At 35.1% G+C, this 72,089-nt stretch overlaps 4 protein-coding genes and 1 pseudogene across 4 annotated transcripts; 2 read left to right on the forward strand and 3 right to left on the reverse strand.

Moving 5' to 3' along the window:
* Positions 1–6,457: 6,457 nt before the first annotated feature.
* LOC120088225 (ribosomal protein L30 family protein) lies at positions 6,458–9,207 on the forward strand. Its single transcript, XM_039045369.2, has 4 exons — positions 6,458–6,707; positions 7,240–7,449; positions 7,560–7,714; positions 8,116–9,207. The coding sequence occupies exons 2-3, from the start codon at positions 7,258–7,260 to the stop codon at positions 7,692–7,694; spliced, it is 327 nt and encodes a 108-aa protein (XP_038901297.1). The 5' UTR covers positions 6,458–6,707; positions 7,240–7,257; the 3' UTR covers positions 7,695–7,714; positions 8,116–9,207.
* LOC120088224 (Major facilitator superfamily protein) lies at positions 7,940–11,027 on the reverse strand. The gene is made up of 5 exons (XM_039045367.2): positions 10,868–11,027; positions 10,665–10,782; positions 10,361–10,578; positions 9,730–10,277; positions 7,940–9,117 (listed from the first exon to the last, which is right to left on the reverse strand). The coding sequence occupies exons 1-5, from the start codon at positions 10,868–10,870 to the stop codon at positions 8,235–8,237; spliced, it is 1,770 nt and encodes a 589-aa protein (XP_038901295.1). The 5' UTR covers positions 10,871–11,027; the 3' UTR covers positions 7,940–8,234.
* A 16,158-nt stretch (positions 11,028–27,185) lies between these two features.
* LOC120088837 (basic leucine zipper 34-like) lies at positions 27,186–30,328 on the reverse strand. The gene is made up of 4 exons (XM_039046281.2): positions 29,758–30,328; positions 29,550–29,640; positions 29,314–29,440; positions 27,186–27,682 (listed from the first exon to the last, which is right to left on the reverse strand). The coding sequence occupies exons 1-4, from the start codon at positions 30,216–30,218 to the stop codon at positions 27,525–27,527; spliced, it is 837 nt and encodes a 278-aa protein (XP_038902209.2). The 5' UTR covers positions 30,219–30,328; the 3' UTR covers positions 27,186–27,524.
* A 16,005-nt stretch (positions 30,329–46,333) lies between these two features.
* LOC150033284 (uncharacterized) lies at positions 46,334–47,670 on the reverse strand (annotated as a pseudogene).
* Positions 47,671–67,594: 19,924 nt separating this feature from the next.
* LOC150033285 (uncharacterized) lies at positions 67,595–68,725 on the forward strand. Its single transcript, XM_090306362.1, has one exon. It carries the CDS (start codon positions 67,595–67,597, stop codon positions 68,723–68,725), a length of 1,131 nt encoding a protein of 376 aa, XP_090162488.1.
* The last annotated feature ends 3,364 nt before the right edge of the window (positions 68,726–72,089 follow it).

A 72,089-nucleotide genomic window follows, 5' to 3' on the forward strand; every position in this document is an offset into this window, starting at 1 on the left:
CAAATTTAAATTCAGCAATGTCCTCATTGCTGATAGATTGAAATGATTCATGTGATGCTCTCAGGAAGTTTCATAAAAATCATTTTAAAAGAAAGCTGGTGGACCACTAACTTCTAGAAATATTTCATGAATTGACCGTACTTAAATTAAGTTGATTCTAGTGCATGCGATGAGAAATAGAGACATGTGTTTCATCATTGAAATCATAATTGGTACGGAAAAAAAAAATAGGGTGACTAACTAAAGTAATCAATCATTCAATGATTGTGTCAACTAAAGAGGATGCAGTGATAAAATTATCAATGTTAAGAATGAGATGCGAGAGTGCAAAATTTGGAATAAAAAAGTCAAAGAAAGATACAACCCCCAAATTTGCTCTGTTGCCCGCATCATCTGTGATCGCATCCTTCTTTGCGGCAAACTGATTTCTTCGATTGCGATGGGCTGAACAAACTGATCGCGTTTTTCGGTTATCACGTAGCTCTGCCACAATCGTTTACCACGATCGTTGCTAAAAAATCAAGAGGGACAAAAATATGGAAGGCAGGGTTGATTTTTTTTTTTTTTTTTTAAGAAAGTGGTGTTTGCGAAAAAGAGGTAAAGTAAATTCATAAAATACCGATATAAAAAGGATACTTCAAAAATTACGTCCCTGATGAGTTTGTATCACATACTATTGTAGGGACTGCTCATTTCTTCTTCAATCAGGAATTCCTCAGGTCCATGGAGGTTTTCTCACGATGCAAGTCTCCTCCATGATATATCTTGACTATTTACTTGTTGACTTTGAATGCGTTGGTCTCGTCCTCATTTGTTAACTCAACCCCTCATACGGGAATACCTCTTTGATTATAAACGGTTCGGACCATTGTGACTTTAATTTTTCGAGAAAAAGTCGTAGCCTAGAATTGTATAACAAGACCTTCTGTCCAACTTGGAGATTCTTTTCACATAGTCGTTTTTCATGCCAACATTTTGCACGCTCCTTGTAGATCTTGGCATTTTCATATGCTTAAATTCTCCATTCGTCTAGCTCGATCAACTGAAGTTTTCTGGCTTCCCCTGCGGTCTTCAAATCAAAATTGAGCTTCTTCACTGCCCATAGTGCTTTGTGCTCCAATTCAGCGGTAAGTGGCATGCCTTCCCAAACAACAGCGTATATGAGGACATGCCTATAGGTGTTTTATAGGCGGTCCTATATGCCCACAAGGCATCGTCCAGCTTCATGGCCCAATCTTTGCGTGAAGGATTCACCACCTTCTCTAGAATCAGCTTGATTTCCCTATTGGACACCTCGGCTTGGCCGTGTGTTTGTGGATGGTATGCGATGGTGACCTTATGGTGGATATTATATTTGAGCAGCAATTTTTTGATGGCATCATTGACAAAGTGGGAGCTTTCATCATTTATTATAGCACGTGGGGTGCCAAAACAAGTGAAGATATTTTTCACAAGAATTTGGAGACTATCACCGCATCGCTTGTGATGCATGATACCGCTTCAACCCATTTGGACACATAATCTATGGCCAATAGAATGTACTGCTGACCATTTGATGGTGGAAATAGTCTCATGAAGTCTATGCCCATACGTCGAATAGCTCCAATTCTAAGATAATATTCATTGGCATCGCATTCTTCCATGAAATATTTCCCATGCGTTGGCACCTGTCACATTTCATTGAATAGTATCTCGCGTCCTTGAATAAAGTTGGCCAAAAATATCCACTTTGTAACACCTTTGCTGCTGTGTGTTGACCTCCAAAATTTCCACCATACGGTGAGTCATGGCAATGGGATAGTATGTGTTGGTGAGCAGTCTCTGGTACACATAGACGCAAGATCTGGTCTGACCTCCTATTGTAAAGATTTGGCTCGTCCCAATAATAGGATTTACATTCGTGCATAAGTCGCCTCTTTTGGTGGGCTGTGTAATTTTTAGGAAATTGTTCATAAACCAGATAATTGACCATATCTGCATACCATGGTAACTCTTTAATTTTGAACATCTGCTCATCTGGGAAGGTGCATTCACCTCCGACTGGTTGCAGTCAACTTTCAGATTTTCTATTCTTGATAGGTGGTCCGTAACTTAGTCCTCCGTCCCCTTGCAATCAATGATTTCCATGTTGAATTCTTGAAGGAGGAGAACCCATCGAATTAACCTCGACTTTGCATCTTTCTTTGTCATTAAATATTTGATTGTCGAGTGGTCGGTATGAATGATCACTTTAGATCCCAGCAAGTAAGCTCTAAATTTCTCCAGCGTAAAGATCACCACTAGAAGTTCTTTTTCAGTGGTAGTGTAATTCGTTTGGGCAGGGTTTAAGGTTCTACTCGCATATGGGATGGGGTGTAACATTGTTTTCTTCTTTTGTGCTAGCACTACCCCCATCGCATAACTGCTAGCATCGCATATCAGCTCAAATGGCGTTGTCCAGTCAAGTGCGATCAACATAGGTGCGGTTATCAATGTGTTCTTCAGTATCTTGAATGCGTTGAGGCACTGTGTATCAAAGTCAAACGTTCTCTTGGCCTCTAGCAACGCACTCAATGGTCGAGCAATCTTTGAAAAGTCCTTCACAAAATGACGATAAAATCCTGCATGTCCCAAGAAACTCCTGACAGCCTTCACATTTGCTAGAGGTGGAAGCTTTTCAATGGTCTCATTCTTAGCCTTATCCACCTCCAGCCCATCCTTAGAAACTTTGTGCCCGAGCACAATACCTTCATTCACCATGAAGTGGCACTTTTTCCAGTTTAGCACAAGATTTGTCTCTTCACATCTCCTTAGTATCTTCTCCAAATTATTCAGACAGACTTTATATGTTTGCCTATAAACCGAGAAGTCTTCCATAAAAATTTCCACTGAATTTTCAAGATACTCAGAAAAGATGGACATCATGCACCTCTGGAACGTGCTCGGTGCATTGCATAATCTGAACGGCATGCAGCGAAAAGAAAACGTTCCGTAGGGGCAGGTAAATGTGGTTTTCTCTTGGTCTTCAGGGACAATCATTATCTGGTTGTAGCCCGCATACTCATCCAAAAACCATAAGTAATCATTTCCTACTAGGCGGTCTAGCATCTGGTCAATAAAAGGCAAGGGGAAATGATCCTTCTTCGTCGCCGTATTGAGTTTGCGGTAGTCCATGCAAATCCGCCAGCCAGTGACGGTTCTCATTGGTATCAATTCATTGTTTGCATTTGGGACCACCGTCATTCCTCCCTTCTTGGGCACACAATGCACGGGGCTGACCCATGTGCTATCGACGATTGGATATATAATGCTTGTGTCCAACCATTTGATTATCTCCTTTTTCAGAACCTCCTTCATCGTAGGATTTAGTCTGCGTTGAGGTTCGATAGACCCTTTTTGGTTTTCTTTGAGTCGTATCCTGTGCATGCAATATGCGGGGCTGATTCCTCTTCTATCTACTAATGTCCACTCTATTGCTTTTATGTACTTTCTCAGGATGTTAAGTAGTGCATTTTCTTGTTCTTCTTGAGGCACAGAGGAAATTATCACTGGCAGAGTTTCATTTTGCCCCAAGAAAACATACTTCAGATGGCTTGGCAAGGTTTTCAATTCTACGGTAGGTAGTTGTTCCAAGGATGGTTGTTGTGCTTTTCTCTCTTTATTCAACATTAATTTTTCCATGATCACATTACAGGTTACTAAGGATGTAGTTGCATCCTCTCTTTCATCTTCATCTTTAGACTCTTCTTCTTCACTACAACTGGGTTCATTGTTGGAATCGGATAGGTCTTCATCTTCCGGATACTTCATCGCTTTAATAATGTCAAACCTGAGCTTCTTTCCATTCACGCTCAACGTGATCTCTCCCTTGTACACATTAATTTGAGCGCGACCAGTGGATAAAAATGGTCATCCCAATATGATGGATACATCCTTGTCCGTTTCGTAATCGAGAATGATGAAGTCTGCCGGTAAGATAAATTTGTTAATTGAGACCAATACATCCTTCACCTTCCCCTCTAGATGAACCAGGGACCTGTCCGCCAGCTGGAGATTCATTGTTGTGAGAGTCAGCTGCCCCACATTCAACTGTTTAAAAATTGAAAGGGGCATTAAGTTGATACTGGCCTTGAGATCGCAAAGCGTTTGATCTATATATATCCCACCAATTGAGCAGGGTATTGTGAAACTTCCGGGGTCGCGCATCTTCGGTGGAATTATGGTTTTTGACCTTTGCATTAACGCCACCATTGCAAACTTCCCTGTGCTTCTTTTCTTTGTCATCATGTCCTTAAAAAAACTTAGCATATTTCGGCATTTGTTCAATCGCTTCAGTGACAGGGATGTTGATGTGTAACTGTTTTAATATGTCCATGAAGCGATGATACTGCACTTCATTATTTTTCTTCTTCTTAAGTCTCTGAGGAAATGGTGGCAGCTGTACCTTCACGGTTCCTTGTTCCATAGGCTTAGAAGTGGACGCAACTTCTGGTTCCATCGTCTCATTTTCTTCTGGGTCATCCTGTGTCAATGGGGTCTTGGGTTCCATCGCAACTGGATTAGTCCTACTTGGCTCCTTCTTCTCTTCCCCTGTTATCTTTCCGCTTTGCAAAGTCACAACTTGACATTGCTCTTTTCCTGTAGTCCCCGGGTTACGAGGGAGCTTAGTTGAACTTGGCAACGCCCCTTGCGATCTATTCTTCAACTCGCTCGCAATCTGTTCTATTTAGATTTCGAGATTGCGGATAGAAGTCGCTTGATTCTAGAGTACTGTTTCATTCTTCTCAATATACTGCTTTAATAGGCTCTCCAGAAATGAAGACAGCGGCAGCTGTGAGCTGCTAGTTTGATTTTGCGATTGACCTTTTGTTCGCGGGAAAAATCCTAGCGACCCTTCTTTTTGCGCCATCGGTTGATAACTTTGTTGTTGATTTTTTCACGCGAAATTGGGGTAGTTTCTCCACCCAGGGTTGTAAGTGTTGGAGAAAGGATAGTTCTTTACGAAGTATACAGATTACGAGTTCCTCGAACATTCTTCTATTGGATGCAAATCTCCACAAGTAGCACAACTTGTGCTTGTCTGCTCGATTGCATTGACCTGCCCCTTATGCGTTCCCAGACTATTGATTGTGATGCCCTATATCAGATTCATCATCGCATTCATTTGATTTTGTAGGGATGCGATGGCCCCATTGTTTGCGTCACCTTATTTTGAGTCGTTGATCGCTTTCCCTCCAGTCTTCGTGATTCTTCGAAATGCGATCAAGAATATTTTTAGCCTCATCATACGTTTTGTCAAGCAGACCTCTAGCTGCTGCCGCATTGGCAGTCGTGTGCGATGCAGGATTCAAACCGTGATAAAAGATTTCCATTTGGAGACAGTCAGGTAAGCCATTGTGCGGACAATATCGCACCAATCTCTTAAACCTCGCCTAGGCACCAAAACATACATGGTCAACCAGTAAACATAAATGATTATGTGGGAAGTCCAATAAAACTAACATCAGCTTCAAAACATCCTTATCACCAACAATTGGAATAAGATTTGAATTATTGGAACCATTCGATACACTGTCAATCGAGATATAGAAAGATTGTCAGAAGGAAACCTTGAATGTATTCAACAAATTATTGGAAGGACGAGTCTCATGGAATATAAACCTCAAGAACTCGAAGATTATGATAGTGTGAACCTTCATCCCATCTATCATCGAAAAAAATCTAACTTGTTGTAAAGTCATAGCAAAAACAACAAGATAGCAAAATTGACTAATTACTTATGTGTCAATAACATAGATTTTTTTGAGATACTCATAAAACAAAATGTATATAGAATATTATATTGAATCCAAAATTTAATAATAATAATAATACAATAATATGTCATGTGATAAAACATGATAACAATTTTAAATAAATAAAGTTAATAAGATAATATAAAATGTGAAGATTTTTACAATAAATTAAATTTTAAATTAATAGAGAAAAATCAAAGATGGATTAATTTTGAATCCGTTTAAAAAGTAGTTAAACAAATATAATATGATAAAACTGCCAATTTGAAATTCAAATGGGGTGAAAAAGGTGCCAATTTTTTCTACCGAATTGGCTAGGTTAGAATTTGATAACCGAAACTTGCCCATTTATCCGGTATTTCTAATTCAACTATGTTCACGCTGTAGCAATTATACTGTACTTAGTAGCTCTGATGGACGACCATATTAAGGGTAGAGGAGTGGACATTATTTGTGTAAAATACATTTGGTAAAAAATCTTATTATTTTCGGATTTTTGCCATAAAACCAACCAAAACATCAAATCTTGCTATTTTGTCCAATTCCCCCCTCCAAAAAAAAAAAAGAAAAAGAAAAAAACTTTGTGGGCTGAATTTCAAGCCCACAGCCCACTCAATGAAATTCAGCAGCCCAAATGGAAAATAAGTAATAACTAAATGAAAAAACAGAAAAATAAAACAACCAAACCCTAAAATCAGATTTCCCTCGCAAACCCACAGCCTACGATCTTCTCTTCCTCAGTTCGTCTTCAACGCAAGCCCCAAGTGGATACGATCTTCTCTTCCTCAGTTCATCTTCTTCCTATTTATTCGACTGAGCAACTCTATTTTCCAGAACTACGCCGTCGCCGCCGAGCGTCATCCTCGTTGCCGACCACGCCTCAACCTTGCCATCGACCATTTCGCCGCGCTTGCCTTGTCGCCGCCATCGCCGGTCAATTTCAAAGCTCTCTGTTTTCTCCCTCTTTTTTCACTCTCTTTTGAAACCTCCTTTAATTTAACCTAAATTATTAGTTTGGTAGTTAATTAATATGCATCTTTATCCTCAAGCCAAAGTCAATTCCGACGTATCCCTATAGTAATTTTTCTTAGAAATTGATAAATCGCTGTATGCATATCTGTGTCTGTGTTTCATAACTTTGTACTTTTTAGAACATTGCTTTTAGAGGACTTTATAGAAAGCTTCAAGTGGATATGATGATGAAGTATCTATTTGAGATGACGAATCGTGGCATAGATGTGGTTTCTACTTAAAACTATCATCTATATCTTTTTATGTTTTAGTCGTGCAGCTAGCATTTGTAGAGCTTTCAATCTATTGAAGATGATCATTTGTTTACTTGAAATTTGGGAACTGCAGAAGTTTTCCTGCTCAACAAACTAAAATATGTTGTTGAGGTGCTTAGATGAGATTGTTGATGTGTATGCAGAGAAAACTGTTTCTTAAACTTTATTTTGTTTTGTAGATTTTGGAGATCTTGGACATGAATGCCTTCAAGGCCTTCAAAGCCAATGTCCCAATTGCATGGAGTCCTAATCTTTATATCACATTAGTGAGAGGCATGCCAGGAACAAGGAGACTTCACAGACGTACATTAGAGGCGTTGCGGCTCCGAAAATGCAACCGAACTGTCATGCGCTGGAACACACCTACTGTTAGGGGAATGCTTCAACAGGTTGCTTTATATGCTTGTTCTCTACTGCGCACATGCACACACTACAGAAAAGCCTCATGGAGACTGAATGTTGAATGTTGTTTTTGTTTTTCTTTGTTATTTGATTATAGGTAAAGCGATTAATAGTGGTTGAAACAGAAGAAATGTATAAAGCTCGTAAACAGAAGGTGGAACAGCACAAGGCCCTTCGACCTCCAATAGTTGTAGATCACCTTCCGGCTCCAATTTCTCCTCTTGCCTCTTGAAACATGTATTGTTGTTAGAGGTCAGGTCTACTTCTTAAGTATCTTGGACGATGTTGAAAAGAATTATATTTGAGCAGTCTATTTTCCTTTTAATTACTTGACAATGAAGGCTTTTATGCTTTATTCATCCTTCCGAGTCCAGTTGCTAGCTAAAATAATTTATTGCCAGTCTGACAATGAAATGTCTATCAAAAGCATTTGATGAAAGATACTTTCTCTAAGAAACCTGCTATGAAACACGGTTGTTTGCATAAATGAATGCACGCCTGTTTGACTTGAGAATATTATTTGAAATATGCTAAATGATTTAGATCATATAAAACCTAGGGGAAGACAATGGCAGTGGCTTATCTGCTCATTAATGCTAAAAGCATAAGATGGTTGTAGCTACAGGCTTTGAGATATTCAAACGTACATGCAGGATTTTAAGCTTATAAAAGGGGCACCTTGAAGCAACGATCTTACTTGAGCAAGATCTCTTCTATATATTGTACAACCGTGTCCTTGAGTTCTAAAAGGGACACCTTGAACCACACACTCTTAAGTTTCTGTTGCCTTAATGCTTATTGACCCCTCCATTTCAAGTGCGATCATGTCATTTGAAGTCTTGAGCTCCTCATTGTTGTCTTTGGAGCTGACATAATGCTGGTCTTTATATTGATGTTTCCGGGCAAGGAGAAGAAAAAAGAAAAAGTTTAGCAGGCCTAACACTGCGAGTAGCCAATAGAAGTAGTTTAAGTCTCCCTTGTTGAGATTATTTCTCAGCCATTGCTTGTTGGTTACTTTATCTACAATTGTTACCAACAAACTACTGACAAAAAATCCCATGGAAAGAGTGCTAAGAAAAAGTCCTGTGCTCATGGATTTCATTCGTTCCGGTGCTTCTCTGATGAAAAACTCGAGTTGTCCGACATATGCAAATGCTTCTCCAGCACCAACCAAGAAGAACTGAGGTATTAACCAGAAAGCACTTATACGAGTATTTTGCTCGACTGCGAAGGTCTTCCTCTCTTTCTCAACAACTCCAGCAGCCACCATGCCAAAAATTGAGAAAAACAGTCCAATCCCAATCCTCTGAAGGCTTGTGAGACCTTGGACATTGTGAGTCAGCTTCCGAGCAATCGGTATGAATAGTTTCTCATTCAATGAAGTGACGAGCAGGATGGTGATGAACAGAAAGGCTGACATAGAACCGGCAGGAATCTCAAAACTGCCAACATTTCTTTCCATAAAGGATGCTTGTACTACTGTGAATGTAGTCATCTGTGAGTAGATTGTCCAGAAGAGGATGCCAGTGGACCAAATGGGTATGAGCTTCAACACCATTTTCACTTCTTCAATTTCAGTGACTGTAGAGACTATCCATGGATTGTTTGGATCAGTGACAGCATACTCGTCTAGAATTGCAGCCTTGTCAAGACACCTAATATATACATTTTCATTACTCTTATGTTCTTGCCAAATAATAATAGAGATAACCAAATGAATAAAGTGAAGTGAATGCACCAATTTATATGTGGAATGGTTGAACAAGACAAGCATGCATAGTAATGTTTTTTTCTCCTTTTGTTTCTATTCAATGCATCTTGCAGTATATCTTATAATACACATTTAAAACAAAAAATAAGTAATCATTAAACAGAAGCAAGATGTAAAACGTTGCGAATGTTCGTGGTCTTCTATTCATAGAATGGCTAACAATTTATACTTCTCTTTTTGGTTGGAGGAAATGAATCAATAAAGAAAAAATGAGGTCTACATAGACATAGTATGATTATAGGTTCAAATCTTCTATCATCATTGATAATATATGATTATAAGGAGGCATATTAGAAAGTTCCTGTTTGAGTGCAGAATTGTGAAGATGGAGTTATTTTATGGATATACAAAAGATAGAAAGATGGGAAGATGAAGTTATTTGATCAAATATGCAAACTTATGACATTGGTGAGCCAATAAGAGACTGAGAGAGAGAGGGAAAGAAAAAGACAGAGTATGTGATAAGTATTTATCGATAGATCTGAAAAATACTTACTTGAATTTGTAGGTGTATGGAACCTTGGCATTTTGGTAGTCATTTAAGAAGCTTGGATGAGCTGCGTGAGGGAGACTTCTCTTCTTCCAAGCCAAAAGCACCACTCTCCATATCACTGTTAGAGGGCTTCCTCTAGGCTTTTTAAACCGGTAAAAGTATGTCCCACAAAGCAGTACAATTACAGCAATCACCATGGTCCCTCCTGAGATTCCATATCCCCATCCTCTCCCCACATGGTCTTGTACATAAACCAACACAGTGACGGAAAACAACGACCCGATGCTTATCGCAAAGTAGAACCTATTGAAGAAGAATATCATGGCCTTCTCTTCCTTCGGATCATTAGTGTCGAATTGATCAGACCCAAATCCTGAAACGTTCGATTTTATCCCCCCTCCACCAAGTGCTATAGTATAAAGTGCAGCATAGAGCATGGCAAGTTGCCCACCATTAGCTTCAATGCATTGATGAAGTTGTCTTGTGGAGTAATCACATTGAGGGGGTCTCATACCAGGGATGGTTGTGGCCAATGTCAACAATATAACACCCTGCAAAAACCAGAAAGGCTGAGGCTAAATTCTGAAGTGAATTTTTCTTTGTTGAAGTCATTTCTTAATGGCTTAGAACTTACCACAGCAGTTATAGAAGCAAAGCTTGCAACTGTGAGGTACCTTCCCAGCTTGGCATCTGCTAAGAAGCCACCAAGAAGGCCAAGAAGATTAAGAGCACCAAGAAAATTAGTCACAATAGTTGCAGATTTGGCTGAAGTAAGATGCAAATCTCCAACTAGATATGTAACTAAGTTCATTGATATTCCCATCACACATATCCTTTCAGAGAGTTCAGTTCCTGTATATAGAATTACTATTTATCAGCTCATTACCTTCGTGAAATCAGAATTTTGTTCTGTGAAAACCAAACAAAAATTTAAGAACCTAAGATGAGCCCTGCTGCAAGCCATCCTCCTCTTTTTGATTTGTCCACTGGGTTTCCCCAAAAATCTACTGCAGCATCATCTTCTCCTCCCCCACTCCCATGTTTTGATACCAGAACCTGTTGATAAAAAGGAAAAAATTAACTGTTAAAACAGCCATATCATAGCCAATAGAAACTAAGAGTTTCACCATAAACAAGTTACCATTTTTCTTTTTTTCTGTTTTTGCTTATTTCCCTCTGTTAGAGAGAAAAAGAAGGAGAAAGAGGAGGGATTGTTTTTGTGCTATAGTTGTGCTTAGACATGAGATTTATTAGAAAGCAAAAAGTTAGTGTATGATTGGGATTAGGAGAGAGAAAGAGATAGGATTGTAACTAAATCAGCTTGTGGTTTATACAGGTTACTTTGACAGCATGTGTTAGTAGTTTGGAGTTATGCACTGTTATGTTTTTGTGGTAGTGTTGCATATAGCCACATAAACTGAACAACATACTGGAAAATGACATTCTTTTCTTCCTCCTCATTAATACAATCCACATACTTATCTTTGAAAAAAATTTGAATTGTTATAGTACATGCATTTCATTTGGGTTCCTCTGACACCAGAAACAGTCATATATTACAAATTAATAGAGATTAGTGGTTTCTTGGTCTTGTAGGTTCAAAATTTATGGCAAAAATAAAAAAAACCTTTCTTCTTTTGCTTTGCCCATGAAGATTCAATTCTCCCCAAGGGTAAAATGTTCCATTGTTGAATTTTGATATCTGTTTCTTTTTGTTTAAGTGAGTTATGAACTGAAACAAAACAGTAATAATTAGTAAGAACATAATGGAATAAGCTAATAAGTTTACATCTATATTTGTCATCAGTTAAAGAAGTACTGAAGTTGGTATATTTTCTCATTTATTACTCAAAGTTGGAAGAGCCATGGCGCTATCCTGTTGTGCAATCTTAGGTCTTTGGCACCGAGTCTAGCGTTGAGGCATCACTTGCATGCATTTTTTAGCTCCTTTGTTCCCCTTTTCATGTCTTAGATTCTTAAAGCCGTTTTATTCAGTTTAATTTCAAATTTCGTCTAACTCAACCAAAGTCCTTGGTTCCTAGGCATCAAAGAACACATTTAACGTATAAAAACTAACAGAAATCTAAGCTAAAAGAAAGCACTTTTTGCCAAAAGAAAGTACTTTTTGAATGTTTTTCACCGCTCAGTATGTCAAGAAGTTCATCTCTTTCAAGGGAAGAGAAAAAGAAGGGGGAAAAAAAGGACAAAAGCACTTCAGACAGCAACATGCATATTCTTTGTAATAGAAAGAGTCGTGCAGACATAGGAATGGTTTGCTTTGGCGGGTCTTGTAAGTGGGCACAGTGTAATTAGGTTCAAATGAGTGAATAAAAAAGCTTTGATATTTTTTTGGCTTTCCCACATGCCTTTGATTATATAATGAATTTATTTAAGTTTGATTGATTCATGATGGGTGGGCCAAAGGAGAAAAAAACATGTGATGATCGTAGTTAACTTGCTAAGCCAGATTGAAATTTAAAAATGAGAGATTCAATGAAGAATAAAGTTTGCTTCATGTTTTTACATGTGTTTATAGAAAATTTTCAATTTAAAAAAATTTGTTCATAATGTCTTTAGTAATATACCTAATTGCAAATGATCAAAATACTTCTTGTTACCCCTAAGTAATATTTGGCTGAACTCAAATATTAATAAGGACCCAAATTATATTGTGTTGGGATGTATAAGTCTTGGACATTAGTGTAACATGGTGGATGAGACAAAATAACTTTATTGATCATAATTTCAATTTTTGTCTTTCTAAAAATTTGATAAAACAAATTCATTTTCTGGCCAATTTTCGTACTACTTTACCATATGTATATATATATTTAAAATCATTGTCAAATAAAAAATAAAAAAGGCAGTTTAAAAAATATATATATGTTTGAAAAGATATATTTGGACCAGCTTAGCCATGTGAGCAATCAACCTTTACCAACTTTGTCCTCAGCACGTCGAGCAAATCACAAATATAAACAAATTATAGCTATGTATTTCTCATTAACATAAATAACAAAAACATTATAACTATTTTCTACACGATCCATTTCACAAAATTTGTTCGTTTTTACCAATTTATTTATTTTTCTGCAATGATCCCTTAAATCAAACACTGGGCATTTAATAATCTAACAATCAACTCATTCAAATCTTGCCTTATTTATTAACTTCAACATATATAACTCAATTAATTAATTAAGATATATAAAACATTTTTTTTTTTAAATATGTATATATGGGGAATCATGTCTTGGGACCGGATTTGTGTTTTATATAATAAAAGAAATTTAATCATGATTAAACCCTGACAAGAATTAAGTAGTCAAATTAAAGACCATTTTTATAATAATTTTTTTTACAATAACTACAAGAAAGAAATTGTAACTCCGACTTTTTAGGATAAGATGCATGCCAATACCATTGATCCAAATTTACTATGGTATAATGTTCATAATATTAGAACCATCTTCATCAAGTGAACCTCTAAATAGAAAAAGAGTTTTACAATATACTCAGATAAAATCACATAATTCAAAAGGTTTATTATACGAAACAAACGGATCGTGTTAAAAAATATAGTATTTTTTTCAAACTATTGACAAAAATGGGGTATATGAGAAAGTATTTTTAAAAATAGGTAGGTATTGAAACTATTAACAAAAGTAGGGTAGTGAAATCGTGTACGGGGTACACGATTGCCATGTGGCAAAATTGTGTATGGGGTACACAATTAACATTTAATCCAGTTAGCAACACGTCGGCTGACTTGGTTGACCGATCGTATTGAAACTCGTGGACCGGGTGCACGATTGCCATAATCGTGGACCCGGTCCATAATTTATTTATTTTTTTTTTTAAAAAATAGATTGACTAATTTTTTTTTTTTAATTGGAGATGTACAACAATATTAAGACTTTAGGAACAGGTCTACAAATTTCTTCATTTTTAAACTTAATTATATATTTAATCTACAATGAAAACATAACTATTTTGCACTCATATTAAAAAAAAAATGTCATGACATTAAAGAAGATTTATAATTAGTTCTTTAATTTACAATTTGAAAACAAAAGTTTACATAAAATTTAAAAACGACCTCCCTGGCCCTAGCCCTTCATGGGGGTTGTCTTCGTGTCCCTCTAAATTAGGTTCACCCTGTCCCTATCGTCTACGACAAATACGTCTTCAATCGATGTCAGCAACATTGAGTCATCTTATTTGTTGAATAATACCTTCTATGTTGACCAATGTTTGCTGACACATTGAACCCAAGTCTAGTAAGTTGTGCTGCACTGAATATTGTTGTACATCTTCATTAAAATTATTCTGTACAAGGAAAAAAATAAATATTAAACAATATTCATATCATATATATAGAAAATGTCTGATTCTAAATCTCTTACCATGCAGTAATAGTAAGCGTCGTCAGGTGTGATAAATCGCCTCGTGATTGAATTGTACTAGGAAAAGTAGTCATCTGATACAGCTGACCCATTTGTTAATTCTCCCTGTGCACAACGATCATGTCGTCCATGCTAATAGGATATATATTCCGCATGGATTCGATGCCAGTCTTGGTCGTGCTTACCTCTCAAATCAATCATCTGGTGTAGTGCTGGGAGTGTATAGGACAACGAAGGTATCGTTTGTCGCAGACCGAACTGTCTCTATACACGATCTGGATGATGCCACTTTACTATATAGAAGCATATAAGAGGGCTAACGGTCAACCAAATGTCTTCATCATCACGACAGTAATCAGGTATGGATGACCAAATCTGTTGTATGTATGACGTCCAAATAATCTGACAAAAAAAAAAAAAAAAGTATACATCCAAAATGGTTTAAATATTCATTTATATATACATTTGTTACCTATTGTGCATCAGTCTGTCAAATATTTTTTGGTACACGAGCAACATATTTACTAACTATTTAGAGGCATCTCATACACCACTCCATCTAAAATTATGAAAAATACAATTAATTTATATTCCTACATAAAATGATAATGAAATAAATATATAAATGAAATAATACCTGGCATTAAGTGGATGATGATTAGTATTAGTGGCCCCGCTATTTCCAATGCTTGTGCATTGGTAGCCCGACAAAGTTCTCTATACAACCATGCAAGACATGCACCACCCTATGAGTACGTACTAGCATGCTTGAAATCAGACAGTATCGGGAGGAACATGAGATGCACTAGAGTATTTGACTTGTCAACGAACAAAAATCCTCCAATAAGCTGCATGATGTATGCTTGTGCATACCTACGTACGCTGATGTCGTTGGCATCGGGAGGTAATTCTGGAAACTGGGACGCCAACCAGGGGATACTCAATCTTGAGCCTTTCAGATCATCTGGTAGAAAGCCTAAAAGCTCTTCAAAAACGTTCTTCCAATCATATTGTAGTGAACTTGTCAATGGTTGCCCGTCCACTCGTAACCCAAACTATATGGCAACGTCTTGTAGCGTGATTGTACATTTCCCACAAGGCAGGTGAAATGTGTGGGTTTCTGGTCTCCAACGCTCAACTAGAGCAGTAATAAGGTGTCAATCAAGCTAGATAAAACCGATTTGTGCAACCCAAGAAAACCTGCCTGTTCAACGTAGGAATAATGCGGTGATCAAATGGAATAGTATGTTGTGCAATGCCTCCCTTTTCCGACAACTCAAAACTACTGTGGAAGAACTATCCCATACCGATTGTGAACAATGTATATATATATATATATATTTGATATAATTGTACAGGATTAGAAAGATCTTGATTTGATTCCACTACAATAATCTTGTAGTGTTCTGTCACACAATATTTTTTTACAACAAGCTGTAAATCTTCTTTAGTATTAAACAACATTCCTTTCTATATTAAACTACAATTATCTACACCTATACTCCTTTTCTCCAAAGTAGACCCTAGTTCACATGTTGAATTTGTAATTTTCCAATCTATTTGGGTGAACATATCTGACGGTACCAACTCAAGATCATGTTTCCCATTACTATCATTTTCAAATAATTCATCAACTTCAACATCAATATCATTGTCTTCATCATTTTTAGGTTCAAGAATAACTAAATCTTCAGACGTATCGACATATTTATTATGATTTTTTCAACGGTTATAATTAACAAAAAAAAATATGTTAATATATCAACCCAATAAAATCCAATTTCTAAGTTCAACATATAAGATCTAAATATTATACATTTAAATCAACCCAAATCTAAGATCCATAAACTATACATTTAAATCAACCTAAATCTAAGATTCATAAACTATACATTTAAATCAGCACAAATCTAAGATCCATAAACTATACATTTAAATCAACCCAAATAAAAACAAAATAATATATCCATGAATCATACATTTAATTCAACCAAATGTAAACAAAATAATATATATGAACCAATCTTTATTTTTATAAACATATACATATATTTCTAGGTTCAACCCAACAAATACATAATCATCCTACAAATTAATCATAAAAAAAAAAAAAAAATAGCCCAACAAGTAGACAAACATAATCATCCATAAACATAGTCCAACAAAATCTAATTTCTAAGTTCAACATATATCCAAAAATAAATCATGGATCCATAAACTACACATTAAGTTCAGCCCAAATGCAAACAAAATGATATATATATGAAGATTATATATTAGAAAACAATGTAGGGAAAATTTTTTACCTCAGTCAAAGAGTGGTAGAAGCTTTTGGACGAACGGTTGGACGATTTTGGACGGATGGTTAAATGGAGGCAAAATGATACGAGGTTTTCAGACGATTTTGGACGGGGAAGACAGAAGTAGAAGCTTTTAGATGAGGAAGAAGAAGGATCGCGCGACGGTTTAATGGAGAAGAAAGTCGTGTACCCGGTACACGACTTAAGGTAATCGTGTATCGAGTATACAATTACCTCAGTCAACGCTGCATGACTGCCACATTGGCAGTTTACGTGTGCCAGATCAAGAGGCACTCATATACCGGGTACACGATTTAGGGCTAATCGTGTATCAGGTACACGATTTAAAAACCTATTTTTGGTAATATTTTCAATCCTACCCTATTTTTGTTAATATATATTAAAATAACATTACTTAAAAAAAATTGAAACAAACCAATTAAAGTTTTTTTTTCTTCAGTTTCTTTTCTTCCTTCCTTTCTTGCAACAAACTAAAGTTGTGTTCAACGGCCATTTAATGAGTAAAACTTATGGTTAACTAAATTTTAACTAAAAATTCAACAGAAAACACTTAGGCTACGTTTATATCGGGAAAATAGGTATAAATCAATCTTAATTCGATTTGTGGGCCCCATCAGATTACTTTAGCCTTTGTTTACATGCCCATTCGTAATCATAATTAAAAGTGGAGTCCACCGTAGCATCCGTAATGAAATCTTGTAATCTAATTAAGCTTGGGAAAGTCCCTAGTTTGAATATGTAGTGGGACCCATATATTTGGTATGAATATTTATATTTCAATTTTCGTCATTTGTCCTTTGAAATAAGAAGATACCGGTTTATAGATGAAATTATCGGTATCGATTTCGGTTGCTTTAACATTTTATAACACCCTTTCTTCATCTTAGTGATCTATCGGTTACTATGGTGAAGTCGATAATGATAAAGATACCGATGCTTTTATTGATTTTATTTTGTTTGATCGATCTAAACGTTGAATTGTTAAATTTTTGTTATAACCATATTCATGTTAAGATTATCAATCTACTGTTATAATGTTCTGTTGATAGGAAAAGTTTATTGTATAACATGGTTGTCTAATTAAGCCCCATGCATATAGATTTACCAGTTCATTCATACTCATGCAATCCTGTAATAATGGGGTCGGGGCCCTTCACCAAACCAAACAAAAGAGAGTAAAAATAATGGGTTAAAACAATCGATAGATTGTTCGAAATGGGGGTGAATGGTTTTGTTCGATAAAACAATCAGGAATGACGTAATGAGGGTAGTTTTATCATTTTTATGTTTCGCTTTTGAACTAATGATTTGAAAAAAATAGGCTCAATCACAATCATATTGCTTTTGAAAAATTAGATAAGTAAACACTAACAATCACAGTCACACTAGTTTACAATTGAGACCCACACTACAAGAAATCACACTTCTCCTGACGCCCAAAATCGCCATAAAATGGTGGAAAATGCGTTGGAAGATCCTCTCCTGACGACAAATGGATCGTCGAGAGTTTGGTAAAAAAAAATCCGTCGAGAGAGGAACTCCCGACGCAAGAAAGGGTCCGTCGGGAGTTATTCCTAGAACTCCTGACGTATAGAAGAGCGCAGACAACTAGTATACGTTGTCGGGATTTCTAGGAACTCCCAACGCGCTAAAATATGCATGAGGAGTTCTTTCATTGGTTGAATATTGGCTTTAAAATTTTTTAATTTGTTGTTTGTATTTTTTTTTTTTTTAAATTTGATCTGAATAACCTATAAAGCATCATTAACCAACTCAAACAGATTCACAAAATAAATAAAACAAACAAAACGAAGTCCATACTATAACAAATAAATGAAAATTTACAAGATAATTTATAAAAGAAATTTGTCTTCAAAAATACATGAAAGAAATAAGATGAAAACAACATCAAGTAAAAGAAAACAATGTATGGAACACAACATCTTCAACAATAGTCTAACCTCATCTCCGAACAACATCCTACCACAAAACAAAAACATTTACATGTCATAAACTTCTAGAAACAAACAAAAAACTCCAAGTTCAACTTCAAAACGACATTCTTGACCCTCATAAACATAAAAAAAAGAGTTTAAACATTCATAAACATCCATAAACACACAAAAACTTCAAGTTCAATGACAAAACGACTATAACTATAGCCTAACTCTACTCACCCCCGACGATATTTTCGACGCTCATAATTATCAAAAACACAAGAAAACCTACAAGTTCAACTCCCTACCCATCCCCACAACATTCGAACTTCATAAATACAACAAACACACAAAAAACTCAAACTTTCCCCCTAAAATAATCTAAACCAAACTTTGACCCACCCCCCACAACATGTTCAAACATTCATAAACATCCATAAGCACACACAAAAACTCTAGGTTCAATGACAAAACGAGTATAACCTAACTCTATCCACCTTTACGACATTCCCAAGCTCATAAACATAAAAAAACACACAAAAACCTACAAGTTCAACTCCCTACCCACCCCTACAACATTCAAACTTCATAAACAAGAACGAACACACAAAGAACACAAACTTTCCACCCAAAACAATATAAACCAAACTCGATCTACCCTCCACAACATGTTCAAACATTCATAAACATCCATAAACACACAAAAACTCCAGATTCAATGACAAAACGAGTATAACCTAATTCTATCCACCCCCACGACATTCCCAACGCTCATAAACATAAAAAAAAACACATAAAAACCTACGAGTTCAACTCCCTACCCCACCCCCACAACATTCAAACTTCATAAACAAGAACGAACACCCAAAGAACACAAACTTCCCCCCAAAACAATTTAAACCAAACTCGACCTATCCTCATATCATGTTCAAACATTCATAAACATCCATAAACATCCATAAACATCTATAAACACACAAAAACTCCAAGTTTAATGACAAAACGAGTATAACCTAACTTTACCCATACCCCACGACATTCCCGATGCTCATAAACATAAAAAAACACATAAAATCAATTAATTATTCCTACCCTTTAGACTTTCCAAATCTCCAAACACTCCGTCCATGTCCTTTTTCTCATGAAAGATATATACACTCACATTCCCTACGACTCTTGTACTCTAAGTTAAACTTGTTGTGATCAAAACGCATCATAACATTTTAAAATCAATTTCAAAGTTCAACAATGCACCATAATTTTTCCTCTAATCACTGGTGCAAAATAATCAAAGCAAATTTTCAATCATAAAATATGTATATTCAATAATAATAACAATAACAAAATTAATATGTATATAACAATAACAAAATTAATATGTATATTCAATAAAATTAACAATAATAAAATTAATATCTATATTCAAAACAATAACAAAACAAATATAGATTTTGATTTTGATTATGCCACCAACAAATCAAAGTACATATATTCAATAAACAAAACATTGAATGAATTACTTAACAACGACTGCGGAGGAGGTGGAATGGGCGACAGAGCTGGGTTGGTCGGCGGTGTGAGGCGTGAGGCGGTGTGAGGCTAGGGCTTCAAGAGGAAGAAGAAAAATTTGAAGAAAAAGAGGTGGCATGAGGCGGCATTCGTGTGAGGCGGCGTGAGGCTAGGGCTTCAAGAGGAAGAAGAAAAGTTTCAAGAAGAAGAGACGGCATTCAGCGTGAGGCGGTATGGGTTTGAAGAGAAGAAAAATTTGAAGAATGGGAATAGGTGCATGCGGCTAGGGCTTCAAGAGGAAGAGGATGACATTAAATGAGGCTAGATGTAACATCTCGAATTTCAGGAAAATTTAAATTAATTATCTAAAATTATTGAGTTTAGATTTCCCCTTCATTTGGAAAATTGGGGTTAAATTAAAATAATTGAAAAACTTTTATTGGTTAAATTGAATTTAATTGATTAGATATTCGAACTGATTATATTGAAAATATTGAATTTTGCTTCCCTTTGATTTTGGATTTTAGGGCCAACTTAAAAAAAAAAATAATTAATTTCATATGGTTTTGAATTGATTTAAATATTTGGAAGGATTTAATTTGTATCAAATTGATTGATCTTATGCCCTTTAATTTTGGTTTTTGATGAGAGTGAAAAGAGGTCAAAAATTAGGTAGAAAGCAATTCGATTTTTCAACGATAACTTCCACAAAATTATCGATTGCCAGAGTTTAAACTGTTGGATCGTAGTCAAATTTGGTTCGAGACATATAGATTTCATTTTGAATGGTTGGATTGTTATTTAAAGCTCTAGTTTGTTCATAATCGCTGCTAAATAAAATCTGTAAACTAGAAATTCCACTTCTCTCCTACTCTCGCAAACCCTCCTCATGCAAAACCCTCACTACCAGCCGCTAGCCTAAACAATTTATGCCATCTGACAGCAACACATGCTGCCTATCTATGGCAGCCACAAGTCAACGTGTCGTCGGCTGCCATTGCCCTGGTCTTTTCCGGAATTTTGAGAAAAACCTTGGGTAAGACTTATTTTTCCTTATAATTTGGGAGATGAAGTTCACCCCTTTTATTTTGGGTTAACTTAGTAACCTCTCTTTGGTTTGAAACTTATATTCAAGGTTTGGAAGTTTTGAGGTATTGACCTCAAGCTAGGTACCATTTTGTTTTGCAGAAAATTGGTGAAGATCGGTAAGTTTCGTAAGTTGTTGGATGGTTATTCTTTTGGATTGAGAGTAATAGTGGGAAAATTAATTTATTGATTTTGGATTTAATTCAAGATCAGATTGGCTAATTAAATCGAGTATTGGAATTTTTCTTGGACCAAGCCACAACTTTAGGTTGATTCAAGTGTGCTAAAGAAGTTCTAAGGAGATTTTGTTTTGCGTTTTTTTTTTATCAAGTTGAGATAAGTAATCTTACTATTGGAACTGCCATAGTGCCCAACAATGACAATTATGATTTATTGAGGATTATTAGTTTGCATGATATTTATGTCTTCCTTCATTGACTGAGGTTTGAAATGAGGAATTGACAAATATAATTTACTGAGGATATATTGATAGTTTGATGTTTATGTATGCCTTGCTGATATGGGAGGTTAAAAGGTTAGTTGCGCATAGAGATGTTTGAATACTAGTATGATTTAAGTATATTATTTTTATTGGAGATTTTGCTGAATCTGAGGAGGATGAGATGCATGCATATGTTGTAAAGCTATGATGAAGAAATTTATATGTATATTGTAGAATCATGATGATGAGATGTATATGTATGTTATAGAACCATGTTCAGATTGTGATAGTGATTTTACTAATTAGTTAGAATGCCCACCAGTTTGTGTTTCCTTCGGGATTCACCAGATATTGTGTTTCCTTCTGAATTCACCAGTTTTTGTTTCCTTCGGGATTCACTAGTTTGTGTTTCCTTCAGATTCACCAGATATTGTGTTTCCTTCGGGATTCACCAGTTTGTGTTTCCTTCGGGATTCACCAGTTTGTGTTTCCTTCGAGATTCACTAGATATTGTGTTTCCTTCGGGATTTACCAGATTATGTTTCCTTCGGGATTAACCAGAGGTAGTGGGCATATTTAGCTACAGTAGGATAGAACTCATTTTTTCATGTATATATGTGTCCCATTAGGACTAGGATAGTTTATATGTTCCACCAGAGGTAGGCATCTAGAGAAAGGTAGGCATCTAGAAAACATAGATACCTAACCTGACTCCAGTACTGAGGTTACTTACTGAATATTTTATACTCATTCTTTCTCATGTTGTTGTTTCAGGTAAGGGTAGAGATGCACGGGCGATGGACAAGCGGAATTCATGATCGAGCCACTGAGACTAGTTTTATGCTTCCGCTCATGAGATTTAGATTTCTTTTCATGTTTTTCTTAACTTTCAGTTTTGATATTTGAAAATTACTATTAAGAATCGTTTTCAGACTTATTTATTATCTTTATGATGTATGGGTACCCTATTGTTGTTTTTAATATTTGAATTTAATGAAAGTCTTTTGCACTTACCTTATTTATTTAGCATTTATTTCACCATAAAAGAATGTCGTTTTAAGTTCTATGCATGCATGTATTTAGTAACGGACTAATTTAAGTTCTATGGGGCCGGGTCATTACACTAAATCTCTCGACGGCTATCGTGTGCCATCGGGAGATCCGTCAGGAGTTCCTTAGGAACTCTCAACAAATAAATAGACTGTAGTTCTCCGAATTCTCGACGGGAAGTGGATGTGCGTCGGGATCTCCCGCCGATTACTATACGGTGTCGAGAGTTAATTCTAACTCCAGACGCCTCTCCTCCATCGTCAGGAGAGACGATATCTCCCGACGACCTTTTTAGGTGTCGGGAGAGCCTCTTTTTCTTGTAGTGCTATTTCGATTGATAGTCCAATTGGAATCAACTCAAATTACATAATTTTTCATTCCCCCATGTAAATATGACCTCAATGTAATCTAAAAAATCGATCTTTTTTTATTTTAGGCCATATTTACCCTATGTGAAAGATAGTTCATCAATGGTAATATAAAAAGTGGGCCCGAGTTAATTACTTTTGTTGTTTTTTACCTGTGTTTCGTAATCGTAATGAGTTGTGGGGCCCACCTCGAAATTTGTAATCAAATATTGTAATCTAATTGAGAAATGGATGATGCTTAATCTGATTGGATTGAAAATTACATGGAACTCACTACCTTTACCGTTACCATTATACATATTGGTAATGAAAATTATGAATCTGCCACATTTATTGTTACCTTTACCGTTATTGTTACTGTTACTTTTAGGGTTATGCAGTAATAGTAATGATAATTGTAACAGTAAAATGTGATAGATTTATAATTTTAGGTAAACGTGATAAAAACCAATCCATTTGTGTGTGCGATTTAGGTTTATTACGATTTATCCATCAATGAGTTCTCATTCCGATTACACCATTTTTCATTGATTTGATAAACGTGGCCTTACCTCAATTTTCTATTGACAATATGTGAATTTTAGAGAATCAAATATCTGAACTCAAAGTCGATAGTACAAACTTTATGTTAATCGAGTTATGTTCATGTTGAAATTTTTTATTCATTATTATCTGCTACTATTTGTTAAAATCTTTTTTAAATGCCAAACTTTATTATCACTCAAGTGTTTCTCCAATTATTTTCTAACTACTTATTTATTGAGATTTTTCTTTTAAAATTCAATCATTGTCATGGTAAGTTCTAACTGATGAAATCAAATCGCTGAACTGAAGTATTGTGCTATTCTTCTCTCCTTGATAAGTTAGATTGCAAAATTTCCAGAATGAGAAGTATTGTACTATAAATTGCAGTGGAGTATGTTTCAAAGATTCCATAATCTATAGAAACTTCACAAAGTGCAATAAAGCCCTTTTGTGCTTCTTGTGAGAACTCTCTCTCTTATTGAGAGAGTCCCATTCACTCAGTGTGTCTAAAACAAACTAAGGGTATATATTAATTATTTGTAACAGGTTCTAGGAGAGGCTGAAGAGTATTTTTATTCAAAATATTTCTCTATAGTAGAAGTTCAAATCCTCCAAGATTGTCTAAAGAAGTTGGCATTGATTCTATCCTACCTCCAAAGAACTTTCCTTCATGGCTAACAGAGGAAGATATCAACTATTTTGCTACCAAATTTAAGCACACAAGCTTCACTGGAGGATCGAACTATTATCGCGCTATTGACTTGTAGGTCATAATTACATTTGATCTAGCCATTCATATTATTCTGTTATAACTTCAATATATAATTGTTCCATACTTTTCAATTAAGTTCACAGCCTCTTTCTGTGTGCACATCCAGTTTCTAATGTCTATGAACGGAGACAGCAGAAGGCTGCAGTAGTAAAGACAGCAGGCAAGGCATGGTACTAGACAATGATTTTAATGATTTTAGATAGTGATTATACTGAGTTCGAGAACTTCTTCAAGGGGCTTGTTGTCACTCAGTGGTTTCTTTTTTCTTTGACATCTTTATAGAATTCTATGCAAGTGTGTTGTTATTATATTTTAGGTAATTTTGTACATAATTTTGTGGTAGAGTGTATTGTTGTGTCTATTATTATATTTTAGGTTTGGATTTTGTGCACTTATAGGTCGAAGAGAGATATTGTTGGTTTGCCACGCGGAATAGTAAACATGTGTATATTATAACAGACACACATTACATTAAACAATTTTTTATATTTTTTTAATAAAATACGATGATGAGCATTTCCGACACAAAACGAGACATTTAATGTCGGTTTTAACTCTTTGATCGACAATAAAAATGGATTCGATATTTTAAAAAATGAGGCATTAAAAAAAATATTGGACAATTATTGAAAAAATTTGGTCAAAAATCAACATAGAAGATGGTGTACAATGTCGGTTTTCAAGTGGCATTGAAGATAGTGTACAATGTTGGTTTTCAATTGACATTAAAGATGGTGTACAATATTAGTTTTCAACCGACATTGAAGATAATTGACACTGAAATTTTGGTCAACTATAATGTCGGGTTAAAGCCGACATCCAAGACAACTGACATTAACAACCTTTTATAACACGATATTCAATGTCGATTTTAACCGACATTGTACCCCTAGAATGTCAATTTTAAACCGACAAAGCCTAGTTTTGTATAGTGCTCATCTAAAATCACATAAAGCAATTTTAAACATACATTAAATTATTAATGTTCTCAAATTATACTTATAGAAAATGCCTCTGAACATTATACTTTTTTTTAAAATGTCCATGAACTTTCAAAAGTTTCAATAATATCAGTAAACTTTCAAGAAATTGTTAAAAATATAAAATACACTTAAACCGTTTTGGATGAAAACTATTAATATTTTCTTGAACTTTAAAAATTTTCATAATGCTCTTAAACCTTAAAAACAATCATAAAAAAATACCTTGTTACCATTAGTGTATATGGACATTAACTATTAATATTTTTTCTAATACTTTTGAACGTTTAATAGTTGCATTAATATCCTTAAACTTATATAAAAAAAAAACTCCTTTTATAATCAATTTCTTTGAAGTTATCTTGCATTGGAAAAGAAGCAATTTGAAAAGTACAACTCAAGATACTCTCTCTCTTTTTCCCCATATTGATAATCTCATTTTTCCCCTTTTGTTCAAATCTTACACCAATTTCTCATAATAATAATAAAAAAAAAACTCCAAGTTAAAGCATATAATCCGTCAAATTCTCAAAAAACTCTAAGTTAAAGCATAAAATTCGTCAAATTCTCAAAAAGTTCCCAAATCAAAATCTCCACTTAAAACCCAGCAAAACAATGAATCACGAAATACGTACAAATGGGCTGACAAAAAAATATATCATTGGATCTTGGGGAATAACCTTTTTAATCGATCACAACAAATAAACTAACTTGAACTGCAAAAAATAATCAACAAAGTTTTCATCGCTACAAGTAAGATAGTATTGAAGAAGATAGTGAGAAGATATAGAAAATGCCGATTAGACCATAAATTGAAGTAGATGAGAGAGGAGAAATAGAAGATGAAAGTAAAATAGGGTGTAAATAAACGGTCTCCGTCTATATGATAATACTAAAGGCATTTGTTAGCATTTTTCAAGGTCAAAAGTATTAATGCAATTTTGAAAGTTATAATAATATTATAAAAACAAGGTGCTCAAGATTCAGCCCATATATAAATGGTAATAAGGGTAAATTTGAACCCTTTTTTTCTTTTTAATTTAAGGACAATAATAAAATTTTGAAAGTTCAAGGATGTTTTTGATAAAAAAAAAAAAAAACCTAACGGTTTCCATTAAAAACTGTAGGTAAAGGTATTTTTATTATTATTATTTTTTGAAAGTTCAAGAATATCAATGAAACTTTTGAAAATTCATTGACATTTTGAATTAAAGTACAAAGTTTATGTGTATCTCCTATAGATCTCCTATAGTTTAATCAAATCTCCTATAGTTTAATCATATTTGAAAGCATTTTTTTTCAAATGATTCTAAACACAACATCTATATCAATATTATATTAAAAGGGGGGGAAAGTAGAGAATTTTTACATTCCCTTTTTGTCCCTACATTTTTAATAAATGACTATTTTGTCCTTCCATTTTTAAGGCACGACTTATCATTTGATGTCCATTGAGTGATGTTAAGACAATAGAGGTACAATCTTATGTCAATGGGACACAACTTATTGGATGCGAGTGGTTAAACATATTGAATCAGTGTATCCATTTCTGTATGAATGTGATCCATGTAAAAAAATGTGACTATTTGAATTTAAATGGCCGTTGATACCCTTCAATTTTTGTGACATGACTCTTCACGTTAGGTGTTTGTTCATTATTGTTGTGTAGGTGGTTACACATAGAATAAATGTATTCATTCATGTATGGATATGATCCACAAAAAAAGACAACTTATTGAGTTTAGGTGTTTGATGAGAGATGTTAGAACAATAAAGATTGGCCTTCATATTTTCACTTTACAAAATGGATTTATTATATGTGAAAGTTAACTTTAAAGTCGAATAAGTACATTATGTCAACAGAACATCACTAGTCAAGTGTAGTTGATGTTACATTTCAAATATGCATTACTAATTTTACAATTATGTTTGTTCTTAGAAAGAGATTTCATTGTATCATACATATTTATAATGTATAGAGATAATATTCCAAATATACTTCATCAGTAGGATTAAGTTACGGTTAATAAATATAAATGAAATTTCAACACTCACACCAAACCTTTTAAAATGTAAAAAATAAAATATTAAACTTTATTCATAAACACGTTCATCTCACATGAATCATTACTAGTAAATATAAATATGTACAATATCGATAGACCATTTTGTGCAATATCTATTTTATTTTTGGGTATATTCCCCATTAGTTTATTTCTTCTCTCAATCAAAGAAAGATAATCATATATACATTCTCAAGTCAAAATCATTCAATCCTTTGAACAAACATTTATTACAGGAAAGTTAGTTCAAGTGAACGTTTGCATGTTGAGTTTTGACTCAACATACTATGAGAAATAAAAAATAAAAAGGGTAAAAAAGTTAAAAATTCTTTTTTGCCCTCAAAGATAAAGAAGCTTATGTTTTTGATCTCCAGAAGATGTGGGCTGTTCTTTGGTTACTATTGGAGATGACTCGTTACATTCCATTCTCTGACTCTTCTGTCGATGATATAGTTGGCCTAGTCTCTCTATTTCCCTCTTCAATGCGTCTTCATGAGCTGCATCGTTGAATATATCGTAATTCATCATCTTAAATTTTCAATTTTTAGTATTAATTAACATGTTAATTTTTTACAATAACGAGTGTGAATCAAATCTTTAACCTCTAGTAAGAAACACCATGCCATTTACTGTTGAGCTAAGTTCATTTTGGTAATATCAAGACTAGATTTGGTATGACATTCAAATTTTCGTTTTTTGGTTTTTGGTTTTTGAAAGTTAAGTTTATTTTTTCTCTTTTTTTTTTTTTTTTTTTTATAATAATTTGTATTTTTCTTAAATGTAAGAACTGAATTCTTAGCCAAATTAAAAAAACAAGAACAAGTTTTTTTAGTTTTTAAATTTTGGCTTGATTTTTAAAATATTGGTAAAAAGTAGATAACAAATAAAAAATTTAGAATTGAAAAGAGTGTTTACAAGCTTAATTTTTAAAAACCAAAAATCAAAACCAAGGTCTTGCATAATAATTTTTTATTTTTGATTTTTGAAAATTAAACCTATAGACACTACTTTCAATTTTAAATTTTTTTCTCTTGTTCTCTATTTTTTATCAATGGTTTAAAAAACCAAGCCAAAATTTTAAAACTAAAAAAAAGTAGCTTTTAAATTTTTTTTTTTGTTTTTGAAATTTGACTAAGAATTTAATCATTGTACTTGAGAAAAATGCAAATTATTGTAAGAAATAAGTAGGAAATAAGCTTAATTTTCAAAAATAAAAAATAAAAAATGAAATGGTTACCAAACGGAGTCTAAATTACTACCCAGAGCGCCTAAACCAATTACTATTTGTTTCGGGGGTTTTCCCCTCTAAATCATTAGATTCTTGATCCAAATAGGAATCAAAACAACATTTTGTTTTGAGTTTTTTTCTGCTGAATTACACCTAAAAAATAGATAGATTATATCTAATTTCACAGTTTTTAAGATAAAAAATATTTATAATACAACATTCGACATAAATATGTTGATAAATTTGATTACCAATAATATTTGAGAATTGAGATTCAAAACTGGGTGTTTATAAATTATAAATATATTACTAAGCATATTTTGAATAGCTTTTTAAGTTGATATTTAACCTCTAAATTTGATACCAAATGCATATTTATCAAAACACTAAAAAACATAAATCACAAATCTTTTTTTTTTTTTTAATCTACATAGAGAAAATTCCTTGTTTCTAAAATTTTTGTTTTTATGTCAACCTTACTCCCAGCCTAATTAATTTTGTCACTTATTTGACATAATGCTAATCCAAGACCCATAAGCTAATTGGGAGTTAAAGATAAAAATAAATAAAAACTTCAATATTTCTCTCATTTAGATAGGTAGCATTTGAATTTGTCCATAAGAAATAAAAAGTATGTAAGTAGATAAGACACTAAGTACATGTTCGTGAATGATTTGATATTGTTAATTAAAATAACTTTTGTCAGATTTAAAATCTCCCGAAAATACGTTTTTAATCGCTCAAAATTAATTTAATATTTGATTTTACATTTTTAAATATAATTTTTCTATTACTAGAATTGATTTTGAATGATTAAAAACATGTTTTGAAGTGATTTTAAATGGTAGGACTTGGAAAAAAAAGAAAGAAAGAGAGAAAAAAAGATGAAGGGTTTGTTACCATCTTTGAAAATCTTATCTTGGGAGAGGGTGGCGATTCTTTGCTTCAGAGCACTGTTGTCCACGTTTAGAAGCAGTCGCTGTTGGTCTAAAAATGCAACTCGCGGTGATAGCATTGAAACTTCGGCCTTTTCATTGTTACATTAAACAATATAAAAAAAACATTTCATTAAGTATGTTAATTAATTACGAGAAAAATAGATTAATTATCAAAATTAAATTACAATAATGCAAGACCTGTAATTGAGTGACACTTCGTTCCAGTTCTGATATGTATTGTAGTTTTCTCACCCTTGATCTTCGTGCAGATTGTCTATTTGCCAATATTCTACATTTTTTTTGCCAAAATTATAAATTAAACAGGATGTAATCAAGGAAAAAAATGTAAACTAATTTTGACATTTAATTTTAAACTTTTTTTTTTCAAAGAGGGTGAAAAACTTACCTCTTGACTCTTTTGGGATCGGTGACTCGATCATTGGAGATGTTTATTGCAGCTGCATTGTCGTCAAATTGGCGAATTTGAGCCTCTTGTTTAGGCTCATTTCTAAGGAAATGCTTTGGATCATCATTTGTAGCCGCTTCTAATTTCTCAATGCTGTTGTGATCTGAAGAAGTGGGTTGATCATCTTCATTATTAGAGTGAATTTCATCACTCAGCATGGACCTAAATTGCTCCTCATCATCAAACCCATCAAACGAGATATTACTGTTGGATAGCAGAGCAGTCGAACTTAGAAGACTTTGAGTCGTCATCACCGGCGTGTCGAGGAAGGCGGTTGAGTCGCTAATGGAGCGGCGGTGGAGACTCTGTCTAGAGGAGAAGGAACGGAAGTCATTGTTGTGTTGAGGAAAGTGGTGTGGAGTACTGGTCGAGTTAGGGATTTTAGGAGGCAAATTTGGCATGATTTTGAGAGGTAAAAGAAAGAAAATGAAAGGCAAAATGAAACATAAGTTTGTAAGACTCTATTTGGGGAGGGGAAAAAGCAGAATTAATTAATTAATTAAGGATTGGAAAATTGGGTATCAGAATAATGTGATATGTTTTTGTGCAGTGATGGCACATGGACAGCTATCTCCAGTTGGTTGGGGACTCAAAGGAAAGTCGCCAATGCCTTTATTTTAAAACCAAATAGGATAGGAAAATCAGTCACCACGTGCCTTCTCTGACCACCAATTTAGTGGTATCCCTCCATCTTGTCTCTTTATAATCATTGTTATTATTATTCTTCCCAAAAGATTTTAACAAAACATCTCATATCATTAAAGGTAATTATCTTCATATCATTGATCTCTCTCGCATTAACCGATGTTAGACTTTATTTGCACCTAACAAAGTCCACATTATTAGTTTTCCTTCATCTTTCTACTCCTTGTCGCCTATGAAAACTTGCTCTTATGTAGATCCAGAGCAAGGCCAGATAGAACACAATCAATGTGGACTTGTTTGCACCTAATAGTTTGTTGCTGTTGTGTTGGTTGCCTTGTTACTTTTTGTATCAGGCAAATTGTTCTATAAAATCTCAAGCATCTTGTCTGTGGTACCGTTGCTATTTCTTGATATTTTCTTTCCTTATTTGTTGGGTTTTCCTTGTCGTCGTTCCTGTAGATGTTTTTGCTATCTGAATCTTTCCTAAATATATGTTCTAGTATATATTTGGTGCTTTGGCTCTTCGTTAGGTCAACAAGAGAAAAGAAAAAGATCTTTGTCCGGAAAAGTTTGTGATGATAGTTCTTGAAGAATATTAAGATGATGTGCTGTGTTTTGTAATAGTTGCAGTTTTTCTATTATTCTGAAGTTATCCCTCTACTGTAAATCGTGTATTGCACATATGAAGTTTTCAATTACATAGGCCATACTTTTCTTTTTAATTAAAGCCACGGATTGAGTGGTTGTGAAACAATTTTGGGTTGGTGAGCGTACATTTAAAGGGAGCCTAAATGTTTATAGTTAGAAGGGATCATAAATTAATGCTCTAGTGTGAGTAATGTTGAAAGTGAGGGGGATCTCATGCTTAGGAAGAGCTTGTTGAAACTAGAAATTAGTTTAGCGTGAATCAATATTGGAGATGTAGATATATAAGAACTTCGTTATAATCTTTGAACTTTGGACTAGTTATGTTTTTTTCCATCGGGCAAACTGTCTCCCTGATGTAGGTGATATTGCATCGAACTGGGATACCAAATGATCATTTTGAGCATAACCCTCAGGGTTTTGTTTTTGGTTTTATCGAAAAAGTCTCATATAATTGGAGATAGTTGTCATCACTTATATACCACAGTTAAACATGAGCATAACCCTCATGTCATCACTTATATACCTTAATTAGCCAATGTGAGACTTTGGTTGCACTATAATAATCCTCTCCTTGAATGAAAGATCACCAAGGTCTCCTCTTAAAATAGTCATTCATTCATTTTTTACTCCTAAGCAATCACTTTTAACCCGACCAACTTCTCTTCACCAAAGCTCATTCCTTATTTGGTGAGATCAACCACAAATCACAATGACTATGCCATTGAGCCATGCCAACACGAAAAAGTATAAGGGGCATGATTTTGATACCACTTGTTAGGAGACAATGAATCCTCTAAAATATTTCTACAAATAAGGTATGATATTATTTACTTTGAGCATAATTCTCATTACTTTGTTTTTGGTTTTAACTAAAAGGTTTCATACCATTGGAAATAGTTGTTCTAACTTATATACCATAAGTCTTCACCTTACTTAATAAATGTGAGACTTTAGTCTTCACCTAACTGTTAGTGGCTTGGGTTGAGTTAAAGTTGAAACACTTTTTAGACCCAACCCAATCATCTAAGTTGTAATTTTGTTTAATTATTATTTTGTAAAATCTATAATTTATAATACATATATTTAAATTTAGTTTATAACACAAAATACTATATCCATTAATTTTTATTTTTTATATTATTTAATCTTCATTTGAAAATTTCAAATTCAAAATCTGAATACATTACTATCAACATAAAATGTTGTTTCCAGAATTTGTTCTATTTGGATCACATCATTTGAAAACAGTTTTTAAAATCCATATCATGCATATTTTCAATTTAAAAACATAATTCAAATTGACTACCAAACAGTTCAAATAGAGATTCTAATTTTTTCATAATCATATGTTGACCTTAAAAAAATCATCAGTGTTTCTCTCCCTTGCAGGCTTGTAATGAGATTATTCATCCATTAGTATAAATGGGTAGAAATTCAAATCATATAAGTGGTGACACTTCATTGATAGTGTATATTGTATAATATATGGTGCAAGAATTTTATAGGATCCAAGCATAGTTGCTGCATGATTTAAGATTAGAATGCAAAGAAAATGAGAAGGTTCATGCATATCATAAACCCATGTGAATTAAATTGTACTTTAGACTGTTAACTAAATCATGCCCACTGTTGGGTATATTATGCCTTTTTTTTTTTCTTTTTAATATCACTATTTACTAGTGACAGACTGCAGTAGATATCTATCCGTGTTAGTAATAGATATTGTGGCCTATCGCAGTATATCACTAATAGACAGTGACATTTTGATATATTTGAAAATATTTTCAGCAATTTTATTATTTAAAATAATTATCTTTCTTAATATTTATATATCTATTTTGACATTGTACTAAGAGAAATTATTTGAGAAGGCATATATTGCTACGATTTCTTATTTCTTCTTAATATGTTGGGCATCTTATTAATCAAGCCATCTTGATTCTGATCCTTGGCTTTTCCCTTTTTAAGAAATCAAATCATTTGAAGTAGGCTATATTTCTAGAGGAGAAAATAGAGATGTTCTTCTCTACTAATATTAGGAGGCATTTTGAAGAAAGTGACTGCCATTGAGGGTTTTCTTTTCTCTTGTTTATTTAATAATATGTGGAACAGAGGATTAAACATCTAACCTCAAGATCCATAATATATATTTGATGTCAATTGAGACATAATCATTTTAGCATATCAGCATTGAATTGTTGTCTCATTTGTTATTAGAAATCAATATTAAGAAACTTTACCTCACATACCCTTGTGATAAAAGAGAAACTAAGGACATGGATTGAAATATTCACCTATATATATGTAAACCAAAGTGTGTGATGTTGATGTTAAAGATTAGTCTATAGCTTCAATATTCTTTTCGAAAAATACATAAAACATAAAGAAATAATCATCTATTGCTCATTATATGAATATGAGTTTGTCTGTTTTCAAATATAACAAAATGAACCAAAATATTTATGAATATAAATATTTTACTGTTTATCCACGATAGACCATGATAGATTACTATCTGTGTCTATTTGTGTCATGCGATGATAGTTTATCACGATCTATCGCAGACAGACTGTGATATTTTACTATATTTATAAATATTTTCAACAGTTTTACTATTTAAAATAATTTTTCATATGGGTATTTAGAACTAGATGTATAATTTATTAAAAATAAAAATAACTTAATTATTAATTTAAATATAATTTAAAATTTTTTATTTGAAGAAAAATTGGTCGATGTCAATATCATATTTTATAATGAAGTCTGAAAAGGGAGTTCTAAAAATGGTAATGACGGCAGGATGTTGAATGTTGTAAAAAAATCCAAATTCTAGACAAATTGATGTAAAAATTATTTATTGTCTATTTAAAATGATACATGTTGCAACTTCGTCTACCTAGAGCGATCGATATTCTTCTTTAAAGGTCTCTTTCGAGGTGAGTGATTTAGAATCGCCACCAATCATCTTTGGGGTGTGATTGAGAACTCTTTTAAAATAAAAAGGTTATGCAAAACCAAACTTAATATTCGGGAGTCGGTTGAGTGTAGAGAAGCTGTTAGTATCCCTACAACACTCGTTTCGAAAACGATTATCACATTTTATTTTAAAATTATCCTATTATTCTTTGGTCTTAAGAAGCAAATAATTTCAATCTTGCTTTTGAATGTCCAAATGATATTAATTCACACCTTGTAATAAAATATGAACTAATAATTATGAGTGGCTCGAGGCCATTCGGAAGATCTTAGAACTTACCTTGAATTTCAAGATAATTTCCTCACTCAAGAAAATTAGAAAATGAATATTTTCCAATATTTCGTCATCGAATTTTTAAGAAAAATTTCATGTATTTATAGGATGATTATCCCAAAAAGAGAACACTACTAGATCCCTAAAATAAATGTTCATTTTAACAAATCAGTTCGGGAGATTTTTCATGTATTTATTGAATTTTGATGAAGTCCGAAAAGACAACACTACTTTTACTCCAAATTTAGAAATTCATTTAAAAACAAACTTTTATTTTAAAATTTAAGGATGTAAACTTGTGAAAACAAAGAATTCTCGTTTAGAAATTCATTTTAGAATATGAGCAATTTATTTTATTTTAAACTTTATTGTCGAAACTCAAAAAAAGAAGGAAAAAAAATCAGATGGTTCTTAATCCAATTTTAAAAAGGTGACAACTTATTTTATTTTAAATTTCATTGCAAAAATTTAATTTTGAAAAATTGGAGGGTTTTTATTTTAGAAATCCAAATTTTTAAGGTGATAACTTATTTTATTTCAAATCCCATTTTCAAAGTGCAATATTGAAAAATTGGAGGGTTCTTATTTCACAAATCCAATTTTGGAAAATTGACAATTTATTTTATTTCAAATTTCTTGTCGAAGTGCAATTTAGAGAAATTGGAGGGTTCTTATTTCATAAATCCAATTTTGAAAGGTGACAACTTATTTTATTTCAAATTTCATTGTCAAAGTGCAATACTGAAAAATTAAAGAGTTCTTATTTCGAAAATCCAATTTTGGAAAAATGACAATATATGTTATTTCAAATTTCATTGTCAAAGTGTAATTTTGAGAAATTTGAGGATTCTTATTTCAGAAATCTAATTTTGAAATATTGACAATTTCTTTTATTTCAAACTTCATAGTCAATACATTAATTTTTAAAAGTGACAATTTGTTTTATTTCTAACTTTATTGCCGAAATAATTAAGAAAAGAGGTATAAACAAAACCTTAATCAATGAAATCAAATAAAATTTGATTAATTCAACTATGAGGTCAGTTCCCAAGTAGAGGTGTTGCTATCGTCAACCTAAGTATCTCACCCTAGATAGAATTGTCAAAGAGTTTACTTATGACCAAATTTTATTCTACAATCATTAATCAATTTCTAAATTGAGATCTCGTTAAAAAATATCGATCAGAAAACTTTACTAAAATTAAATTGAATTCTTCAACTAAGACCAATTTGAAACCTTTTTGAAAATTTCAAATTAAAAAACCTAAACGAATTAGAATTTTCCATCAAAGTTGAATCCCATTGAATTTGAAGTCATTCAGAAATATTAACTTTAAATCAAATCAGAAAGTAGTTTGGGAATTAAACTAAAATTCAAATAAACATCATTTTTCAACTCCAAATGAATCCTAATTTAAATTTAATTTAGGGATTTTCAAATTAATCTAAATTCAAAATTTAAAATTAAATTTATATTAAATTTACTTTAAGATTCTAAATAAGAAACCAATTTGTGATTTTTTTGCAAAATTGAACAAGAATTAATGTAATTTAATCTAATCTAATTTGAAATTAGGAGAGAAATAAAAAAAAAGGTAAAAAATTGGTGGAACCACCAATGACTTTACCAAATTTCCTCTTTCTCTTTCCTCTCTCCAACTTCTTCGTTCTTTCTTTCCCTCTTCTTCCACTTTTCTCTTATTTTCTTATTCTTCTGCTCCTTCTTTGCAGTGGGATGCCATTGCTTTTTGGGCTGTGAAACTGCACTGTTTCTGTTGGAAACGAAGTAGGCCCTCACAATACAACTCAATACAACTTAATAGAGGTTTCCCAAGCCCCTTTCATTTTAGGCCGTCGGTGGCGCACAACCATTAATCCGCGAAAAACACATGAACATTCATCAATGTATCTTGTAATTCATGTATTCAACTATTCCTTAAATCTCAACTATTCATGTATCTAATTAAGTGTAATTCATACACCTTTAATATAAGTCCACAATAATTCTATCATCCTCCCTTAATCTAGACTTGAGCAACTCCAAACTTTTCTCTGAACTTAACAAATAAGTCAAACTTCAATGCCTTCGGAAAAAAAATTCGCCACCTGATCTTGAGTCTTGCAATGCTTCACCATCACTTCTTCATCTTTAACCAAGTCTATGATAAAATGATACTTGATTCTAATATGTTTGCTTCTTCCATGGAAGATTGGATTTTTTATAATGCAATGGCAGAACCATTATCACGATATAAAGTAGTCCGACTTCTTTGCGTATACTTCAATTCTTTCAACATCCATCTAAGCCACAAAGCTTGACATCCAGCTGTAGATAAAGAGATGTATTCTGCTTCGGTGGTAGAAAGAGCAACAACGGGTTATTTCTTTGAAGTCTATTAAAAAATACTCGAACCAATAGCTAAAAACATAATCAGATGTGCTTTTATGATCATTAACATTACCACCCCAACCAATATCACAAAAACCAACTAACACCGATTCTAGAACTTTCTTGTAATAAATTCCAAAACTAATAGTGCCAAGAATGTAACGAAGCACTCGCTTACCCACTTCCCAATGACCTCTTTTCGGGCTTGACATGAATCTGCTTAACATTCTTCCAACTAAGCTTCAATATAAGCTTGGATCAACATTTTCTCCAATATCATTCTTGCTCAATTTCGAATTTGCATCCATGGGCGTGTTACAAGGAAAATCATTTTCTATTCTGAATTTTTTCAACAAATCACAAACATACTTTTGTTGTGAGAGGACAATCTCTCCATCTTTTTTATTGACTTCAATTTTCAAAAAATAATGGATAAGATCCATATCACTCATCTCAAATTCACTTTTTTATGGAATTTTTAAAATCATCATACAACAATTTATCATTTCCAGTGAAAAGCAAATCATCGACATATAATAAAACATTAAGAAATTTGTCATACTTATCTTTTTTGACATAGAGTGCATGCTCATATGGACACCTTTGAAAACCTATCTTTATAAAGAAATTGTCAATGCAACTATACCAAGCTTGTGGAGCTTGTTTCAATCCATACAAGACCTTTTTCAACTTGTACACTTTGTCTTCTTCTCCTTTTTTTCACGTAACCCTAAGGGTGTTCAACGAATATCTCTTCCTTCAAGTGTCCATTCAGAAAAGCGGATTTTACATCCATCTGATAAACTTTCCACTCATTTTGAGCAGCCAACGACAAAATCAATCGAACTATCTCAATTCTTGTCATAGGAGCAAAGATCTCTTCATTATTCACACCATATTCCTACTTATAGCCTTTTATAACAAGTCTTGCCTTGTATTTTTCAGCTTCGTCATTTGACTTTAGTTTTGTTCTGCACACCCGTTTTACTCCAAGAACTTGTTTGTTTACTAGAAGATCCATCAACTCCCACGTTTCATTTTTTTTTATTGCATCAATTTCTTGATCCATTGCAATCTTCCATTTGTCATCTTGGATCTCCTCATCATAATTTATAGGATCAACACCAGAAAATAATGCAAAATCAGCAACATCATCATCAATTCTGCTAGTAGCATTATAAATTTCTTGAATATTTCTCATTCTCTTTAGTGACATATCATCATCACTTGTGGAAGATGGCAATGCAGATGAAGATGATGCCACTGCCTGAATCTTAACTTGCTCTGAGTCTTGAGCATCTCTATTCCCATCCATTCTAACATGATATGGACTATCTGCTTCTCCAACGACATCCCAGCTCCAGGATTCATCTTCATTGAAAATCACATCCCGACTGATAATAATCTTTTTTAACAAAGGATTATAAAACCGATAAGCTTTAGAATTTTCACCATAGCCTACCATAATACATTTTTCTTATTTATCATCTAATTTACCCCTTAGCTTATTTGGTATATGAGAATAAGCTATACTCCCCAAAACTGTCAAGTGACAAACATGTGGTTTTTCACCACACCATGCTTCATAAGGAGTCATACCTAGAACACTTTTTGTAGGAGCTCGATTCAAAATATAAGCAGTACAAGCAACAACATCTCCCCAAAACTCATTTGGCATCTTTTTTTTCTTTTAGCATACTTCTCGCCATCTCCATGATTGTTTTATTCTTTCTTTTTGCAACTCCATTCTATTGTAGAGTCATTCGAGCTATCTATTGATGATGAATACCTTGTTTCTTGAAAAATTGATAAAAAAAAGTATAATTCTCCACCATGGTCAGATCTCAAAGTTTTTATCATATGGCCATTTTGATTCTCAACTAAAGCTTTGAAAGATTTAAAACATTCAAATGCTTCACTTCTTTCTTTCAAAAGATAAATCTATAACTTTCTATTGAAATCATCAATGAAGGTTATGAAATATTGATTACCTCCATTTGATATTGTATGCATGGGACCACACAAATCTGTATGAATCAACTCAGGAGGTTTGGAGGCTCTCTATGAAGGAAATCGAATTCAAGATTTTCATGAGCAGCAGAGACAAGATAATTCCAAATCACATGAATAAACATTACATTTACAGTCGACTTCCAAACAAGCGGTTATACAATTCATACAAAACTTACAGCATGAATAACTACAAATGCACAAAGGGAAAAACTGTATGAACAATCTGTAGATGCGTCTCCACGCTCCAATACGCACGACTGCTCGAACAACAGCAACCTCGAACACTCGATCTGCATGACCGCAACACAACACGAACTTTTCACACTCGTCCTCAACGATTGCCTCAGTCATGAACTCCTTAGTAACATGAACAGCCTCCACAAAACCTAGACGGTGTCGAGTTGAGTATGACACCACCAACAAGGCTGCCTTGGTATTCTCGGTGTAAGAATCCAGAGGATGGGCTCTGTTTGGACTTGGTATGAGGCAGACGAAGGAGGAAACACCGATCGTGTATACGACTGGGCAAGTGGAAGATGGCGGAGACTTATCATATAGGTCGATGCCTAGTCGTTTAGATAAAGCTATGTGATCGTTTAGCTTGGTCTGTTGCCTACAGATACTACACGATCGTTTAATTTAGGCAAGCGATTGTCTAACAAAACTATGTGATCGTTTAGTAAATACTGTACGATCTGTTGGGATTGGTGTCCTAATTCTCTCGGAGTCTCGTTGTTTTGTAAAGATACACATTGTTTAATGAATAAAATAAGTTCTATTTTATTTTGGCTTTTACTCATATCCAATAAACAAAACTCCTTGGTTATCTTATGTGAACTTAAGCATGTATATGTGATATACAAGTGGATCATGCCTTAAGTGATAACCTAAATAGGCCTGTAGTATAAGGATTAAGATGGGATACTTGATCCTGGTGACACTACGAATACGGCCCGCTTTGTAGAGGTTTGCAAGTGTTGTAAACTACTACAGATGGTAGATCCTAACTATTCATGTGGAGACGTGCGAGCGAGGGTGTCCTATACAGAGAGTTTGTATAAGACCTAAACCACGAGATGACTAGACTCTATATATAACGCCGTTGATACTAGAAACTTGCATCTCACCTAAATGACCATAGGTGACACGACCTCAATCCTAAGTGTTTTGGGAACTCTTGTCTTTGAGGGCAGTCCTTTGATTAGTATGGGTGAGAGTGGCCAGATTTCCAACTCAACATGCCTACCTTTTTGGGGACTTGTCTGATCTAGGACCTGGGAACTCAATCCACAAGATGGAATTCACTCATTTCCCGAAGCAGGGATAAGTAGAGAGATTTCTCCTTTAAGGGCTGATTCCGAGGTTTGAACGTAGTGGCCACAACTTCTCTTTGGAAGAGAAGACTCAGTCGTAGTATGACTATAACTTATGTTCATTAGAGGGATCAGTTGTACTTAAGAAGATAGATGTAACTACAGGGGCATAACGGTTATTGGCCCAGTTGTACTTACGACCGATCTGTGAATGTTTGTCGCACTGCTGATTAGTTAAGATGGACACGTAATATATCTGTGGTAGGAAAGTTCAAGCTGTCGGTCTTTAGTGGAGTGCCTGGTAGTTAACGGATGGTGGATCCCGTGACTAATATGCACCACTGAGACCATTAATAGACCGATATGCACCACTTGTGGTAAGCAACACTAGGGACGTTGTTTAGTCGGCTCTAGGATTTGTTTCTGTTGTGGCCAGAAGGGGCATATGGAAGATAGATGCTCAAGGAAGAATGGCCCTAAGCATAGGAGCCAGCCCGTAGGCTCGTTCCAGAGAGGCCCGAATCGTTAGCAATAGTAGGGAAAGGTATTTTCTACCACTCGGCGTGAGGCCGAAAAGTCAGGCACCATGGTAACAGGTACACTTCCCATTTTGGGACATCATGCTCTTATTTTATTTGACTCTAGCTCTTCGCACTCGTTTATATCTGCTGTATTTGTGAGACATGCCATGTTAGACTCAGAACCGTTTCCATTTACATACTCCATCGGAGAGATCATGTTAGCTACAAAAAAGATAAAAGCATGTCAGGTAGAGGTAGCCAATTGCGCATTAGATGTAACCCTGATAATTTTAGATATGCGCGATTTTGATGTTATATTATGCATGGATTGGTTAGCTGCTAACCATGCCAACATAGATTGCTCTCGTAAGGAGGTTATCTTTAACCCTCCTACAGGAGCTAGTTTTAAGTTTAAAGGGGTTGGGACCGTAGTCCTACCCAAGGTGATATCGCATTGAAGGCCAACAGGCTATTTGACCAAGGAGCCTGGGGTTTTATGGCCAGTATGGTGGACACCAGGGAGAATGAAGTTACCTTGACTTCGGAGCCAGTAGTTAGGGATTTTCCAGATGTGTTTACAGAAGATCTTCCCAGACTGCCCCCGCAGTAGGAGATAGATTTTGCCATTGAATTGGAGCCAGGCATAACCCCTATTTCGAGGGCTCTGTATAGGATGGCCCCGGCAGAGTTGAAGGAACTGAAGGTCCAATTGGAGAAGTTGTTGGACAAGGGTTTCATTCGCCCTAGCGTGTCATCATGGGGTGCACCTGTTTTGTTTGTGAAAAAAAAGGATGGATCGTTACGTCTGTGCATTGATTACAGAGAGTTGAACAAGGTGACCGTCAAGAACAAATATCCCCTTCCCAGGATCGATGATTTGTTTGACCAGTTACAGGGAGCTACGGTATTCTCTAAGATTGACCTCCGGTTAGGGTACCACCAGCTGAGGATAAAGAACAATGACATACCTAAGACAACTTTCCATTCGAGGTATGGACATTATGAGTTCATAGTGATGTCATTCTTTCTAACGAATGCACTAGCAATGTTCATGGATCTGATGAATAGGGTGTTCAAGGAATTCCTCGACACCTTCGTGATTGTTTTTATTGATGATATTTTGATTTATTCCAAGATAGAGGCCGAGCATGAGGAGCATTTGCGAAAAGTTTAGGAGACGTTGAGGGCCAATAAGCTATATGCTAAGTTTTCTAAATGTGAATTTTGGTTGAAGCAGGTGTCCTTTTTAGGGCATGTGGTATCCATGGAAGGTATCTCTATGGATCCCGCAAAGGTAGAGGCAGTTACGGGTTGGGCTCATCCAACCACGGTCAGTGAGGTGCACAATTTCCTGGGGTTAGCAGGCTACTACAGATGGTTTATGAAGGACTTCTCTCGCATAGCCGCCCCATTAACTCAATTGACCCGGAAGGAGGCAACATTTGTTTGGAATGAGGCTTGTGAAAATAGTTTCCAGGATCTTAAGTAGAGGCTGGTTTCAGCCTCAGTTCTTACAGCACCAGACGGATCAGGTGGTTTCATCATTTTCAGTGATGCATTCAAGAAGGGGTTGGGATGCGTATTGATGCAGCATGGTAGAGTAGTTACTTACGCTTCACGTCAGTTGAAGAAGCACGAACAGAATTACCCCACGCATGACTTGGAGTTAGTAGTGGTGGTTTTTGCTCTCAAGATCTTAAGACATTACTTGTATGGAGAAAAGATACAGATCTTCACCGACCACAAGAGTTTGAAGTACTTTTTCACTCAGAAGGAGTTAAACATGAGGCAAAGAAGGTGGTTGGAGTTAGTAAAGGATTATGACCGTGAAATTTTGTACCACCCGGAAAAAGTAAACGTAGTGGCTGATGCTTTAAGCAGAAAGGTGGCCCATTCCACAGCTCTCATTACTAGATAGACTCACCTATGCAGCGAACTGGAGAGGGCAGAGACTGCAGTAGTCATGGGGAAGGTCACGACACAGTTAGCATAGTTGTCGGTGCAACCAAGCCTAAGGTAGAAGATTATTGTTGCATAGCGAGACGACCCTTATCTGGTAGAGAGAGTTCGTAGAGTGGAGTTAGGCCAGGATAGCGAATTCTCAGTGTCAGCAGAAGGTAACCTCCTTTATCAAGGGCGTTTGTGCGTGCCAGCGGTTAGTGACATTAAGGGTGAGTGTTGTCAGAGGCTCATATTTCCCTATTCTTGATCCACCCCGGCAGCACCAAGATGTATCAGGATCTGAAGCATTACTATTGGTGGAATGATATGAAAAGAGAGGTTGCGGAGTTCGTCAGTAAGTGTTTGGTGTGCCAGCAGGTGAAAACCCCGAGGTAGAGGCCAGCAGGCTCGTTACAACCATTAAATGTACCAGAATGGAAGTAGGAGCATGTGTCTATAGACTTCATCGTGGGGTTGCCTCGAACAGTTAAAGGTTTCACCGTGATATGGGTCGTTGTAGACAGACTTACGAAGCTAGCCCATTTCATACCTGGAAAGTCCACCTTTTTAGTGAATAAGTAGGCACAGATATACATGAAGTAAGTGGTAAGATTGCATAAAGTGCCCGTGTCCATTGTGTCAGACAGAGACCCTCATTTCATGTCTAACTTCTAGAAGAGTCTCTAGGCGGCTTTGGGACCGGTTAAACTTCAGTACAACGTTCCACCCTCAGACTGATGGGCAGACAGAGAGATTGAATCAGATACTGGAAGACATGTTGCGTGCCTGTGCCATAGAGTTTTCAGGAAGCTGGGATGCTCACTTACACTTAATGGAGTTTGCGTACAATAATAGCTACCAGTCCACTAATGGGATGTCACCTTTTAAGGCCCTATATGGGAAGAGTTGCAGGTCCCCTGTGTGTTGGGATGAGGTAGAAGAGATAAGAGTGTTAGGACCTGAATTGGTGTAGACCACAAATGAGACCATACAGAAGATCAGGGCTCGTATGCAGACAGCCCAAAGTAAACAATAGAGTTATGCCGATGTAAGATGTAAGGACCTAGAATTTGAGATTGGGGTGAAAATTTTCTTAAAGATGGCACCCATGAAAGGTATTATGAGGTTTGGCAAGAAAGGAAAGTTGAGTCCGAGATTCATTGGACCTTTCGAGGTCCTAAAACGAGTTGGCCTTGTAGCTTACCGTTTGGCCTTGCCCCCAGCGTTGTCTTCAGTTCATAATGTCTTCCATGTTTCGATGCTAAGGAAGTATATGACAGACCCGTCCCATGTAGTTGATTACGAGTCCTTACAGTTGAACGACAACTTGAGCTACGAGGAGAAGCTCATAGAGATCCTTGCCAGAGAAGTAAAGACATTGCGTTTGTGAAAGTCCTGTGGTAGAACCACCAGTTCAGGGAGGCCACCTGGGAGCGAGAGGATGAGATGAAGGCCCAATACCCGGAGCTTTTTCAAGGATGAACTTTCGAGGACGAAAGTTCTTTAAGGGGGGAAGAATGTAACATCCCACACCTTTTTATTTATTTATTAATGATGTAAATATTTTTCTATTTCTTTTTCAGTAATTGTCCTTAGTTGAAGGGCATGTTTGGAATTTTGAATTTAAAGTTTAAGCGCGAGGGTTTAAGTGTTGACATGAAAATTATTCAAATTATTCAATTTTCAAACTCAATTTGGAAATTTATGGCAAGAATTTATGTTCTTTGGAAAAGGAAAGAAATTAAATGGTATAAAGTGGGTTAAGAAAAGGATTTAATTAAAGTTATACTATTTTCCTTTTATTATTATTTTTATTACTATTATTATTATTATTATTATTATTATTATTATTATTATTATTATTAGTTTTTTTTAAATAAAGAGGACCCATACCTCCTCCCTCGCGTGAGGCCCCTCCGTTTCTACTTCCAACGCCGCCTCACTGCCCTCCCTCTCAGCCGTCTGATCGTCAGCGTTTATGGGTTCCGGCTGGCCAGATCCCATCGGTCAGACACGCCGCTAGTCGCCCAGCTCTTCAGCCACATCTTCCATGCCATCTGCACAGTCGTCTGATTGCCGTCGCCGCTCCATCTTTTGACCACTGCCCATCGTGCCGATCTCACCCAGCTAGTCTGAATCGCCATTGTCACTCTAGCCCCTGACTGCCACACACTGTCGCTGTCTCCCAACAGCTTGAGCCGCTGCTGCCTCCAGCCGGTTTCTCCACCATCCATCGTCGTGCTGCCTATCTTCTATTGTGTGGGTCTTTGTCGGACTCTTAGATTTTGGTAAGATCTATTTTGTGGTTGGGTTTCTTGAAAGATTTTGGATGCCCACTAAGTTGGATTAAAGATTAAATTAGTCGCATTATCTTGATTTTAGATTTGAGCTTGGGAAATTACAGTAGCGACTATCCAGCAGATTCAAGATCGTTTGAAAAAAGTTATGGTCCTTATTGTTGGTTTGTGGGCACGCTTTGATTACTGAATTAAGTTTGACTTAACGCTTGTATCGTTAAGGTTTCAAGTTGTCGTCCATTGGAATTTAAAATCTGTTAGAAGGAGATTTTGGAGTGGTTGTTAAGCGAGTTTCTTGGGTAAGCTTTTGGGTATTGTGGTTTTGACTCTGAGATGTCACAATTATTTTTGGACTAAAACTTAATGGTTGTATTCATATGTTAGGGTCGTTTCTTCAAACCGCGGTCATTGTTTGGTTTTTTGAGTTTATCTGTGGATCTTCAATTAAGGTAAGTACGCTTAACACTGGAACTGCCCACGGGCCAGGCTTTAGTTGTATGCTAGCGTGATGGGTGTATGTTATGGTAAATGTTAGCATGTTGTTTGACAGTATGACCTGAATCAAAGTATGTTCTGGCACGATTTCTAATTTGTTTACATCACACCTAAGTACTTGATCGTTAGTATGTGATAGTATGTATTTTCATATGTCGATGTCTGATCTGCTGGTGTTGAGGCATACTTATATGTTGTGGAATTATGATGTAAAGTATACACGAATGAGGTATAATATGTTGTTAATAATCATGTGTATGTGATGGAACCATGGTATCAAGGATTTTCATGTATGTTTTAGAATTGTACAATGTTGATTCTTAGAACGTTGAGATTGTGTGAATATCCTCATTGATTAGTTAGATGCTCACCAGTTTGTGTTTCCTTCGGGATTCACCAGTTTTGTGTTTCCTTCGGGATTCACCAGTTTGTGTTTTCTTCGGGATTCACTAGTTTGTGTTTCCTTCGAGATTCACCAGTTTTGTGTTTCCTTCAGGATTCACTAGTTTTGTGGGCATACTTAACTACAATAGGATAGGACTCGGTCTCTTGTTTGTTCCATATGTTTATGTGCCATATGCGGGTATCTAGAGGACATAGATGCCTAGCCTGACCCTAGTGGTGGGGTTACTTACTGAGTATTTCATACTCATTCTTTCTTATGTTGATGTTTCAAGGAAAGGTAAAGATGTACCGGCGATGGCGCAACAGAATTTGTGATCGTGTCACTGGGACTAGACTTTTTCGCTTCCGCATCTTAAAATTTGAGTCCTTATTTTCCCCTTAATATTTAGATTTACTGTTGAAATTTATTTCTAAGGATTATCTCTTTTATATACTTTTGTTAGTCTTTAAGAATTTGGGTACCCTATTATTGTCTTAAAAATTGCATTTAATAAATGTCTTTTGAACTTCTCTTGTTAAGTAGCATTTATTTCAAACAAACTGATCGTCGTTTTAAATTATGCGCATGCATTTATTTTAGTAACGGCCTTACCTAAGTCCTAGGGGGTCGGGTCGTTACAAAACATCTTATTAGAAGTCATCTTTACCTTGCTAATAAGAACACCAATCTGATCTTTGATGGCACACACACCACTTTCAAATGAAACTTTTAGACCTTGTTGAAGTAGTTGGCCAATACTCAAAAGATTATGCTTCAGACTTGGAATATAGAATATATCCCCAACTCGTTTTGTGTCTTTCTTCATGTTAACGAGAATATCACCTCGGCCTTTGACTTGCAGTCTGGTATTATCACCAATTTTCACTTCACTTTGGAGAGATTCATCCAAAGTAACAAATATACTTCTATTTGTTGTCATGCGGTTACTACAACCACTAGCAAGATACCATGTAGACTCTATAACATCGTCTTGAGCACTACATGCAAGAAATAGAACACCTTCATCATTTGTCTCCTCTTTATGCATCATGGTGGAATTTCCATTTCAATTTTTTTGTGTCCAACAATTTGCTTGAAAATGACCATACCTTTTTCAATTAAAACATTGAATGTGAGAAAAATTACTACGACCACTTCCTTGATTTCTGTCAAAGCCTTTTCCTCTTCCACCTCCTCTTCCTTGAGATGAAAAAGAGTTTTCTTGTTGATTTTCAGAATTCTTACCATTTCTATTATCATAGTTTCTTTCACTCCTCTTCTGCCACGGCCACCACGTCTTCCATGAGAATTGCCTCTGAATGAAATTTGCATCTGAAATGCTTCATCGAGATTAATATCAAATTGCTTCAATCTAAGTTCATGGGATTGAAGAAAACACATCAAGCTATATACTGATAGTGTAGATAAATCTTTTGATTCTTTAATTGCAACAACAATGTGCTCAAACTTTATTTTGGCATACTTCTAAGAATCTTTTCAACATTTGTTCTCCATTTGTTCTCAAACTATTGACAATCGCAAGAATACGATTGAAAAAATCTTCAATAGTTTCGGACTCATTCATCTTAATGCAATCAAATTCATATATGAGAGCTTGTAGTCTTTCTATATTTACCTTATCTTCTCCTTGATAGCTGGATTGTAAGATATCCCAAGTCGCCTTTGCAGAAGTAACTGTTGAAATTCTTTCGAAGACATGTTCATCAACAACTTGATAAATGAAGAACGAAGCCTTCTTGTTTTTCTTACAATTTTCTCTCAACTCGGCAAGTTGTTAAGTAGTGAGCTCATTCTGATTCTCAACTTCAATGTATCCTCTTTCAACAATATTCCACAATTCTTGTGAGCCATATAACACTTTCATTTGAATACTCCACTAATTAAGATTCTTCCCACTGGAAGTTGGGGTTGCAACATGTTACAACTTGAAGTCATCTCTGATCTTAGCTCTAATACCACTTGTTGGAAACAAAGTAGGCCCTCATAATATAATTCAATAGATAAGAGAAGAAGATTGTTCTCTTACTCACACAAGATTGGAGAAACTAGAACTTAAATATTACTTTATTTTCTTCGCTTGTTTACAAATGAAAAATCCTACACATATTTATACTAATAGAAAAATACATCAAAAGACATTAATGGTAAATTCAAATACACATGACTTTTCACCAATACATGGACATTGATCATTGTATCTTGTAATTCATGTATTCAACTATTCCTTGAATCTCAACTATACATGTATCTAATTAAATGTAATTCATGCACCTTGAATATAAGTTTAGATTAATTCTATCTCTGTATTGGGGGATCATGGCTGGAGGTTGTCCGTGAGGTTCATCAAATTTGCAACGTGATGTTTCGCCAGAGCCATTCGTAGATGTTTTAGTGGTGGTCTGCAAAGGTGTTGGGGTGCCATACTTCCTTGATTTGCGAATCTGAGCATCGTCGGGGCAGATGGTAGTTGATGGCTCATCGGAATGGTGTGCAAGTGACAACGATAGTGGATGTAGTGTTGGGAACTTGTGGGTTTCGATGGGAATTTTCTCAAAACTCAAAAAATTGGCCTCCTCCCCTATTCCACTTGTAGGTCTCCTCTCCTATTCCACTTGCACCTCTATTTATACTAATGCAGTGACTTAAAAGGGATGGAAGTTGAGAAAGAAAAGGAAAGAAGTGGGTGAGTTAGTGGGAGAGAAAGAATAGGAAAGAAGAGAAGTTTAGGGAAGAAGTTGGAGAAGGAGAAAATGGGGAGTGGGGAAGGACAAAAAAATAAAATAAAGAAAATTTGTATTGAATAATAAATGGGAATAAAAAATCTGATTATATATACCACATTTTTAATATTTTCTATTATAGCAAACATTGACTAGTCAACCTTTCCTTTTTTCTGAAATTCCAAATTTACCCTCTCTTTCCCTTTATTAACTTTCCTTTTTCACGTTTGTGACCTTCTTCTTCTTTCACAATGAAATATCTATCGTCTCCATGAAATCAGATCAATGAAGCTACGTGATACTTTTTGCTTTGCTTTTTTCCGTTCTTTCCTTTTTCTTCACGGTGAAATATCAATGAATCAGTCTCCATGAAATCCCATTCATAAAACTCCGTGGTACTTCGATCAATTCCAATTCGTGAAGCTACATGATACTTCGATCAATTTCGATTCGTGAGTTCATTTTTATTTTTTCGATTTCATCTTTGATTGAGAGTTTTTTTTTCTTTTAGCGTTCTTGTTTTTTCGATTCTGTTTTTCAAACTAATGATTTCTTCAACTCACTATGAACATAATGGATTGTGAGCAGAGTTTGTGTGCTTTCATGAAATTTTTCTTTATTCATTGCGTTGATATTTTGAGTTTTGATTGATTAATTAAGTTAGGGCTTGAATTCTTCCTATTTCATTTGATACTGTATATTCTTTCTATAAACATATCCGTGTATTTTGATCTTTGATATTTTTAGGTTTGATATTACAGCTACATTGGCTTTGTGTTTGTCATTGATAATGTCTATCAGTGTATTGGAAGATATCAGTGGCTATCATTGATAATGTCTATCACTGATATAATGTGTGATTGCTATCATTTTTTATTTGTTCATTATTTTTTATTGATATCCATTGAAAGACATGTCTAGTTTTAGACTAGTATCAATGATATTGATAGATTTATATTTTCTTTTGATAGCTATTAGAACCTATTGATATTTTTATTCAAGAGTTTTTGTTTTATTTTTGCAGGAATTTTAAAACATGGTTATTCCAATAGTTTTTTTTCATAGTGGAATATGGAATGAAAAACATTGTTATGTGAATTACAAATCTACTGAATTTTTAGTAGATGATATAATAGTTTTTGAAGATTTTATGGGTTTAATAGTTAAGGAGATTTGTTTGGATGTGTCTACTTCTTCTATAGAGCTTTCAATTTTATTAGATTTTGTTATGAATGAGGTTGAAAATATAGTTCAAATTCGTGAAGATAAGGATATAGCTTGGTTTTTGGCTTTAGTTAAGGAACACAATACACGACATCCTTTGGTTGCTCATGTCAGTAGTTCATGTTTGGAAGTGTCTTCTAACGTTGTTTCTAGTGGAGGTGAGAATTATTTGTCTATTGTTCCTTCTTCAAACCTATGATTGATGATGGTGATTTCCAAGTGATTATGGATATACACATTGCTCGTGATTTGGAAGCAAAAGATGTGTTTGCTAGTAAAGAGATTTTATCAAATTGGTTTTACTTGATAGCAGTTAAGAAGAATTTTGAATTTAAGACTATAACGTCAAATTCAAGAGCAATTGTGTTTCGATGTGTTCAAGATGGTTGTCAGTGGTATATGAAGGTATCCCATTACAAGCGGAGTGTTTTGTGGATGCTTAGAAAGTTTATTGATATTCATGATTGTTCTATAAAAAGTATTCAAACTTGTCATAGGCAAGCTTCTTCGTCCTTAATAGCTGAATATTTGAGAAATGGTTTTAGATTTAGTTCTTCTTATACCTCAACTCCTAGTGATATTGCGAATAAAGTTCGTAAGGAATTTGGAGTAATTATTAGCTATTATAAAGCATGAGGGAAAAAGAGCAAATAATGAAGTCTTCGAAAGGCGATGCACATGAATCATATGCTTTGATTCCAAAGTTTTTTATGAAGTTAGAAGAAAAGAATCTAGGTTTCTTTTTTTGACTTATTATATGATCTATCAATGATAGCTCCTATCACTAATTGGAGTCTATCACTGATATCTTCCATCACTGATAACATGAAAATAATGGAAACTATTTTGATGGACTGCAACCAGTGATAGAAGCTATTAGTGGTAGGCATCAATCAATTATATACCTTTTATAATCTGGCTTAATTGTTTATTTTCTTCTTTTAGGTACATTCACTGCCTATGAAGCTGACATAAATGGGCATTTTAAGTATTGTTATATGGCTATTGGAGCATCAATTGAGGTTTGAAAGCATTGTAGGCCTAATATATCAGTTGATGGGACATTCTTGAAATGTAAATACGTTGGGACTCTTTTGACGGCTTCAACAATTGACGATAACAATCAGATTTTTCCTCTTGCTTTTAGTATTGTTGACTCTGAAAATGATGCATCCTAGAGATGATTTTTTGAGAATTTAAAGAAAATTTTTGGTGAACAAGAAGGATTAGTCATTATTTCTGATCGGCATTTTAGCATTCCGAAAGGTGTTATGAATGTCTTTCCAAATGTTGAGTATTGTGTTTGTTTACGACACCTTTTGCAAAATGTGAAGTTGATTTATAAGGATTCTTTAATTGATGACATATATTATAGTGTTGCAAAAGCTTATACAATTGATAAGTTCGAGTTTTATATGAAATGGATGGAATCAATATATCCTACAATTCGAGAATATCTCAGTAAAGTTGGTTTTGAGAAGTGGACACGTGCACATTCTAGGAGAAGAAGGTATAATATGATGATTACTAATATTTCAGAGTGCTTGAATAATATTTTGAAAGAGCCTAGGGAGTTCCCCGTCGCATCATTACTTGATTATATTAGAGAAATACTTCAAAATTGGTTTTATAAAAAAGGTCAATCAGCATTATCCATGAAGACTGTTTTGACTAATTGGGTAGAGTCTGAGTTGCGAAAACAACACAATCAGTCAAGAAGCTTCAAGGTACAAATACCTTAACTATTAGAAAATATCATTAATAACATGTTATCGGTGATAGCTTTTATCATTGATAACATGTTATCAGTGATAGAAGCTATCATTAATAACATGTTATCAGTGATTGAAGCTATCACTGATAGTTTTTGTTTTCACTGATAGCTTGAAAATATTTAATCAGATAGGGATAATATTGATAACGGGTAGAAATGCACGTTATTACAACACAAAGTCATAAAATAATGCAGGATTGCGATGATAAAAATATACAATATTGCGTCCAAAAGCATTAAGTTTATAACATTGCGATCGCATGCGTCCATCGAATTAAAACAATTAATTTATGTATTTTTGTGCAGGAAAATTCGTTGATGCAAGGTGGAAATACGATCCGAAGAAATTAACGCATAAGAGATTGCGACCGTAAGGCCATGCAATCTTCTGCGCTCGCGAAATCAAGATTGCGACAGCAGGGCTATACGATCGTTTGCGTTCAAAAATTTGCTCGAGAAGGTGGTCGCATAGAGCTAGTGCATCAAGGTGGGTGCATCTGGGTGAAAACTTAATAAATCACGATGGGACAGAAAGCTGATGACGGACAATTCCGAATTAAGTTGACAAGCTGTTAACGACCACTGTAGCAAGTACACTCAACTTTTCGATGACAAATATTCGGCGCATAAACAGAGAATTAATGTCATCCCATCAGTACAATTATAAGAAAGAAGAAGCTTCTCACCCTAAAGTCTATAAATACCAAAGATTACCTTCAGTGAAGTAGTTTGCCCAGTTTTGAGAGTTCACCATTTAGCCGATACTTAGCCTTGTTCTTAGTTTCTTATACTTAGAAGGCAGAGCAAGAGAAGGGAAGAGATGCTGAAAGATCGCCCTGGTAAGCTCGAGAGAGTGCCAGGGAGCGTCGAAAAATAAAGAGAGGGTCGACTCTTGCAAGAGCAAGAATATCTTTTGAGCAGAGTAGAGAAGAATAGTGTAAAAGCCTTGGGAAGCAAGAAATTTCTACTAGGCTCTTTATTCTTATTCCGCATTGTCATTTTGTATTTCGATTATATATCTATAAAATAGAACTTGCTTATCTACATCTGTTCACTCTCTTTAAAACACGCATGAGTAGCTAAATCTATCGAATGGGTTGAGAAGTACTTAGCTAACATGACCGAGAATTTTCATCGCATGTGATCATCTTGTCTTATGTTACGTCCATCACCCTTTAGAGCTACTCGAGAGAGAGTCTAAAGAAAGAACCTAAGATTGAAGAGAGCTAGGTTAGAATCTAGACTCGAGAGAGCAAGATTAGATCTGCATAAGCAAGAGATTGAGACTTAGAGATAAGCTCTGTTTGTCAACATGCATCGCATGCATCCTAGAGATAGGTTATGGTATTATACAGTCACCTTGTATGTGTGTGTGTCAATCGTCATCGCATAGACAAGAATAGAGGCTTATGTATAAGTCCTATAGACATCATTGCACATATCGCATGCGTTCTAAAACTAGAAGCCGTAGTATTTGTGTTGAGAGATGATTTGCTATTGCATGTGTGTAGGATGATCGCATAACATGAACGCAATCCTAGGAAGTGTTAGCTAAACCCCTTCTCAACCCATTCCCCCGTATATTCATCGCAACTTTCGTAATATTAACTCTTTTCTTAACTCAGCCGCATACATTTTATACTATAAACAACAAACCAACCAACTCTTTAATTTATTGTTACCGCAAAGTGATCTATAAATTACCACCACATATTATTTTCCTTAGTCCCTGAGTTCGACCCTGGGCTTACTAGACAACTCAGTAGGATTTATACTTGGATCTTGCTGAGAAAATTTGCTTGCATAACGTATTTTCCATCAACGCAATCTCTACCATTATTTCATCGCATAAAATAACGCATCAAGTATCACTTAAATTTTCGTTTATATTTTAGTTTTCATTGACATTCCATTAGTTCACCTAGTTGATTACATTTTGTTGACTATTTTATTTTTTAGGTTGATCCTATTAACAATGAAGAATATAAAGTAGATGATGGGGACAATCACTTTTTGGTAAATTTGGCCTATAAATCACGCAGTTGTTGTGTTTGGGATTTGGTGGAGATTCCATGTGCTCATGCTTGTACTGTTATTCGTGGGCTAAATTTAGATATATATACTTTTGTGTCGGACTACTATTTTTGCAGTACATTGTTCTAAACCTATAAAGGATCAGTTTATCCTATTGGAAATCATTCTGATTGGAGATCTGTTGATGTTAGTGTGAATGTATTATCTCAAATAGTTAAACGTCCGGTTGGACGACCACGTAAACAAAGAATATTATCAATTGGTGAAAAGAAAAGGAGCTCGAAATGCAGTCGATGTCATCGCCATGGCCATAATTGTAGGACATACAAATTTCCACCAGTTGTTTAATGAAGAAGCTTGATTTGTAATTGATTTTTGTAATGAAGAAGCTTGTTTTGTAATTGATGTTTGTCATCAATTTATCAATGATAGTGAGACAGCCTATGCTTATCACCAATTTTTCAATTAGATTGTAGTTGCTGCTTGTTGTCATCAATTTAACCATTTGATAGTGAGACAATTTGTTATTTATGTTTGTCATAAATATATTAGAGACCTTGTTACTAATGTTTTGTTAGTGGAACAGACTTTGTTGTTGATATATCCATTCTTTAGTCAATATGATGCTTCACAATATGATGCTTTTATTTATGAAGCTTTCGTTTTCCTTTAGCCACAACAATTGAAAGAAATTATATCAAGCTATCTGTAATAGCTTCTGTGAGCAATTAATACAATGAAGTGATAGATTCTATCACTGGTAGTACATAAGCATTTTTGTAGAAAATCCATCAATGATAGATTCTATCACTGATAGAATCGCCAACCAAATGCTACACGATCGTATAGCATTACTGATACCATACTATCAATGATAGAAGTTGTGCAGCTTGTGTTTAAAGTTTGATCAATGCAACAACCCTGTTGAAGAACATTGAATAACCTGTTGAAGAACTGACCCAAAGACTAGACAATCGCTTAACAAGTCCAAACGATCGTTTACAAAATACTATACAATCGCTTAACAAGTCCAAACGATCGTTTACAAACTATTATACGATCACCTACCCAATGCTAGACGATCACCTACCAAATGCTACATGATCGCTGAGCTCGACTACACAACGCCGAGTAACAAAATACTATACGATCGCCTACCCAATGCTACATGATCGCCAACCAAATGCTACACGATCGCTTAGCTCTGCTACATGATCGCTGAATAAAAAAATACTATACGATCGTTTAAATTATTTACATGATCACTGAGTAACAAAATGCTATATGATTTCCTACCTAATGCTAGATGATCGCCTACCAAATGCTACACGATCTCTTAGATCTGCTACACAACGTTGAGTAACAAAATGCTATACGATCGCCTACCCAATGCTAGCTGATTGCCTCCAAATGCTACATAATCACTTAGATCTGCTACACAACGCTGAGTAACAAAATGCTATACGATCGTCTACCTAATGTTAGACGATTGCCTACCAAATACTACATGATCACTTAGATCTGCTACACAATGCTGAGTAACAAAATGCTATACGATCGCCTATCCAATGCTATATGATCGTATACCAAATGCTACACGATCGTTGAGTAACAAATACTATACGATCGAAATTATCTACGCAATCACTGAGCTTCGTTACACAACCGCTGAGTAACAAAATACTATAAGATTGCCTACCAAATGCTACACGATCTCTTAGATCTGCTACACAACACTGAGTAACAAAATGCTATACGATTGCCTACCCAATGCTAGACGATTGCCTACCAAATGCTTCACGATCGCTTAGATCTGCTACACAACGTTGAGTAACAAAATGCTATATGATCGCCTACCCAATGCTAGACGATTGCTTACCAAATGCTACACGATCGCTTAGATCTGCTATACAACGCTGAGTAACAAAATGCTATACGATCACCTACCTAATGTTAGACAATCGCCTGCCAAATGCTATAGATCGCTTAGACTGCTACACAATGCTGAGTAATAAAATGATCGTCTACCCAATGCTAGATGATCGTGTACCAAATGTTACACGATTGCTTAGATCTACTACACAATCGCTGAGCTCGGCTATACGATCGCTTAGCTCTATTACACGATCGCTGAGTAACAAAATGCTATACGATCGCCTACCCAATGCTAGACGATCGTGTACCAAATGCTACACGATAGCTGAGCTGGGCTAAACGATCGCTTAGCTCTGCTACATGATCACTCAAAGTTGCAACTATAGCAATCACATTTATGAATCAGTCACATTTATACTACACGATCCCTCCAACCAAACAGCCCCTAAAATAAATTGAAAGTTGCAACTATATCAATCACATTTATGAAGGATTCATATTGATTCAATCTAACTATCATTGATCTTGTAAAATAACAATGTAATTTCCAAAATCATAACAATCATTGTATATTGCAAAATAATTTTCAAACTATTGTCAAAAAGTCTATTGTCAATAAACAAGTCTATCTATTGTCAATCAAAGTTGTGATATTTTGAAATCAAAACTTGAAGCGTCGTCATTCCACCTTGGAGACTGCCTTGTAGCTTTGCTTGGAGACACCTTGGTAGACACATTTGGAGAGACCTTATTTTTGTCTTTCTTTTGTTTCTTTGCGTTCTCCAAAATTTTCTTGGTTGGTTTTGCTTGTCTTTTTGGTCTCTTGTTGTCCTCCATATTTTCGATGACAACCTTTGGTCGATATTTTTTTGGACTCTTTTTAAGAGTCTTTTCAATCACCTGAAATCATGGAATCAAATATAACATGACATTAATGTGCTATCAGTATCAGTCAAGTAAATAAAGCTTCCTATTATTTATACTATCACTGATAACAAACTATCAATGATAGCGTGTTATCACTGATAGTTGCTTATCAATGATTTCAGATATGACTGATAGCATGCTAATGTTATAATTAAGATCATCAATCAATCAATACTTACATTCTTTTCATCATATCTTATTTATCTTTTTCTTCTCGATCTTCCTCTTGATCTCCAGGATCATCATGCAATTGTTCTTGTTGGTCATTCTCTTAGTAGTGTCAACTTCAATCTGCATGCATATATCATTTTTGTTATTGTACTTCTTTACAGAAAAGAAAATCACAAGTTTTACCTCTAGAACTTCCAAACTTGCATCTAAAAGCTCCAAACTAGATGAAGGCGCTTTGTTGTTCTCAAGAGATTCTTGAGATTTCTTTTCACCACATTCTTCTTTTTGTGGAAGTTTATCACTGATAGCTTCTTTTATGTGGCCCAATATGTCAAGAATCTCCTTGTGCTTTTCATTTATGTCCTTCTTAATATCTTCTTGTCCTCTTTTTAATTCTTCAATTGCCTCTTGTAATGATGCAATTCTTCTCCCAGTTGACATTTGTTTTTCTTATTTTTCTTTTTCTATATCCATCTCCCTGGTTTCCAGCTCAAAATAGGCATAATATTTGGATTGCAATTTTTGTTCAGTTGGAACAAATGAAGTAAAAGTAAACTGAAAGTTTAATAAAGATATTAGTGATACAGCTAATTTATAGAAACAATCACTGATTTCAAGCTATCACCGATTGCTTCTATCTACAATAACATGCTATCAATGATAGAAAATATCACAATAGTTCTAAATGACTGATAGAAGCTATCACTGATAGTGGTATCTTCTATGTCATAAAAGTTGAAACATCAGTTATAGTTTCTATCATTTGATAACATGCTAATAATATATATAAATAAAGGAAATAACAGTGATAAAATAATTACAACAGTGGCTTTGAAAAAGTTCTTGTTGATGTGTTGCCAATCATTAGGTTCTTGAGATTCCCATTGAGTAAGTCTAGGTCCATCACTTTTTATTCTTCGTGCAAATCCAATAGTGGGGTTGGATAATCTTGGTATAATTTTAAAAGCCCAATATACCAAAACTTGTGGAAATCCTTAGAGGAAAATGGAAGATGGCTTATTGATGACAACCTTCTTAAAAAACTCTATATTTAGTTCAAAGGAAACCTTGCCCCATGGATAAGATCTAAACCTTTCTTCATCATCCAACATTTTTAGGTGCTTCCAAATTACTTTGTTATGTCATTGTGCAGGAATTAGGAAGCTTTATAGAAAATACAAGTGTGCAAGTTTGACCTTTATATCAATGGGTATGTTGGCATCAGAACCTAACAAATTAAGAGTAGGTTGGAGCTCTTTTCTTATAAATTTTGTATTTGTCTCGAAAAAGAAGTTCCTAATTGTGTTGTCCATTGATTCCTGTTCATTATAGATATCATCTATAGGGTAATCATCACAATTTAAACCTGCTACTAAACAAAAATCCTTGAGGCCAGATTCTGAAATATGTCCTTCTAAATTAAAGGCCAAGATATTTTGCTTGGTAGTTGTGCATTACCTTCTAATAAGGTATGATATGAGTTGGTTGGGCACCCTTTTCATTTTCATATCTAAGAAGTGCCCAAAAGAACCTTCTCTAAATAGTTGAAGTGATGGCTCATCTAATTTTTCTATGTTAGCTAGGACATCTAAACTTATGAAGGAGCTGACTTTAATGGATTTGTCCATTCACTTTCTGAAATAATTAATACATTTTCCTGTATATATAACAATAACATAAATGTAAGAAAAAAGCAACCACAAATCTATATAAATTTATAAAATATCGTTAGATTGTGACCTTGATCTTCTTGTGCTTTTTCACAGATGTTGATCCTTCTAATGTTTTCCTACTTTCTTTCTCCATTTATCCTAAAAAAAACATGTGGAACCATTACATTCATATCATTGATAGCAATAATAGTGATAGATACTTTTCCTATGAATAAACAATCATCGAATCACAGTATAGGGAACTAAATTAGCATCAATGATAGCATCCATCAGTGACAGTTTGTTGATAGATAAATCCATCAACAAACTATCAATGAACTGTCAACATATTCTCTAAAGAATCAATGATAACTTCTATCCTAAAAACAAACATGTAGAACCATTAGATTCATATTATTGATAGCAATAATAGTGATAGATAATTTTCCTATGAATAAACAATCATCAAATCACAGTACAGGGAACTACATTAGCATCAATGATAGTATCCATTAGTGATAGTTTGTTGATGGATAGTTTGTTGATAGATAAATCCATCAACAAACTAGCAATGAACTGTCAACATATTCCCTAAAGCATTAGTGATAACTTCAGTTAAACAATAATAAATATCAGTTAAACAACAATAAAAAAAACAATAATGAACTGTCAACATATTCCCTAAAGCATCAGTGAAGCATCAGTGATAACTTCAGTTAAACAACAATAAATTTCAGCTAAACAACAATACTGAAACATCAGTTAAACAACAATAAACAATCACTGAAACAACAATAAACAACAATACTGAAACATCAGTTAAACAACAATAAACAATCACTGAAACATCAGTGAAACATCATTGATAACTTCTATCACTAATAAATAACTAAATTAGCATAATATTTAGTTAAACATCAACAAATCACAATGAAACACAGTACTAATCTTCACATAATTAGCAATCAAACACAGTCAACAATAAACTATCAACATATTCCTCGAAAAACTAGCAAATTACAATCAACATTACAAATAATCTTCACATAATCAACATTTTGATGACTATTAGTCTAGTTGTGATGACTACACCGTGATGACTATACTGTGACCAAAATGCATAATAAAACACTGAATGAAACACCTAAAAAAGATGGAGAATGCATGTAGCCCTAATTTGAAATAACTATTTATCTTCTTATATAAATTGTCAATGGAAGAAGAACGAAGCCCTACGTTTTCGAATTTGTGCTATTAGTGATGAAGAAATGAACAAAGGAAAAAGAAGAAACGAAGAAGAACAACGTACCTTTTGAAGTTTGGAACGAAATCGATGGGGAAGAAGACGACACTGTCGAAGCAGAAGAAGACGGCACTGTCGAAATCGAAAGGTTGAAATCGGAAGAAGACGGTACTGTCGGAGCTCGAAAGGGTTGGAAACGTTTTTCGCGTTTTCTAGAAGAAAATGAAGGGTCAAAATGAAATTTATAATTAATAAAATAGTCCTTTACATTGTGGCCAAACGGCCCATGTCCATTTTTGTCTTTTCCTTTTTACGGGCTAAATCTTTAATATAAAAAATCTATATTTGCAAATACTTTTATCTTACTACATAAACTCTATATTCATGCAACTAATAAAGAGAAAATAAATAATAAAATATCAAAAGAAAATAAAAAAAAGAAAATGGAAAATGAAAATAAGGAGAAGAATTAGAAAAATAAGATAAAGTACAATAAAACTAAAAAAAAATATGAAATCTTTTAAATAATAATAATAAAAACAATACAAATACAAATAATAAAAATGAAAATATCCTGAACTAAATATGTCTACACTACATTATTTAACTTAAATAAAAAATCGTTTTTTTTAGAAAATAAATTAAAAAAATTGATTAGGGAAAGCAATAAAATAAAATAACGTACTAAATGTGATTGAGAAGTTTAATGTAAGTGGAAATTTGTAGGGGAAGAAAGAAATAAAAGCTAAAGATGAAAATGTTAACCATTATAGACATTGAAAAATAATTAAATAAAAAGACACCACAGGGATTCGTAGAAGATAGATTTGAAACTAATCCATCTAACACAACTTCAAATGGATATATTAATACAATTGAAATCTTTTACCATTTAATTTTGGGATGATGGTAGGAAGAAGGAAAAAAAATACTTTTAAGATTAAACTCATATTACGTTAATATCTTAAACATTTTATTTTATATTTTTTTATAAAAAGGATCCATCGGTCTCCTTGATCAATAGTTATTTACCATTAAGCCCTCATTCATTATTTTTATAAAACAAAATTAAATTAAAAAATTAATCTAGAGATTTGTGTATCTATCCTGGCCTATATTTTTGTGTATCCATGCATGAGGGCTTATCCCACTTCCTTGTTACTCTTCTCTCTCATCTCCATCTTCTTCTTCATCTTCTTATCCATCATATTTCTCCCATTCCCTCAAACCCACTCCTCTCAAGTTCCCCTTTTCATTCTCCTCGACCAATCTTTCTCTTTGCCCCGTTCATCACTGTCCAATCTTCGTCGTTATTATGTCGAGGAAAGTTGAAGAAATTGGATGATGCAACCAGAGGTGAAGATGTGGCCATCGTCTTCGAGGAGAAAACAGAGTCAAACGAGCTAGGCGAACGACGACGGGACTTGGACAAAGTCGGAGAAAATAGAGTTGCAAACGGTCGAAAAGCAGCAAATGGGGATGGGCTACAACCATAAGGGCTTACTCTTCTACTTTTTAACCCTAAAAATACATATATGTGATATGTATATACGTTTATTTAATATAAATTATGCTGATTTTTTTTATTTAGACTACTTGTTTTATGCTATATATTGTGGTATATATTTTTCTTTATTTGAAAAGTGATATATATACACATCTATTTGATATAAATGATATATTTTTTAAAGAAATTAAACTACTTGTTTTATGAGGTATATTGTGGTATTTGATATACCCTTGAACACTGTATGAGATTTTTGCATATGTTCTAACCTACATAAGAAATATATGAGAAAATATATTTGATATGTATTCGGATACAATCAATTTCACGATAATTAATTGGTTTTTTTGGAAGATTCATGGTTATTTTTAAATATACCTTAAAACATTGTATTAGATGTTTGCAAATATCCTAACCAATATATAAAATGTACTGGTAAGTATATTTAAAATGCATTCAAATAGATGGTTCTACCATTCGAAAGTTTCCCAATTAATATGATTTTCTTTTCCATTTTCATGTATGAGATTTTCTTCATTTTTTTTTTTTTACAAAATCATGGTTATTTTTAAATTTACCTTTAAGCATTATGTTCGATGTTTACAAATATTCTAATCAATATATGAAATGTACTGACAGTATATTATAAATTTCATTCAAGTAGTAAAAAATTCCAATAAATCACACCTTAATGATAGCTCCCTAACAGTAGTAAAAAATCCCAGTTATATGGTTTCAAATTAATTTTCAAGTCTCATAATTTTAATATAAACAAAAATATATACAACATTTAGAGCCCACAAATTGTGTTTGTTGTTTTTTAAATAATTTGATCTATTTTGTAGTATATAATATGAGATATATATATCCATAAATAACTAAATATACATGGGTAGATATAAAAAAATATGCAGAATACATATCTCATTATAAACAAGACTAATTAACTCTGCAATTGGATGAAGAAGACGAATATAAATTGACAAAGTATGTAAAATATATACATTTGAAATAACCTGGGAAAGATTTGAAATATCGTTGTATATATTTGAAATGAGCTTCATATGTATATACATAAAAGACGAAAAATGAATTTTTGAAACCAAAACCTTAAAATAAAATCATATTAAATACATTTTCTCTCTCAATTTGAAAAATTAAAAAATTATATTAAATGCATTTTCTCTCTCCAATTGAAAATGGAAAAAAATCATATTAAATTTAGTTTTTCTCTCCATAATAAATGTATTTTTCTCTCTCCAACATTAAAGGAGCTTCGTAAAGAAGAATATATATATATATATATAAAGGGTAAAATTGTTCAAAATAACACTAAAAGCCTTCTTTGAAAAAAAAAAAAATCAAATTTAAAGGCATTTATGAAATATATGTCCCAAAGAGAATTTTTTGTAAAAATCTAAAAAAAAAACTTTAAAATTAGGCCCATAGCCCATATATATCAGGTTTGGAAAATGGCAACAAAGGAAGACCATTTCACATTTAAGCATGTAAAATGTCCGTTGTACTCTCACTACTACTATACACTTGATACACTCGATTTACTCGATATATTGATATACTACCGATATACACTCTCACTACTAATATACACTTGATACATTCGATATACTCGATATACTGATATACTACCCATATACACTTGATACCTTTGATACACTTGATATACTACTAACACTTGATACACTATTATACATTTGATACACTACTGATACACTTAATATCCTTGATATTCTTGATACACTTGATGCATCACTAATACACTTGATATCTTTGATACCCTTAATACACTACTGATATATACTTGATACAACTGATAGCCTTGATATCTTTAAGACACTTGATATTCGTGATATCCTCTATACACTACTAATATACTTGATACATTACTGATTTTACACTTGATACACTCGATTGATATACTTGATAATGATGTACCTGACTGATATACTGATATAATTTACTAATATACTATTGATATACTTGATAATGATACATTGGGTTATTTTTTTGATATACTTTATAATAATGCACTGGTTTATACAATTGATACATTTGAAATAAAATATATTAAGTTTAGATTTAAAAACAAAAAAGAAAAAAAGAAAGAAACACCCAATTTTCTTCTTCTTTGCACGAACAGATCCATTCTCTCTCATATCTCTCTCTTTTCCCTCCATACCATCCGTGACCGCCCAACGTTCTGCCTCCCTGCCACCTTCCACCATCAACTGCCGTAACCTCCCTACACATCCGGTCGTCGTCATGCGAATCGCCGCTAGTGAGATCTTCTCATAAGTTTCTCTCTCTATCATTCTCCCTCTCATTAGTTTCCATCTGTCGTTGCCCACATTTCGCCTTCTTGATACCTTCTTACATCAACCGTGTCAATCTTGCTGCATCTAGACATCAGTAGTCATCTCGTGAATCACCGCTAGTGAGATCTTCTCATCATTTTCTCTCTCTCCGTTTTTCTCGCTCTATCATTCTATCTCTCTATTAAATTTCTCTCTTTATCCTTCCTTCTCTCTTTCTTTATTCCAACCGAATCAATAAACAAGAGCATGAATTTGTTAAAAGGACAAAATTAGAATACAAAATGAACAAAAAATAAAATTTGAGAAATTATATCAACAAATTTCCATACATCAAAAGTCCATGTTTGCAATTATAGATTCTAAATTTACCACCCATTACAATTTTTCTTTAATTCTTGTGTTAAATGTGTAACTATTTAGACTTAGTTTTTGTGGTTAGGAAGGTTAAAGACTTTAGGAGTGTTGGTTGATGTCTATTCTTAGCCCTTGAAGTTGTGTTTATACTCAACATACTTCTTTGTACAGACTATACTCGTGAAATATATTTTCAATATGGTATCAGAGCCAAATTAGGCATTTTCTACCATCTCCAACCCTCTGTTCACAAGTCTAGTCCTCTATTCACAATAGGCTTTTGTTTCTGGATTTACCAGACCCTTGTCTCCAGATACCTCACAACAGCTTTCTCCTTACATCAGCCTTTGCTTCTGCTTCTAGATCCCAGACCCCTTTGCCTCACATCCATAACATCTCGCAACATCTCACACCCAAATCCATAGGAAAAACAGCCTCAAACCCAGATCCACCGAACACGTCTCGAAACTGCCTCACACTCAAATCCACCAGATAAACCGCCTCATACCCAAATCCACCAGATAGACCGCCTCACACCTAAATCCACTGAGCATGTCTCCATCGCGTTCGCCCACCTTCCATTTGCCAATGTCAGAGTAACTACGTCAATGTCAGAGAGCCAACATCATGCATGTGGTTCTGTTCGCCATTGTCAGCTTCCAGACCATCAGCAATGAGCCAAATCCATTCAGCCATTCTCGTCAAGCTGAGCTGCAAACAAGTCAAGCAGACAACAAGCTATGTCGATGAGCCATTTTCCAATGGAGCTAAGTTGTTGAGCCATTTTTCAGTGGAGTCGAGTTGTTGAGCTGGGCCATCAGTTGACTGAGCTGAGCCAAGCCATAAGCCTGTTTTTTTTTTTTTTTCATCACAATTGACCCAAATCAAGTCACATGGAGAAGGATCATGTGTTTCGCGTTATTAGTACTATCCTTGTTGGTATGTTGTCACCGGGGATATTCCTAAACTAGTCAAGATATCCGCTGAGGATAATGTTAAATTTATTGAACGGTTAGAGGATTGTGATAGTAAAAATCATCAGATCATCACTTAGCTCGGTAATACGTCTATACCTGCCATCCATGCTCAGTTTGATGTGTTTGATGATGCCAAGAGTTTATGGGATTTCTTATTTACACGTGTTTAGTTTGTTGGATTAGCTCATTTTTATCAACTGCACAACACTCTTATTGGTCTCAGTCAAGAGACTAGTCAATTCGTTAACAAATATCTCGCCACGCTTTAGTCAATTTGGACACAATTAGATCAAGCTAAAATCAGTGCTGATCATCTTCATCTTATTAAGGTTCTTATGGGTTTTTGTCCAGAATATGAATCTATTCGTGCGGCTTTGCTGCATTGCAGTCCTCTTCCCTCACTGGACATAGCAATTCAGGAAATCCTATTGAGGAAAAACGTCTTAGCATTGCTTCTTCCAGACAATCTAAGGTAGTGCTTGCAAGCAATCATTTGCCTAGTGCCTCTAAAGCTCTCTTCTGTAAAAAAATGTAAGCTCACTGGGCACAAATTTGCTGCTGTCTAAAAGTCGAGTGTAGATATTGTCATAAACGTGGGCATATTTCGGACAACTGTCCCACACGACCACCACGACCTCCAGGACATTCTTCGAAGACAAGACATGTTAATAAGCCTGGTTCTACCTTTGCCGTTGCTACCGCCTCCTCTACTGATTTGCAAGACTTGCTAAAATAGGTGATTCGTCCAATTCTTCCGCCCTTGCGATTTCTCCAGGTAATCGATGGCTTCTTGATTCCGCATGTTGTAATCATATGACATGATTTTTCCCTTCTGACTACACCCACTCCTGCTAAATCCCTTCCTCTCATCTATGCTGCTGACAGTAATTGTATGACCATATCCCATTTTGGATCCATTGACACTTCCACACTCCAACTTTCCAATACTTATTGTGTTCCAAATATAACCTTTAATCTTACCTTAGTCAAACAGTTGTGTGATCTTAACTTAATAGTCTCTTTTTCTTCTACTAGGTGTCAGGTTTAGGATCCATAGACGGGATAGATAGTTAGTGCGAGTCACAAAATGGGAAGATTGTTTGAACTTACATCACTTCAGTTGCCTGCTTGTTTTTTTTTCCTACTTCTGCCACTAACTCTGCTATATATCAGTGGCATCTTCATTTTGGTCATGCTTCTAGACAAACTTCGTCATTTTATTTCTAGTAAAAATTTGAATAATGTGTCCAACTTTATTCTATTTGATTATGTGAATTGCAAACTTGATAAACAACCTGTAATATCATTGTCTCAGTCCAATTCTATATGCAATCAACCTTTTGACTTAATTCACTCTGACATTTGGGGTCCTGCTCCTACTTCTACTGTTACTGGATATTGCTATTTTGTCCTGTTTATTGATGATTACTCTCGGTTCACCTGGATATATTTTCTTAAATATTGTTCTGCCTTGCCTTAAATATATATTGATTTTACTAATATGGTTCACACTCTGTTCTCTCATATAATTAGAGCTCTTTGTACAGATAACACCTTGGAGTATAAGGACACCAGACGTCTTTCCTTTCTCACCTAACAAGGTACTCTTGTCTAGTGCTCTTATCCTCATACCTCTCAACAGAATGGGCGAGCATAACATAAACATCACCACATTCTAGATTTTTTTCGAGCTCATCTTTTGTCTGCCTTCTGTCCCACCAAATTTTGGGAAGAGGCCACCCTTACTTCTGTCTACACAATAAATCGTCTTTCTTCGCCTGTCCTTCACAATGTTTCTCCATTTGAACGTTTATACATTACTCATGATTACTCTACCCTCAAAGTCTTTGGTTGTGCGTGTTTTGTCCTTCTCCATCCCCATGAACATACCAAATTAGAACCACATGCGCGTCTTTGTTGCTTTCTCGACTACGGAACTGAGCACAAAGGTTTTGCTATTGGGATTCTCTTTCAAATAGACGGTGCATCTCTCGTTATGTCACTTTCTAGGAGCATACAATGTCTTCTAGTCTTTCAACCTTTGATGCTTCTCTTTCAGGTCCTCATCTCTTTCTTCTTGATGAGTCTGTTGATCTTAATGTTTCCTTCATCTGCACCTTCTCTTGATGTTGGGCTTGAGCAATCTGAGCCCGTCTCTGTTGATCCCGATCCGTCATCTGTCTCACCTGTGGAGTCTGAACTTGCTCTTGATCCTACTCACCTACAAGATTTTCATCTGTCTCACCTGTTAGTTCCTTGATTGAACCTACCTCTTTTCTTGAGGCGAATACTAACCCCCTGTGGTAGCAAGCTATGAGTGATGAACTCCAGGCCTTAGACAAGATGCACACATGGGACTATGTTGACTTACCTCTTGGTAAGAAGCCTATTGGTTGTAAGTGAGTTTACATGATCAAGACACACTCTGATGCTTCTATTGCACGATATAAAACCCGACCGGTGACAAAAGAATACTCTCAAGAAGATGGGATCGATTATAAAGAAATTTTTGCACCTATGGCCTGTTAAAGATGCCAACACAACCAACCACATCACCAAAGGATAATCCACTCAGCAGCTCCATCAGTAGTGCAAGACTTCATAAATTACAATTTTACCTCTTTACCAAAAAAATAGGATGGTTACAACAAGTGTCTAACTATTTTTTTGTTGTTGAATTATTCTTGCATTCCTAAATTAGGGATTCCATGTTTTATAAATATAACACCTATGTACATTTCAAAACACAAAGAAATATAAAGGAAAGGTTGGCGTGCCACTATCGTGTACCTTCAGTATTATCATCTACCTGGCTAAAACTGTCGTTTACCTTTTTTGATACTATTGTCTACCTTTTAACGTTATTGTCTACACGCTATCGTCTATCTCTTGACGCTGTCATCTACCTCCTTTAGACGTTATCGTTTACCTTCTCTAAACGCTATCGTCAATCTCTTGATGCTATCATCCACCTCCTTTAAATGCTATCGTCTGCCTCTTGATACTATCGTCTACCCTTTCAGTACTATCGTTTACCGTCCTGTCGTATACCTCTTCAAACGACAATGCGCGCTTCGACTTCCCGTGTGAGTCTGCCATCTCCTTCAACTTCACACTTTAACTTGGTATCAGAGCAAATAATGACCAACGTCAATCAAGGAAACCTGGAAACCGCTCTCGGCATAGCCAACTTCAGCGACCCACCCTTAAACCAACTCCTCAATCAGATAACCTTCATCAACCTTGATCGCAGAAATTTCCTTCTATGGAAAAACTTGGCACTTCCAATCCTTCGGAGTTACCAACTTGAAGGACACCTGATCGGACAAAAAGTTTATCCCTCGATGTTTTTACAACCTGCAGTCAGTGAGAGCATACCGACTGGATCGACTAGAGTAGAAGTTGCTCCGTGCAGCGCAAAAGGAAGCTCCGGCAGTGGTGCCTCCAGCTCGTCGACAACACTTGAGGTAAATCCTCAATACGAAGCATGGATGGCTATAGATAAACTCCTCCTAGGCTGGCTATATAACTCCATTACACCAGAAGTTACCATTCAAGTGATGGGATGTGAATGTGCAAGGGATCTGTGGACCAACATTCAACAACTCTTTGGTGTAAAGTCTGGGGCTGAAGAAAATTATCTGAGGCATGTGTTCCAAACAATCAGAAAAGGTAATTTGAAAATGGAAGAGTACCTTCGAACTATGAAAATGAATACTGATAATCTTGTGCAAGCTGGTAGTTTAGTGCCACCAAGAGCTCTTATTTCACAGGTGCTACTAGGACTTGATGAAGAGTACAATGCCATCATGGCCACGATCCAAGGGAGAGCGGACATGTCATGGCTTGATATGCAGTCGAAACTTCTCCTGTATGAAAGCAAATTGGAACATCAGTCAAACCAAAAGATGACAGTAGGCTTCAACCAAGTCAGTAATGCGTCAGTGAATATGACAAATACTAGACATGTCAACCAAAATAACAAGACCAATAGCAACAACCATTGTACTGGTGGAAGACAACGAGGTGATGGTGGCCATGGCAAACGTCGAGGCAGAGGAAGAAATAACAACAAACCTGTGTGTCAAGTTTGTGGGAAGGTAGAACACATAGCATTTTACTGCTTCAACAGGTATAACAGAGATTTTGTTCCCAATTCTCCTCAAAACAAGGGACAACCCTTCCCCAACAACTAGACCAAAAACACATAACCTCATCCAACAGCCCTAGCCACTACTTATGGAAGTAATCCCTTTCATACAAGACAAGAAAACATGACTGATGCAAATTGGTATGCTGACAATGGTGCCTCAAATCATGTTACCTCAGATTTCAACAATCTTGGCAACCTGACTGAATACTCAGGTACTGAAGCAGTCACTGTAGCTAATGGTAATGCTCTAGAAATTTCTCATGTTGGAACTGCATGTCTGTCTAGTGATGCCTGCAATTTGAAACTGAATGATATGTTATGTGTGCCTACCATAGCAAAAAATTTGGTCAGTATATCTAAGCTAACAAAAGACAATAACATATTTATTGAATTTCACACGGATTACTGTCTTGTTAAGGACAAGGGTACGAGACAAACATTAATGAAGGGAGTGCTTAAAGATGGACTATATCAGTTAGAAAGTGCATAAGTCAGCTCGAAGTCAGTAGGAAACGGATTACCATCGTAGCCAGTGCATAAGAATAAACTACTCTTAGCATATCTTCGATGCATAGGGTGTCTAAGATTACATGGCATAGAAGACTTGGCCATCCTTCGTCAAAAACACTAGAATTTATTATCAAAGACTGTAATCTTCCTATGTTATCTAATGAAGAGCTCAAATTTTGTGATTCTTGTAGCTATGGAAAATCGCACTCTTTAGCCTTCCTTAACTCTAACTCAAGAGCATCTTCAACCTTTGAACTTATACATACTGATTAGTGGGGTCCAGCTCATCTCTTGTCTACAAATGGGTACAAACATTATGCTATCTTTGTTGATGATCACAGTAGGTACACATGGATCTATCCTCTGAGGTTAAAATGTGACACACTTGCAGTTTTTCAACACTTTCTCACCATGATACAAACTCAGTTCAATACACTGATCAAGTCCCTACAGTCGGATAATGGTGGAGAATTTGTCAAGATACACAAAGTCTATCATCAACTTGGCATTGCCTCCAGGTATACCTGTCCATATATGTCAGCAGAAAATGGAAGGGTTGAGAGGAAGCACAGACATATAGTAGAGACAGGGCTAACCCTACTAGCCCAAGCACATCTTCCCTAACATCATTGGTGGGATGCTTTCTTATACTTAACTCTGTTGATTAATGGCCTTCCCACCCCTGTCCTAAATGGATAGTCTCTAATGGAAGTGATGTTAAAAAAGAAGCTCAAGTTTGAGGAGCTTCGAATATTTGGGTGTGCATGTTTTCCCTGCTTGAGACCGTACAATTCACATAACTTGAGTTATCGCACAGAGAAGTGCATCTACCTCGGCCCTGCTGTGAATCACAAAGGCTATAAAATGCCTCAACCCCAGTGGTAGGTTGTTCATCTCTCGGCATGTTGGGTTTGATGAAACTGATTTTCCTTGTCAAGTGTCTCCTTCAGCTTGCAGACCAGCCAAGCAAGCAGTTGCCATCCACCCGGTTTTCTGACTGCCCCTCAGTCAGGACACACCGCACAGTGACTCTATACCCTCTACGTCCACAACCTCACCCTCACCAATTATCCGAACAACCCACACCCAATCACCAACTGATAACTCTACAGACAACCCAACCTTCCCACCTCCCTCTTCTGATTGTCTACCCACCAGTTGTTTACCCAGCGATCGTTTACCTTCATCTTGTAATATCCAGCCCACCAATCGTCTATCCACCAATAATTTATCCAGCGATCATTTAACCAATGATCGTTTACCTACCACCCGCTTACCATCAATCGTTTATCCACCGATCGTGTACCCACCGATCTTTTACCTACCGATCGTTTACAAACTAGTTGTTTACCCACTGATTGTTTACCCTCCGATCGTTTACCTCCTGACTCACCATCGCCTACCGTTCAACCCACTGATCGTTTACCTTCGTCGTCCACTGCCCAGCCTTCACCCGATACTGTCCCACACCCTATACCCATATCTACTCATCCCATGATTACCCGAGGAAAGGCAGGCATCTTCAAACCCAAAATATTGTCCTCCCAAATCCACAAAGACTGGTTCATAACCGAACCCACACGAGTCACTGATGCGCTCAAAACCACGTAGTGGAACAAAGTGATGAGTGATGAATTTCAAGCACTGATGAAAAATCGGACCTAGACTTTAGTTCCTCCATTACCTTCGATGAACATTGTTGGGAATAAATGGGTATTCAGAATCAAATGGAGTCTCATGGCTCCATTCTACGCTACAAGGCACGACTCGTAGCAAAAGGCTTCCATCAAAACCCGGGCATTGATTTCTTTGAGAAATTTAGTCCATTGGTAAAAGCGTCCATTATCCAGATCATCATTAGCCTTGCTGTATACAAAGGGTGGCAACTGAGACAGTTAGATTTCAATAACGCCTTCCTTAATGGAGTTCTCGATGAAGAAGTTTACATGTGCCAACCGCAAGGGTTTGTTCATCCTCAACTACCAAATCATGTATATCGTTTACACAAGACCATATATGACCTCAAACAAGCACCAAGGGCCTGGAACAACATACTAAAGTCTGATACATCTCTCTTCATATATCAGAGCACTTCTGCCTTGATACTCTTACTAGTATATGTTGATGATGTAATTATCATTGGCACCAATCCGCAGGTAATCAACAAGTTTGTAATAGCCTTGGACTCCAAGTTTGCTCTAAAAAAACTTGACCAACTCCATTACTTCCTTGGAGTCAACTGCACACTGTCGCAAATAGAGTTATACTGAATCGAGAAAAATATGTCGAGGACCTACTTGCCTTGACCTTGGAGATCTAAAACCGGCACCCTCTCCGAGTGTTCTAAACAAGTAACTCTCCATCTCCGATGGCACTCCTCTTGACAATCCCTATATCTATCGAAGCATGATTGGCACCCTACAGTACTTAACCACCACAAGACCTGACATTACATATGCCGTTAATCATCTAAGTCAGTACTTAAAGCAACCTATGGGCGTTCACTGGCAAGTGGTGAAGAGAGTACTAAGATATATGAGTGGCACTTGACACTTTGGCCTCTACATTCAACATGAGTCCAACCTATCTGTTTTGGCCTTCTCCGATGCCGATTGGGCAGCCAACATAGACAATCGAAAATCAGTTGCTGCTTATTGCATCTTTCTTAGTGGTAATCTTGTCTCCTGGTCCTCAAAGAAACAATTTTTTGTAACCCGGTCCAGCACGGAATCCAAATATAGAGCGCTTGCTTATGCCTCTGCAGAAATCATCTAGGTGTAACAACTACTGTCTGAGATTGGTGTGAAACAGAAGTCGGCTCCAATCCTGTGGTGTGACAACCTCAGCGCCAGTGCTCTAGCCATCAATCCGGTGTTTCATGCGCGGACCAAGCACAT

This window comes from Benincasa hispida, chromosome 10 (assembly GCF_027475165.1).
Source record: "Benincasa hispida cultivar pf3 chromosome 10, pf3_genome.v1.1, whole genome shotgun sequence".
In the NCBI taxonomy this organism is placed as follows: Eukaryota; Viridiplantae; Streptophyta; class Magnoliopsida; order Cucurbitales; family Cucurbitaceae; genus Benincasa; species Benincasa hispida.

What these genes read in the sequence shown, in the direction of transcription:
- LOC120088225 (XM_039045369.2), top strand. Translation starts at nt 7,258, where the DNA reads ATGAATGCCTTCAAGGCCTTCAAAGCCAATGTCCCAATTGCATGGAGT. An exon ending in TTAGGGGAATGCTTCAACAG is followed by an intron (nt 7,450 to 7,559) that starts GTTGCTTTATAT and finishes ATTTGATTATAG; the next exon opens with GTAAAGCGATTAATAGTGGT.
- LOC120088224 (XM_039045367.2), bottom strand. An exon ending in TGCAGCAGGGCTCATCTTAG is followed by an intron (nt 10,579 to 10,664) that starts GTTCTTAAATTT and finishes TTCTATATACAG; the next exon opens with GAACTGAACTCTCTGAAAGG. An exon ending in CCATACACCTACAAATTCAA is followed by an intron (nt 9,118 to 9,729) that starts GTAAGTATTTTT and finishes TGTATATATTAG; the next exon opens with GTGTCTTGACAAGGCTGCAA.
- LOC120088837 (XM_039046281.2), bottom strand. Translation starts at nt 30,218, where the DNA reads ATGCCAAATTTGCCTCCTAAAATCCCTAACTCGACCAGTACTCCACAC. An exon ending in GATCCCAAAAGAGTCAAGAG is followed by an intron (nt 29,641 to 29,757) that starts GTAAGTTTTTCA and finishes AAAAAAATGTAG; the next exon opens with AATATTGGCAAATAGACAAT. An exon ending in AGATAAGATTTTCAAAGATG is followed by an intron (nt 27,683 to 29,313) that starts GTAACAAACCCT and finishes TCAACGATGCAG; the next exon opens with CTCATGAAGACGCATTGAAG.
- LOC150033285 (XM_090306362.1), top strand. Translation starts at nt 67,595, where the DNA reads ATGCGCGCTTCGACTTCCCGTGTGAGTCTGCCATCTCCTTCAACTTCA.